The following is a 72,089-nucleotide window of genomic DNA, read 5'->3' as shown; positions in this document are numbered from 1 at the left end:
TGAAAATTATTTTAATCTACATGTATTAAAATTGTGACCTGAAATACTCAAAGAATCAAGTACAACTTTTTTTTTCCTCCTAAATTACTCTTGGTGCTGTAGTATCCATTTGCTATTTACTTTCAAGACATAATGATGAGGCAGCAATCACTATGAATTCTTGTTTAATTTCATTTGCAAATTCTATGTAGTTTGACATGGAATGAGAAATATGTTTCTAGTTCTTTAAGTCATTAGTAGATTTCAATAGCTAGGCTATGTATGCATTAATGAGTAATGTGGTAATCCAGGTAAATTATTATCATTATTTTTAGATGAGTTTTTGAAAAGTACTAAAACAGTTTAAAAAGGGAAAGAAAAGTCAAAAGGTTTTATCAGGATGTTTTACTTCTTGGAGTTAATTTCTAAGTGCTTTTCTAGTCTCTGTAAACAAAAGTGCATATAATTGACCATTTCTGATGAGATATTTCTTATTTTATTCACTTATTGTTTGATGTTGTTCACTAAGAAGTTGCCTTCTGCTATAAATTCTTTATAACATATAAACTTTCAAAAAGTGCTAAATGTATATAGGCTGAGCATTTTGACATTCTCCTTATATATTATGAGAGCTCTGGGCAGAGAACTATAAAAGCTAATAAATCAGAAAACAAACACTGAGAAGGTCACAAAAGAACATTTTACAATTGCAATTGCTAAAATATATGAGGCATTAAAATTTGAATTCTACATTTGTGGGACAATGTCTGTAATGAGAACAGAAAATACTATGAGCTGAATCTATTCTCCTGACAATTACTGTTACCCAGTTGTTATCTTGTACTTCTCCTACAATTCCATAAATAGGGAAGGTCATAAAGATAATGAAAATGCATTACAGAATTTAAACTTCTGACATTTTCCTAAATTGGCAGACTGAGAGAATACGTGGAAAACATGATATGGCTTTCTTTGAAGGAAAGAATTTGGAGTAATATTTAGCCCATCCATTATTTTTGTGAGGTTTTTGCTTCTCTGTTTATTTCAGATGATATTACCAAAACATGCCATTCATTTAGCAATTGACAATTAGAATTAAAAAAACCCCATACCTTTTCTCTGATGGTTCTCTTTATACGTTGAGGCCATAACTCAGAGTTAGTTTTGTTGCTCTGTTAGTAAAGAACACACCTTGCTTACTCAGGTTTAAAGTATTTTAAACCTGGATGTTAAGACTCACTTTATAAATCTTCAATGAGCTGGCATTAGATCCCAATATTAATACTTGGAAAATTGGTTCTCTCATCTAATATGTTGCTTTGCATCTGAGACAATTTTGTTAATTGAGCTCAGATATTTGAATATCTATAAACCTGGAGAAATTTTTAAGTGACCCATTAACAACATCATGGATTCATGCATTAATGCAATGAAACTAAATAAAGTGATATAAATTACAGTCCCTACATGTCATATGCTACAGAAACATTTTTTATCATATTTTACAAGTTCAGCAACAATCCAGGTGTTGTCCACCACCTTTGTTCTCGGATTTATATCTCAATAAGTACAGTCTGTTTCTGAACAGGATGGTTATATGTTTACAAATAATGAGATGTGTATGCAGAAAGCAGTTGTTGCTATCCAGCTGCTTGCAGGACAGGGTCTAACCTGCAGAAGTTGCTGTGCTCTGATCACTGTTATTGTGGAGATATAGATTATTTTCAGATAAATGTAAATTAACTATAACATTGTATATAGTCAAGCAGAATTGTTATTTATAGCTCACTAAGAAGGTTAACACACTAACAGAATCTTCTTTATAGGGACATTTTAAATGCAGATGTACTCTCTGAAACATTTAGATGGCTCAGTTATCTTTTACCAAAGTTCTCATCTAGTCTGAACTGGAATCATTCTACATATTTTCTTGGATTTTTCTCTCATGTTTTAGTGATTTTTTTTTTTTAATTGTGGTGACTGTTTTAAAATAATTCATTCATTCTATTTCTTAATTCATCAGGTTGAATTTACAGCAAATTTGTAACAGGAGCTACTCTGCAGCAAAGGAATTAATTTCCTCACTAGTATTATGATGATATTAGTTGCCTTCATATATTTGCTTTCCAAATCCAAATTTCTGAGGAAGTGGGAGACAACATGGATCTCTGTAACTGTAATATTAGTAACAATTAAATAATTCCAAGAATACCTGAGACTAAGTCTCCAATATATTTGACATGTGTGGGCTTTTTTTGTAATTTGGAATACTAGTTAGAGCTAAACTATGTGTTTCATTCTCTTTGCACTTGGATTACAGTCCTACAAAAATGTACACAAAGGAAAAACCTTAAGTGCATCAGTATTCAGCTTCCCTTATACCACCTAGTTTTCAGTGTCAGAACTATAAAGTATAATTTCACTATTTAAAAAAGAATACAAAAAAAAACCCTACTCTAATACACTTTCACCATTTCTTTAGCATTTACTAATTTACTACCATCAGTATTTTTTTCGTATTCATTTCGGAAAGAGAAGTTTATTCTTTATATACTAAAGTTTAGGGCCGTTTTGGTTTCGGTGTTTTTTTTTTGAAAGTATTGACTTTTGTAGACAAATATCTTTGCACTTTCAAGATGGTTGGTCATATCTTCACTCAGATGAAAACATTGATTTTGTACATAAAATTCCCTTCGGGATAAAGCCAACCAAAGCAGTATCAGTGATGTGACAGAATTTTAAGCACAATACAATTGCTCAGTGTAAATGTATTCTAAGCCATTATTTGAGGACAGCTTAAAGTCTGTGTTTCATTGCCTACAGGGCCTGGATAGAGTAAAATCCAATCAAATACCTGGGAAACTGTTTTTCAGAAGATCTGAATGATAGAGGTTAGATTCACAGTAAACACATCTTTGACGTAAATATCCAGGCTGGATTTCAATTACAGTGACTTTGTAATCCCATTGGCAAACTTTTTCCTTTTATTTCCTTTTTTAGGTTCCTTTGCAAATGTAATTTTGAGTAGAATAGTTTCAAGTTACTGATGACTATCACACTGTCTTTGCTACTAATAATACAACTTCAAAAAAATTTAAATTTTAGACTCTCATGTCATAATGAATTGGAACATTATGTTTATATTATTTTATTACTCCTCTACTAAAAATCTAAATTTTTCCTGTCCTGTCTGTAAACCATAGTTTCAAAACATTGCTTTTAAAATCTGAGAGGTAAAAACAAAATACTGATATATTTCTTAAATGTTCCTGAAATATTCATATCTCACTTTCATATAAAATCTGCATCACTTACCCCAGTAAGTGATTGAGATCAAGAGTTTTATGGTAGTCATTTGAGCTGACATCAGGAGTTTGACTGAGCAGCATTGCTTGTGGATAATATGGTTATTTAACATGCATTTCAATAAAATCCTCCATGCAATATGTATGCCACCCATAGGAAGCCTAATGAACAGAACATAGATATTAGTGTTGCAATTTCTTTGATATGCAGATGTAAGTTATTTGGTCACCAAGATAAGTGATAAGTTTTTTGAATTATCTGTCACTTTTCTGTCTTTGTTTCATGCCATTGTTGGTACGTCTGTTCGGCAATTGCATTCTGAAAGTTTAGGCTGAGGCAGTACCTTGTCAGGTAATACGATATTCATCAAACAGCATATTTATAATACTTTTTGCTACTTCTTTAATGAACAACAAGCAGAACAAGAAATAATATAAAAGATGATATAGAAGTGACTCTTGCATTTTTGAAAGTGTTTTTTAATTCAATTATTGAAACAAAAAGTTGCAGGAATGAATGCTTAATGCATTTCCCCCCCCCCCCCCCCCGGAGAGTTCTCTCAAGGTTTTATATTTTCTTATAAGATTGAACAGAGAATAATCAGCCTTCTTATTAACTACAGATTTCATGTACTGAAACACTAAAATTAAAGAAGTGCAAAGTCTTAAGATAAGTACATAATTGCCCATGAGTTTCATGTAGGAGGTTTTCCAAGTGAGCTATACCATTTAGCTGCCTGTCATTACAATTTATACCTTGTTTCATATTTGATCATAAGCTCTCAGGGAGAAAATGTATTTTCAAAATATATGCATATGACATCAAGCAAAGCAATCTGTGGGCATGATGAAACACTGTACTTCATTAAATATTTCCACAGATGGTTAACTTATTTAAAATTAGATTTCCTAACATAATAGAAAGTAACACAGCTAAACAAAAAAGCAAACAAAATTGTAAATTGAAATAGGTAAATTTTTATATTGCATTAAAGAATACAGTTGTTTTGGAAGCAAATGTATTTGGAGTCTTTTTATGGTACTTACATATATTGCATGTGTTTAAAAAAAGCATGGGTTTGTTTAATGCTTTTCTGTCAGACAGCTTATTAAGCTTCCCTATGGACTACAAACAGACTGATGTTTATAGTCTCAATAGTCTCATCGCTGTCAGATTGTAGGAAGAATCAGAAAATCCCTTCCTTGTGGTATAGTTATAGGAAAAAAATACAGGTCAAAAAGGAATTGTATCATTTTTACAGATGCAAGAATGCATGTTTTGCAGTCCTTGTCAGTATAACTTTTTGCTTTTGTCTTTCTAGATACAAAAGTCTATCTTTTTTCTTTTTTCTTTTGTACAATCAGTTGTTTTCAGAGCACAAAAATCATAAAAAAATAATGAAGTGATACCTCAAAGGATGACATTTTTATGTGTTGCAAGGAGGAAAGATTGTTCATTAGCTTCATATTCAATACTATTCTTCCTTTTCTTTCAAAGTGTACCCATGATGCTCATAGCAATCAGTGCTGGAATGAACTTCACTCTCCTGCTCCCATGTTGAGACACGCTCTGCATAGAAAGATGTGCACTTTCCTTTTTATCTCTTGATCTCCTACACTATTTAAATTATTTGAAAGAATAGTTGATGCTTGTTATACAATATGATAATAGCATTAGTTGCAGTTTTATGTGATGACTAAATAAATTTTTGTAAAAGAAATATTGTTGCATAAGAAGAGGATATTGGGCAGAAAGCACAAGCTATTTATAGTCACTTTGAACCTCATTTTCAAGTACCTTTTAATATATTTTTTCAGAACCAAATGCCTTTGCAATTAAGAGGTTCATTATTTTCAGTAAATTTTGGTTCCAGTACTAATGAAGTTTTCTTTTAATGAGATACATATTTGACCATTTTTTCTTCAGCATTTGATACTATCATTGGTTGAAAGAGGTGTTCTTACTCAATGTATGAGCTTGTTGTCATCATGTCCTTATGCAATTCTTTCCTCATGACTAAAATCTTTTCCAGAGAAGACACTGTAAACTTGATATTCAGTCACTCTTTGTTACTAACACCTTCCAGAATTCCCATCAGATGCAGCCCACAAAGATCACTGAGTTTTGAATTCTGAATAGATATCATGAAACAGTTTCAAAACGCTGCTTGGAAAAATACATCTCTTTGTTATGAAAATTCTAAAGGTAGATTTTTAGAACAGCAGTAGTGCTGTTATGGTCAGACTGAATCCGAAAGGAAGATCCTCTGAAGATATAATTTCATTTTCCCTATGAAATTTAAGAAGTTTTTGCAGATTTGACTGAGTTTACAATAAGATATTTTCAACACTTTAAAATTGTTGCCTAAAGTTCACTTCCATTAAGCTTAAACAGAAAAGTTTAGCATTTCTTGTAGGCAGTGGGCCAACGGATCTGTTCAGTTCATCTGTCTCCAACAGTCTCTGTTTAACTGTACTTATAATGAGATGAAAAAGGGGAAAAAAAGAACAAAATCTTCTTCCCCTCCCTAGCCATTAGAAGAAAGCCATAACAGTCAGAAAGTTTATTCAGCTGCAAGTTTGCTGCAGTATTAAGACATTACCTAAATAGCAAAAATTTTTCCTGTGCTGATCACCTTAGAAAGACTGACCAAGGGTGTCATTTCAAAATGTATAATGTCTTAAGTATTTGAGAGAAAAAGAAAAATGCCAGTAGTGGTAATGTCAAATACCTATCCTCAGAGTTGTAAAAGATACACTGTAATGAAATAGTTCTTTAAAGCATCTTTGTATTCCTGTTTACTAAGATCACTTTTATCAGGTTTTGGTTGCTGGTTGGAGTAATATGGAAGTGAGGAACAGCAGAACAGGAAAGCTGAATGCTGCTTGGGCTAGGAAATTCATCTCATTGAATATGCATACTTACATCAGAGCTGCTTCTGCTGGGATATTTTCTGAAAAATGAAGAACTTTGAAAGCTTCATTCATCTTACCCTGACATATATGTCTAAAACAGGTCAGATTTATACCTGCCAGGTGTCTGTTGAGCATAAACACAAAGGAGAAATTTTGATGTAGGCTTCTCAAGTTTAGACACTAAGGATATTCCTCAAAGAAACAGAGAAACAAAAAAGACTATGAAGCCGGTTGAGATGATGCTATATTTTGCTCTCATCTTCTTAGCATGAATCCTACTTTACTATATCCTAATTTGATCCCTCAACATACATTTTTTTCCAGCAGGTATGATCTTGATATTTTGAGGGAGTTTTCCCCAGCAGTCTCGGCTTTGATTTTGATTATGTTACATCTGTTTAGATTCTATTTATAAATCATTTTATGTTTGCTGGTTTTCCACTGTTCATTGTTTTTCCTTTGTTAGTGAGTGAACTGCAGTTGTACTAAATGTTAATAGCTGTGTATTTCCCTTTTCTTTCTTTCCCTCAGTGAGTACTGTGAATAAATGTAACACATTCTGCCAGTGCCATTGGGGAGGACAGGAGCTGAACAAGATCCCACAAAGTATTCTCTTTGGAACAGATTGGAGCTCTGAAATCAATATATTTTATGAAGCAATAATACTGAAAAGAATTCCCTCCACAACTATGCTCAGGCTTCTTTGAAGTCTGAAAAAGTGGTGCTTTTTTTTCATATGAAACGTTATATTTCTGTATCAAAACATTCTCTTGAGAAACAAACATGTGCAGGGTAACAAGGATCTACGAAGCAAAATGAGATTTTCACTGCAAAACAAAAGTTCATTTCAATTTCTTTAGGGAATAGAGTGAAAAGAACATCAGCCATTTGTCATCATTGCAATTTCAGGAAAACAGTTTACAAGAAATTCACAAAAGGTTAATTACCTACAGTGGGAATGATTTTGACACTTACCTGATATAAATCAGCAACAGTATATGAATGTGTCCAATCCATATTTGATCTAGAAATCTTAAACAGTGATGGGCCACTTTTTTACTGATTTTAAGTAATAAAATGTTCATGGTGTTGAAATTATAATGTTTGACAGTAATATATATATTAGTTTTGTCAGTCACTTATGATTTGAAGCTAAACAAAGGTCTTTCTCTCTGCATAAAACAACCAGGATGTAAGGATTAGAAAGATCTTTCACTAGCTATGAATGGTGCAGACCACAGGGAAGGTTTTTATTTATTGGAGAAAGGACTGAAAGTAAGCATAATGATCTGATCTGAATTATTAAATTCTTTCTTTGAATTTAAGCTTAGTGCACAGCAGCAGAGTTTTCTAGGTAAAAGATTTCAACACACTGGACAATAGGGGATATGGGGATTTTTTTTGTTTGATTTTCTTTTGGAGGGACTCTTTTTTTTATCAGTTTGAAAACTCCTATGTCATTCATGATAGGACAATTTCTCTCCTTCCAATTACTCCAACCCCAAGCCTACAGGAAGGGGAAAGAAGACTATAGTTTAATTTTAATTTCAAAATATCTCTTAATAGAGATATAATAATGTGCATGGTAATTGTAAGAGGGAATTTTGAATAGTAAAGGTTAGTACTTTTAAAGAGCACAGAAACTGAAATTATGTTGTTCTAACATGAAAATGAGATTAATGCAAATAGACATGAATCCTATAAATATTTCTAAAATGTTTCTGTGCTCATAAGATTTCAGTGAAGTAATTTGTTTCATTAGCAGCACAGCAAGAAGAAGCAGATGACTTTCAGTTTTGCCTGGTTTGCTACCTGTCACCCTTTCCTCATAGCAAGGGTAACACTAATTCTCCCTTCTGCTCTCTGCTGTCACCAGAAATTCTCTCCACCAAAGAGAAGACAACAGATGATAAAATTTGGCGAGAGCTATGTGCATTTCTCTGGCCAGGAAAAGAAGCTGTCTTTGTGACACAGACAGAAAAAACCATGCATGAATTCATTTCCACTGGTTTCTTCCTCAGTGAAGGCACAAATCTGAGACTCCTCCAAGATGCCAGAAATTTTCAATAAGATAATAGGGACTCAATTGCCTTTGAAATATCTTATAAATACAGTTTGAATTGTTTACAAGTCTATCAGAGATCAGAGATCTTTAGACAAAATGGATAGACACACAATGGTATTGAATATACCCACTGTTCCCACAAATTTTGCTAAGATTTCATTTTAACTTTAAAATGACCGCATAAGCATCTGTAAGTGAAATTTGTAAATCTTTTTAATTTAAGGAGGTATCATTAGTCTGTCAGGAAACAATTATTTATTATGCAGATCAGTTCTGACTGAAGTCAGACCATTTGACGTTATTGCCAGTGAGGCAAGAGATTCCTTGGCAAAGCTTCTTAAAATTAACATCAGAAGGATTTCCAAGCTTGTGTTGATTTTGGCCTGCTACTCCACTTTGCTCCTTTGGCATGAGAGACTTGCAGGACTGATCTCAGGTCCCCACACCAGAGTTTGTCACTGTTGAAGCAGCACATTTGCACAACAACAATGAAATGTCGTTTTCATTCCCTTTCTTGGATTTGTTTTTCCTTTTTTTCTTTTTCCCTTTTCTTCATTTTCTTTCAAATTGTAAATCATTGTCATTCTTTATACAAATTGTTATTATACCTTCCCTGAAACTTCTTATGTTCCAAGTGAATTCAGATATTGACCTTGGAGCTGGTCCATTTCCTATGTTCCAGTTTTTTTCTTGATGAACTAACAGGACTGAATAGTTCATTCTCACAGGAAAAAAAGAGGTTAAAAAAAGTCATCACATAACAATTGCTCTCTGGCATGGAAAGAATGCCAGAAGACAAGAGATTACACTGGTACAGCCCAAAGGATTAGTCTAGAGAAAAGAACCTTATAAATGTAACAACAGAAGAGGTCACATTCATTCTAGCAGACCAAATGCAGTGATCGAGACCAAATTGTACTGGTTTTTAGACTAAAAGAAGTACTGTTTACTTAAGAGAATATGTTAGAGTTTGCATTCTCATTTAGATAAAATGTTAAAACAAGGTTACTTGGTTTGTTCAGCCAGGAGGAGACTGAGGGGAGACCTTTTTGCAGTTACACTTCCTTTTTAGGGGAAGAGGAGGAGCAGGCACTGATCTCTCTGGTGCCCAGTGACAGGACCTGAGGGAATGGCCCAAATTTTCTCAGAGGAGGTTTAGGTTGGATATTAGGGAAAAAAAAAAATCCAGAGGGTGGCTGGGCACTGGAACAGGTTCCTCAGGAAAGTAGTCACAGCACCAAACCTGACAGAGGTCAAGAAGTGTTTGGAAAAATGCTCTTAGGAACATGTGATTTTTGAGGCTGTCCTGTGCAAGGCCAGGAGCTAGGCTTTCATAATCTTTGTGGGTCCCTTCCAGCTCAGGATATTTTATGATTTTATCAAACATTTGATTTTCTGGGCAAGCAATGGCACACAGACATGCACACAGACACACACGTCTATTTATAAGAATTAATGTTTATATATGAAAACTGTTCAAAACAAAGTTTCATTTCAACAAGCGGAGTTTTTCGTGGATCACTGGCATAATTCAACATAAAAGGGCACTGACTGATACATCTGGAAGAACCTGAGCACTTGCAACCATTTTGCTATTGTTTTGAGAGAACCCAATTCATTACAGCTTTGATACCAATGAACAATGACTACCAATAGTCCCCCAAAATGAAAGTGCCTGGAGTAGCAGTCCTTAAATAAGAGAAATAAGTAAAATTCAAGTCCTTCATGTCAAGGACTCATTTCTAGATCCAAGAGTTACAGCATTATCTTGGCTAACATCTCTCATAACAGAGTTGCCTTAGGGCTAGCACAAGTCTTGCTTAGAGCTAGCAAAGAAACCAAGGAGAGAACTAATGCTAATGCAGGATGGACAATGATTGCAATGCTTGAGATAGCTCACTCTCCAACCCTCTATTTACTTCATGAGGACTCATGAAAATAAAAAGAGGAACAGTCTCTTCTGGCTAAAAATAATGGAAAAACAACTAAATACAAGCTACTGAGTACTGAGAAACCAGGGAGCTGTGCTGACAATAGTCTCCTCTATCTATGAGTATTACAACATAGCTGCAGTCATCATGAGAACTGAGGTTTGCACAGCCTACCATCTTGGCATTGTTCAGCTGGTTTTCTTTCCCCAGCATATCCTGAGTATGATTAGAGTTGAATTTGATTCCTTTGTTCATATCCTACATTTCTGTGATTTCAAAACTATTTATCTTAAGATAGAAACCATAAATGAAGAATAGATAAATGCCAAAGTTAATTTTGGCTCTAATGAATTCAAATACTTCAGTTGGGCAGCACTGAAAACATTTTATTTTATTTCGACCTTTTTATTTAGTATTTTTTCCTGACTATCATGTAATGTAATTTATTTTGTGTCAATAAAACATGATAATATTTCACCAATTTTACTTCAGACCATATAAAAAGCTTATCATTTTCATCCCTCACCCCATCCTATCTCCTGCCTACTTATTTGTGTGGGATTTTTAATAGAACTGAGCACAAAACATATTTGATAGACTGGAATATCTGTATTAGTCAAATTATACAACCCAATTAAAACTATGGCAATATTTACTAGTTGAATTATACTCCTAATTCTCATAATTACAATTCAGTATGCATTATACCAAATGTACAGAAGAAATATGGCATTTTTGTTTCACTATATGTGCTTCAAGATCTGGAGTTTGTTATGAACCTCAGAGTAATAATTAAATAAGACTGGGCTGAGCAACACTGACTGAAAAATTTGTAAATGAGCAGAGCAGAGATTTATGATTTCCACACACATTGCAGATCACTGAAATAAGATAGATGAATATCCAAAATGTCATACTGTCAGCACTTGACATGTCAAGCCAGAAGAATATGTGAGTATGAAAACTATAAAGCACCTTATCTAAATTATGGTTCATAAAACTGGGGAAAAAAGTCCAAAAATACAATCACTTTCAACCTCTACTCACTGTTAAATGAGATACCCTCCATCTTAATGCTGGGAAAATGTTCTGTCTTACTTCTTGGTATATTTACAAGCTTGAATAGGGTAATCTGAGTAGTTCCAGTGAATATGTAAGAAAAAAACTCATGAGTGTCATATAAATAACTGATCGTAGAAAATACAGGAATAAAAATTTTGTACCTTAAAAAACCCCAACCAAACAACCAATCCAATTTCATCTGCCACCTCCCTCAAAAAAGCAAAATCAAAAAACCCAAACAAAATAAACCCCCAAGAAAACCCCCAAAGACATTCACTTGTAACTTCCAGATGATCTACAAATAAATTATATTTTCCCCACCTGTTTTCTTCTCTTGTTCTGAAAGGTTTAATTACATACTCATAATTTCTTCTGGTTTTCACTTGTTTAGCACTTACTTTGCCTTTGTACACATGAAAGGCTTTGTTCTGTTCCAGCCACTTACAAGACAGGCACTTAGCACATGGGAAAGTGGATGCAAGAGTGGAGGCTACTCCCTATCCCTGGCCCAGTTCCAAACAGTACTGAAGATGGAGGTGCTTTCTCAATATAAGCATAATGAACTTCTTTCACATAACCTACCATTACAATATTTTCCGCAAACAGAGCTGGACTGCATTAATGCCTACATCTGCTTTCACCAGCCACTGTCTTTCCCTTGTTTCAAAGCTGTTTGGCTTATCATTTCAACTTTTCCAGAGAGCTGGAGTAGTGGGGACTTGATTTTGGCATGAGAACCTCATACAGTTCTACAACCCTAACCTGCATTAGGGCAGTCCTAGACCTGTGTACAGACTGTGAGAAGAAGTCATTGATAAAAATCCCCAAGGACTCAGAGGTTTTGGTGGATGAAAAGCTGGACATGAGCTGCCAAATGTGCACTTGCAGCCCAGAAAACCAATATCCTGGCCTGTATCCAAAGCAGCATGGGCAGAAGGGTGAGGGAGGTGATACTGCCCCTCTGCTCTGCTCTTGGGAGATCAAACCTGGCATATGGTGTCCAGCTGTGGGGTCACCAATAAAATAAAGAGGTGGGACCTGTTAGAGCCAGTCTAGAGGAAGGCCACAAAGCTGATCAGAGGGCTCGAGCTCCTCTCCTATGAAAATAGGCTGAGAGTTGGGGTTGTTCAGCCTGGAGAAGAGGGGGCTGCAAAACATCTCATTTCAACCTTTCAGTACTGAAAGGGAATTTATAAAGAAGAGGGGTAGTGATTTTGCACACAGGCAGATAACAAAAAGACAAGGGGGAACAATTTTAAACTAAAAGTGGAGAGATTTAGATTAGATGTTAAGCAGAAATTCTTCACTGTGAGTTTGGTAAGGCACTGGAACAGGTTTCCCAGAGAAGTTGTGGGTGCCCCATTCCTAGAGCATCCAAGGTCAGATTGGATGGAATCCTAAACTCTACCTCATCTGAAATCAGCACAATGGTGAAAGTAATTAAGCATGGATAATATTTGCCAGAGAGGCTGTGAAGTTCCTGTCCATGGAGGTATTCAAGGCCCAACTATAAAAGGCCTGGGGATTCTGGCCCTTATTTAGTATTGACTCTATTTTGTGCACAAGGCTGGCTTGGGGAACAGAAACCTCCAGAGGACCCTTCCCCTTTGCATTATATTATGGTCCCATAAAATGGCAAGAGAAGTTGACAGAATATCTAGTCCTGTGATATTGAGGTATTTCTTGATAATATTCTGAATGATATTTTTGAAGTATTGTAGACAAAATTATAAACTGGCTCGTTTCTTTTATGGAGTTCTTGATCAAGTTACAAGTAAGATCAAAGAGAGTTTTGTTACTGATTGGAAAGTTGTGTCAAGAATGGGTAAAATATCTTAGTCCCCATTTATCACAATAATGCATGTTTATGCTTGTCTGCCATTCTTTTTTAATCACCACTAGAACGCTTAACAGGCCTTTCACAGCTCCTGTTTTAAACAGAGTTATCACATGCAGCATTGCACATATATATGCATCAATATTTTTCATACATTAATGTGCAGTATTATGCAATATGTAATAAATTATTGATTTTCACCTAGTGGGGAATATTTTGTTCATTGCTATTGCTTTTTAATAAGCAGTATTTTAAAATTAGAGACTTTTCTTTGGATACTTTAGGTGGCAGTGGAAACTTTTGTAGCAGGACTGCAGCACTCACAATATTGTGAGAACAACTGGAGAAAGGAATCTTTTTCCAACTAAAGAAGCCATATTTTCTGAGAATATAGACTTTCTCCTTGTGTCTGATGCTTTTCATTCAAATTCTTCCTTGAAGTAAATGCAAATTGGACAATAACTTGAGGAAATTATGAAGAGATTTTCTAAGTGTGTATATATATATATATATATATATATATATATATATGCACACATACATACATAAGAATAATTCTAACCTACTTATACATAGTTTCTGGGGTTTTGTTCAATACATTTTCTGTGATATATACACACGTATATTTTTCTGAAGATAAATTTACAAGCTATTTTGGATTTGAGAAAATTCAATTCTATTCTTCAGTATATAGTCAATATAATGTGCTCTGAATGACAAAATTGTAGCATTTATCCTACTCACTGCTACATATAAATTTTTCAATATACTTGGAGATTCTTTTTTCAAGTGCCACTGCATATATATTACCTTTGTACATTCATATGCCTACAGATGTAGAAATGACAGCATCATGCTTTTAAATTTGAAAAGTGTGGTCCCAAATGAAACCATTCTGCTTTGTGCTAAATATAAATATATCAAAAGAATATAGATTTAAAAAGACAAAATATAGAGATAAAAGTCTAGATGCAGCCCAGGCCTGCAATGCAGCTGCATGACTAAAGCTGTGTTATCTAATGAGGAACTGAATGTATCTGTATATAATTGCATCATCAGTGACAGAAGAGAACAACCAATCCCACAGGTCTCCCTATAAATATGGTTGTCTTTGCTGTAGGTAGGATCACTCAAAAATTTGGTTTGGTTCAGAGTTATTCAGTACACTTGTTAATGTATTTTTAAAAATTAATTGTTGACACTTTATTGTGAATGCTGTTACTTTTAAAGGGACTTAGGTTTCATAGTGAATAGTTACATGAGCAATAGTTACTGCTGCAAGTTCCTGGGTAAGTAAGGTGATGAGCTCATTCTATTAATAACAAGAGAGTTTCTGTCTGCACAATGGTGACACGTTATTTGACCTGTGGAGTGAAAACCTTGCAAAAAATAGAAATTAAAGGTAAGGTAACCTCATCCTGGTCTATGAAGGCTCAAGCACTATTTTTTATGGAAGGCCAAAAAAAAAAAAATTAGTTATAAAAAAGTCAATAAGAAAGAATTTTTCAGAAAACATAAAGTTCTTTAATCATCCTTGGTGGACATAATTTCCATCTGCAAAATTTTAGATATCTTTCAATTTCATGTATCACATCAAGATAATGTCACTAAACTCACTGAGACATTTGCAATATCCCCACTGAGTAAAATATAAGAATACAATACTGTTAGTAAACATAATACATAATAATGTATTTCATGCTTTCCAGTGAGAACATTTTACAGAAATTAATTAATATTCATATCCCATATGAAGATAAAGAAAATAGTCAAAGGTCAAATAATATAGCTACTTTTGTGAGACATGCTAAGAACTATTTTCTACATGAGAATCTACTGTGAAGGGACAGCCAAAAGTATACTGGAAAGCATTGGATAACATATTAGAAAGCAATCACTAAAAGCAATAATAATTATTATACATTAGAAGAAACAAGCCTGTCAATTTGCAATGGAGTCATGTTACATTTGTTACCTGAAACAGTTACTTGAGTGCTTCAGGCTTAATTTGAAAATGTGTGATAGCATTCAGCATGAGGCCTAGGTTTTCCTGATTTTTTTGGCAGATGATGTACCTCTTAATGCCCCTTTTTTGTTGCCCTTAATAACCCTTGATAATTTCAGGTCCAGGAGAGCTTTGGCTTTCTGAACTCCATTACTGTCCTCAGAAAGTGTTCATTTATTGCCTCTGTCCCTGGTCACCAGAGCCTACTTCTAGTATACTTCCTTTTGATGTGTGAGTTTGGTCAGGAACTCGTTGTGCACACACTGGGGGCTCTTGCCACCTTGCCTTGACATCATGCTCTTCTAGGTAGCCTAATTTTGATTGAAGGAGTTGATCCTTGCATATCATCTAGGTCTCTCAGACCCTATTCCCTCCATGGTTGTATTCCTTGGGATTCTTCCAAAGAGGTTCCTTCACTCCTGAAGTCCATGTGAAGTGATCATGATTTAGCCCTGCTCTCTCTTCCTGAAGTCCTCTAGGACTTACATTTTTTTTTAGTGTAGAGACATATATTTGATAAAATTTCAGTGACAAAGGAAATATATAAACATCTTGAGACATATTTTCTATATGTGACTATAGGAAGAGTGTAAAATAATATGCAAGAACAGACGTGATAAGTACTAGGAAATATAATGTACAGTTATTTTTTTTTCTGCCAAGATATAAAATACATAGCTATAAATCAGTGCAAATATACGTAAAGCTACTTCAACCATACTTGGATTCTAATTTTTCTTGCTCTTCCAAATCTAATACAAAGAAATAGTGTGTCCCAAATACCTCAATAAGAAAGTGATTTGAAAAATTTGAAGAATGTAAAGATTTTGATACATCCCATTGTTCCTCATGTTGTATGCTTCATCGTGAAAAGAAAGTAGCATTAAAATACATGAGAGATTATTCTTAGGAAAGAAGTTCTTGGTGGGAAACTGGAATATTAATTCAGGCAAAAGAAAGTGAAAACAAAAGGTGAGTTAGAAAAAACACTATGTTTCAACTACACCAGCTGGAATGCAAACTGTGGTATACAAGTGGAATTTGTACATGAATTATTTTTTGGACCATTTGTCCATTCAATGCATACAAAAGAGAAGCACATTAATATAAACAATATACACAATTAACAAATTATTCAAGAAGACTTCATGAGGTCATGTTTTCAGACATGCAGTTATTTGTAAGAGAATAGATTGAATATACACTGACAGGACGGCCATATAAAGTGGCCATGAAGAACTTCTTACATTAACAACCAAAGCACCTTAATTTCTTTGTATTGTCACACAAAGTTAATTATTTAAAAGTATTTAATGCTGTGAAAAAATGAATCATTAACAGCACTTACTTTGAAGCATCTTTAGTCAGACTGACTTGTATAGTGTTCATAATCTCTAAGGTAAGAACGTACTGAAATTGAGCTGCTCACTAAATCCCACTGGAGAATCCTTAGGAAAAAAAAAACCCAAAACCCCAAAAAAGCTCCCACCAAAACTCAAAACAAGCAAACACACAAACAAGTAAATGAAAATAAACCCACAAAACCCCTCCAAAACCAACAATATTAATTTGGGACTGGAAAGGCGTGAGGGAAAAAAAGCTTTAAAAATGTATTACTTTCCTTTTGGTTCCTATAGAGATTGGTACATTAATCTTGTTAGATAAACAAAACAATGAAAGACTGACATTGAATTTCTTTCAGTGTTTGTCTTTCCTAATTATACCATTTTACTGGGCATTCTTAAAACCTGAATACATTGTTTTGCTATCTCAGAGTCCAATGCATTCTCTGAAGATTTGCAATGAAATCCTCAAAAGGACAAGGTGCAAATGTTTGGGATAATTTTTAGTGATATTGCAAAGGAATTGTTTGGGGTAATTGGAAATTTACCGTGGAAATTTATTTAAAGTTCAAATGCTAAAACCATAACCCATACCATCATCATATTAAATTTTATTTAGTGATTAGTATTTCTAAATTGTTGGTTGACTAATCCTAAAGCTGTAATTCAGTTTCTATTGCATGCACTTACCTGAAATCAGTATGAGTTTAAACTGCATAGGGAATTCAGCGAGAAGTCTTGATTTCCAAACATGCTTGGAGGGCTAGCTAGCAGTGTATCCAGTCAGAGAGAATATTTCTTTCTCTTATTTTTAAATTTGGTGTAAAGTTTTGTGCCATCCTGGCGCTGAAAGAATTTTTTCTTCTCTTTGTACTGTTCTCGTCATCGTTCTCTTCTGCTTCTGCTCACAGATCTTCTCTTTTATATTCTATTTAGCTGTAACCTGACAATTGTCTTTCTCAAAAAAAAAGTAATTCTGGTGTCTGTAAAAAATTATGTTTATCTGTGGGTAATTTCACTGCGTTAATTAAATATTGAATCATCTCCTGGAAAAGTGATGTAGCTGTTCAGGGTAATTTTGTTTTGCTGTGGGTTTTTTTCTAAACAATACAGTCATTTCTGCACAACAAATTTCCCAATTTACAAAATATGACTAATTTAAGTGCTTCAGAGCTTATCTTAATACAGGTATAGGAGTTGCATATTGAAGGGTTAATATTCAGCCTATTCTGTTCTGTAAAGACAATCTAATTTTCTGTGTAATGAGAACAGATTTTTAATACAGTTATGTGAACATAACTTAAAACTTTACCTATATAAATTGCTATATGATGAGAAAATATGAACAATAGAAATTGGACTGATTGAATAAGAACTTTCAGAGTTTCACTTCCAATGAATTGATAATTACGCCTTTCAGAAATGGTCCTTTGTTTAGAACTATTTGGATATTTGTGGTGTGCTACACCATCTCTTTTTGAACTCTTGGATTATAAGGCATTATGAAGTAGTAACATAATGTTACTTTATTCTTCTTTTCTGTAGTGCAATTTTATATTTTATATTTCACTGCTTAAACAATGGTTTGTCTTGGCCAAAAATCTTGTATGCAAAATCAGCAAATCATTTTTAAAACAGCCTTTAGCTATGACTATGCAAGTGATTGGAACGTGTTCTATACTACTTTGTTTGTTTGAGACATTATGTATTTGGGGGGAAGTAGAATGTATTTTATCATTGAGAAAGCTTTCCAAGTGGAAGTTGGTTAATCCTGTACTTTGACTGCTATAATAGATTGGTTTTTCTTAAATAAAATATAAGTCAGATTTTAAGGAAATACCTAGAAGAGAAATGAAAAATTGGGACTCAAGTGTTTCAACAGTTGTGTTATTAAAACCAAAACAGTTATTTTGTGACTTGTTCTTTTGTAACTTACTTCTAAGTTCTAAAATCACAAAAAAGATACAGAAGAGCACTTTTTTGGCAGCTCCAATATTTTCTTACTGATATTTATATAAATCTTCATGATTCCCTTTAACAAGGCAAATTTGTCAAAGTGCCTGAACAATCTACATATTTTATAGATTAAAAAGAAAAAAAACAAGTTGTCTCAGGCATTTATTCTCAGACAAAGTTCAGGTAAATCCAATACATGAAATGACTAATGCTTTTTGACATGAAGTCTCACAGACTATCAGAAAACTGAAGTTACTTGCTGAAGTTAATAAAACACTAACTTCACATAATGCATCATCCTCTGCTGAGCATTGGATGCATAGTTGAATTCTGCAATTTCTGTCTATTACTGAAAAGTGTTATTATTTAAAAAGTACAACACAAACTGTGCCAAAGATGATGAGTCCATCAACGTTCCCAACAGCTGAGAACTAAACGCTACACCATCTGCTTGCTGAAATAAGATGGCATACTAAAATGTTCTGGTGGAATACAAATTGACTGCCAATTCTGATTGTTGCTCTTAGTAGTCAGGGGATTTTTTCTTATTTCAGTGCAGCTTGGTCCCAATCAACTTTGTAAGAGAAAAAGATCTTTTGAAAGCATCCCCTTTTACCATACCTGTGAGGGCAGAATAGACAGAGATTGATTGAATCTTTTTATGTACTTGATTTCCTTTTCCTTTCAGACAATCAAACATAAGAATGTAGTATATAAATGCAAGTCAAAGTCAGATTAGCTGGCACAGATAACTGTTTTAATGGTAACAAAAAGAAAGAATTAAGATTGATAGAAGAAAGTCAATTCCCTTCTGATGCGAATTATGAAAAGCTTTTGGGTTTGATTAGTTTTCTGAGACAAGAAATAGCTAGCAACAGATAAAATGAGAACATGTTACTGCCAGAATTGCCTTTTCTGCATATATGCATTATACATTACACACTATATTGAAAAATTATGTTAAAAGAATGTCAAAGTTCGAAAGTTAGGGATTTCAGAATTAAGGATGACAGCATTCTCGATCTTCCTGCCTGTGCAAATACAACTTGATACAGTCATTGCATACAGAATTAGATAACATTTTAGCCCAAAACTCCTGTCTCTTTCAGTGAATATTAATTTTGATACAGCCATTGCAGAGAGCTTCCTTTTCTATTGGTGTACACATTTAGTCTGCTGCCATTTGACAAAGCAACTCATGATTTTCATCTTCCAAATACTGTTCACATCTCAAATCTCTAGTACCTATGCACTGCCTCTTCTGTGCCCAGTTTATGAGCTGCCAGCCAAAAGTGATCTTTATAGCCAGTACCATGATATTTTCAAACAGCCTCTGTAGCAGTGTATCATCTTTGAAAACTGAAATTATGCTAAAGAACTTGATTTCTCCAAAGGTACTGCTCCATTTTTTTTACAGATATTTTGTCCTCAAAACAGATTTAATTTTCTCTGAAGATATCATATGTATGGTTTGTTTATTTTTTTTCCACTGGAAAAGACCTCTCAGATCATTGAGCCCAGCCTGTAGCCTAACACTGCTAACACTGCCAAGGCCACCACTAAACTATGTCCCTAAGTGCCATATCTATACATTTTTTGAGCTCTCCCAGGGACTGTGATTCCACCACTTCCCTGGGCAGACTCTTCCAATGTTTGATCACCCTTTCAGTGAAGAAATTTTTCCTAGCATCCAATCTAAACCTCCCCTGGTAGGCTAATGGCTGGACTCAATATTATTAGAAGTCTTTTCCAACATTAATTGTTCTATAGGATTGTTGGGGTTTTTTTTATCAGTCTTTTCATTTTTGCCTAGTTGCCATGAAATGTGGATCCATATTGCTTGTCTCAACATACACATGACCAATAAAAATGAGTAAATAATGAAACAAAAAACCCCCAAGCCACTAAATCCCAAAGTTGATAGGTTTTACAAAGTACACTGCAGAACAGTTTTTGAATGTGAAATGCAGTTCTTCCAATTGACTACTATTGTAAGGCAGGAAAAAAGCAAGCAACCAAAGTTTGCCTTCAGCAAACACTGCCAGGGAAAAGAGGAAATTGGATTGGGTGTCCCAAACTTTTGAAGCAACTTCCACCTCCCAACTGCCCCATAACTCTGGATCTGGCCATGTTGGGTCTTAAAGAGAGAGCAACATTTTTTAGGCACAGCTAGAAATGGCATACAATAATGTTTTGGGTTACTCACGACAGCATACTGTGAATCTATTTTCATAGAGGTAGATATTAATGCTCCTGTTCTTCATTGCTTTATAATTTCACTAGTATCTGAAAATATAATAGAAAATAATGCTGTCCATGGTTTTGAAATTATCTAAATAACTTGAGAAAATTTTCTATAAACTACTCTTTTGAAATACTACAATGATTTGGAATTGTATACAAGCCTGAATAGTCTGAAATAAATTTATTATCAGTCATCTCTCAACCTGGCTTCATAATTACCTTCCAATATAAGGATAAAATAAAGGTTTGTGCTATAGATACAGCTTTTATCTAGCTGGTGATCAGGGGACTGTGTCTGAGTGCATAAGTAGCACATTTGGGTATGTTTTTCCTGGCTGCTGAGGAATTGCACAGCAAGTCTCTGTGAAGATAAGGCAAGGCATTGACTTGTGATTGATGGAAGTTCTATTCATTTTACAACAAAGTGTTTCACTCATTCTTGCAGAATATCCAGGTAGGAATCTCAGTCAGTTCTGGAGATCATAAATGGAAATGCCAGGGGAAAAAAACAATAACAAAAATGAGAGATTTGATTTAAATATTGTCAAGTGATATTTTAAAGTGATTTTTATCTGAAATGTATTTACATTTTCTGTGGGTTGAACTTTTAAATTAGTGATATGTGAACTCCTTATTTGTCTCCCTGAGGTCTATTACCCAAAGAAGAGCTAATGCAGATTTAAGAAAACACAATAATTTTTAAAAACTTATTATTTCTCTTTATGGCATCAGATGAAAATTGGTTGATAATATGCAACCAGGAGAAAAACTTGGTTTCCAACCTATAAATTGCTCTGGGAAAAGCCATTCTTGAATTTGTGTAGCTTTCCTTTAAACTAAATATCTTCCTCCTATATTTACACTTGATATCACTTGAGGAAGAAACACTCATAGACTTCAAAGTCACATTTTAAATCAGCTAAACTTCCTATTGATGTAAGTTTAAAGTCAGGGTTGCAAATATGGAAGACATTTTATGCCCATTTGCTAAGAATGTTAGGGTTATTTTTCGGTATATTTGTATTTTTTTTTCTTTATTTTTGTCTATGTACATATTATCCTATATTGGTCCTTGGACTAATTTTTTATTCCCCTGCTGGGCCACCAACCAGCTGTCTAGAAAGATTTTTTCAGGGTTTGACCATCCTCTTTGTGAAGAAATGCTTCCTAAAGTCCAGTCTAAACCTCCCCTCATGCAGCTTTGAGCCACTCCCATGCATCCTGTCGCTGGATCCCAGGCTGAAGAGCTCAGCACATCTGTCTCCCTTTTCCTTTCCCAGGCAGCTGTAGAGAGCAAGGAGGTCATACCTCAGTCTCATTTCCTCTAAACTCTACAAACTGAGAGTCTTCAGTCCTCCTAGGACATGCCAGCCTCTTCACCAGCTTTGTTGCCTTCCTCTGGATGCATTTAAGGACATTCATCTGCGGGTTAAATTGTGGGGGCCAGAACTGCACACAGCACTCAGGCTGAGGCAGCAGGAATGCTGAATGCAGCGAGATAATCACATCCTCTGAGTGGCTGGTAATGCTGTGTTTGATGCACCCACGGAGGGGGTTTGCCCTCTTGGCTGCACAGGCTCCTGCTGGCTCCTGCTGAGCCTCCTGTTGACCAGCACTTCCAGATCCCCTTTTGCAGGGTTGCTCTCCAGCTGCTCCTCCCCCACTTCTACTTCTATCCAGAATTATTCCGTCCCAGATCCAGAATTTGGCACTTAGACTTGCTATATGTTATCCCATTAATCATTGCTCAGTGATCCCATCTATAGAGCACCTCTCAGTTTGATGCAAACTTTCTAAAGGTGTGTTCAGCTCCTGCATCCAGATTGTTGATAGAAATATTGACCAAAACAGTCCCTAAAATCGAACCTTGAACACTGCTGCTGGCTGGTTTCAGCCAGCTGTAGACATGTTCACTACAACACTTCGGCCTCTGCCCATCAGCCAGTTTTTCACTCATGAATCACCAATTAAGCAGAATTAGAAAGATTTAAAATGTAAGTGTTCATAAAATGTGAGTTTTATGTAATACCAAATAATTGACTGATCGTTTTTTACAGTAAAAAGTAAAAGTAATTTTTACTCTTTGTTTAAATCTAAATTGTAAATTATCATTCTGTGTGATGATCACAAGGATAGTGATATTTTAATTTTTGTTTTACTGTCTTAGTATATAAATATGTGGAAATATGGTAGAGACAGAGATAGTGATACAGACAGAGGTAGAGAGAGAAAGGCAGATAAGTGCATTCCACAAATTATTTACATATCTTTAAGAAAAATACCTATGTTTTGAGAACTGGCTTTTTCTCTTCATTGCTCTTCTGTGTTACTGAAAAAGAACAAAGAGGAGATGTCTCTTGTTATTTTCTTTATTATTTATCATTATCCTAATCTATCCGTAAATAAAATATACCTATTGCCTCCTTAAAATTTGATATCTTTGCTTATTTCTGTCAATTTTTGCTGAACCTGGCAAAAATATTGCAGGAAGTATTTGCCTTTAACTTAAATATTAAATTATTAGCATGAGCACAGCATTTTCAGTGGTAAGAAAAGCTTTCATACCTGAATTTTCTGTCTATCTCATAAAGTATATTAAGGAAATTCTATATCTCATAAAGTATATTAAGGAAATTCTATCTTAGAGCAACCAGTTTAGAGATCAAGGTTATAACTACTTTCCTCTAAATGTTTTCTCTGTGTGACTCTTGGATGTTGTTTTAGTTGGAAATGTGATCAAGCAGCTATCAAGACATTCTTTAAAGTTTGGAAAAGTCTCACCAGGAAGCCTTGAGAAGCCAATACAGTTTCACAACTGCTCTGCTCTTTCATGTTGCCTAAAAGAAGGCCAAACTGGCTCTTGAGCCACATCCAGATCACAAGATTTTTAATTGCATCCTTTTGGCTACTGTGGGAACTTCTGGGCCATGCAAATTACTTCTGGAGGAGGAAGGGAAGCAACAGTACATACAATGTAATGCCCAGGATCTGTAGATACAACTGCTCAAACAGTTTTTCTTACTCATTTTCCAGAGGCCATCCATTTCTCAGTCTTTATGGCTTATTGTGCAGAGAACTAAAGACAGAAAAATCTGTATCAATTTAAGAAACTGACTTCTTTTAAAAAATTATTTTTAGAAAACAACCTAAACATTTCTTTACATTAGGAACAACATAAAGACAATATTTCCAATTTGGGGACCTACCCTGGACTGAGTTAAACTTGTATTTGGAGTTGTATTTACTAATCCTTAAATGCCACTATCGAAATCTACAAAGAAAGCAAACTACAAAATCATATTTGATTATATCAAATATGAGTATATAGCAAATCTACTAATTATTTTATACAAAGAAAAAGACAAATTTTCTAATCAGGAAACACAATACATTTTTTTAAATTATGAAATGTCTCCTTTATTGATGAGAAATATTTATTTAAAATAACAGAGTTGTATTATCATTATGTATTTCTCTTTCCATGCGGTCATTTATGCTCAGATCAATTATCTGACTGAACACAAGTGGATGCAGACTTGTACAAGCAAAAAAAGGAGACTGTAGGCATGGCAGCTGCTGGTTATGGATTAATGTAAATCAAAACTGCTAAGTTCTAAGACTGATACAAATGATGCTGCTAGCATGGCCCAGGAGTACAGCTGTACAAAAAATCTCACAATGCTGGAAACAAAAAAATAGGCTCAAAACATAACAAGTAACCCAAACAAAGTTGATTTCTTAGGTCCGTTAAAAGTATGTGACGTCTTACACATATTTGTAATAAATCTGGAAAAATGTGAACTATGGTAATAAACTTATAGCTAAATGTAGAAGTAAAAACCCACCAAATAGAAAATAATTAATTTTAGATTTTAAGGAAAGAAGGTCCCTTCCAACCCAAGACATTCTGTGATTCTATGGTTTTACAATTTAATCATAAAAAGCTAAAATGAATTGGGCAATTGTCCATGACAGGACAGTCTTACAGATGTGATTAACCAATAAAGAGTACAACAAGGATGAAATGCCAGTGCAGTAGTGGAGCCAGCTCCTACTGTAATTAGTATGAATATAGCTGGAATTGGACACTGAGGAGGTAACATGATTTCTATCAGAACATGACACTTGAAAACCTGGGAAAAGAGTATGGAGAGGCAGACAGGCATAAATCAGAAGCCATTTAGTAGTGGCAGAAAAATATTAGGTGCCTGTTTTGAGCTTACTGTAGAAAAGTATGTAGCTGTCAGTCAGGCTACCTCTGAAAATAAAATATGTGTTATGTGTGTAGAACAGAAAATTGAGAGGGCATGCTACTGAGATCAGCAAACAGATTTGGTTTTGTTTTCGGTTTGAATTTCATATTTTTCTTAAACATCCAGTATGGCAAATACAGGTGCAAATTTGACAATTTCCATGTGAGCCATGAAAGAAAAAAAAAATTTAAATGAAGGGATTAATTACCTGTGTGTGTAGATAGGTTTTCACTCATCCATCTCATAGGAGGAAATAATGGTTTCTGTATGTCTTGGCTTCAACATCCACACTTGGGTAACGAATTGTGTTTGTGTGGCCAGGTTTTGGTAATAGGCTGGGTACAGGGGTGCCTTCTGTGAGAAGCTGCCAGAAGCTTCCTCCATGTGTGACAGATTCAAAGACATCTGGTTCCAGAATGGACCCACCACTGGCCAGTGCCGAGCCAGTCTGTGATGGTGGAACTGCCTCTGGGATAACAGATTCAGGAGGGACAAAAAGCCTGGGCAGCTGCAGCTGAACAGGGAGGACTGAGAACATGTGAAAAAGGCAGTCCTGCAAACAGTGAGGCTGGTGAAGAAGGAGGGGCAGGTACTCCAAGCGTGGGAGCAGAGATTCTCCTGCAGCCCCTGAGGTCTGTGGTGGAGCAGAGATCCACTTGCCGCCCATGGAGGGCCTCATATTGCAGGATGTGTACATGTGAGGGAGGATGTGAACTCTTGGGAAGCCCACACTGGAGCAGGGGCAGACTGTGAGGTGTCCTCCCCATGAAGGGAAAGGAGCTGACTGTAGGCCCCATTCCCCATCTCCCTGTAGTTCTGGGCAGAGAGGGGAAGGTCGAGAATTTGGGAGTAAAGATGAGCTGAGGAAGAAGGGAGGTGGGGGGGGAAGGTGATCTAAGATTTTTTTGGTATCTTATTCTGCTGTGATTTGATTGGTAATGAATTCAATTAAGTTCCCCAGAATTAAATAAAATTACTTATAAATAATTTCTTCCCTTTAGAACCAAACATTACTTCCCTTTAGAAAGCAAATATTACTTCTGTTTGATCATGACCTTAGTTCACTAATATTTCTAGGGAAATCATGGTGACCTACTTGAATCTTTGTGCTTATCTAAATTGTCACTGTATTATTGTATTTTATTCTTCTGTTGAAGTGGGTTGATGGTGTACTGTACTGTTTTTAGGTAAGAACATTATCTCAGACTAGCAGAGGGAGTGGATTACACAGATCAGAGGAAAACTTCTTGCTGTAAAAGAGAACTCTTTCTGTATCATATACCAGAAAGTGTATAATCAATGAATATGGAGTGTCTAAGAAAGAATGCAGGTGGACTTCCCTTGGTCAGAAATGTCACAGACTATTTGCATTTCTAGGAAATGAAAGCTCAGACCTATTACTCATGAAAAATGTAAGAAGCTAGCTCTGACTGAATAGCCATTATTCTGCAGAGAGGGATCATGTTAATTTCATTCAATTCATATCAGACATCTTTCTGGTGAAACTTCTCAGGATTAGCATGATAGAATATTTATCTTCTATGTAAATTTTTAGTGCTATCATATTTATTCTTTGTCCTTATTAAGTGTGCAGAAAATTATCTATGATGTGGGTCATGCTTTCTATAATAATTTTTGTGGCTGAATGATAGGTAAGACTGCTTGTACAGGTTTGTTTTGAATTTACTGGTTTTGACATTAGGGTAATAGCACACTTCATAGAGACATTTGCATCAATTGAGATGTTCAGGGCAAGCTGGGAGCTCCTCATGAAATGGAAGTGTATACATTCCTGATTTTACCCCTTTTCATAGAACGACTGAAGTTTTTTTTCTTGTTCCTAGAGTGATATCCTGTCATGTTGATCTCAAAATTAGCCATAAATTTCTCTGGCATATGAAATTAAGTGTCATATTCTTCTATAGTCCTTTTGCAAATTCCCAAATCACAGTTATTTCTTGCTTCAGGGCAGAATTTGATCCATGCATTGAAGCAGTTTTCTGGTTATACTAATGCTAGGTGAGAGTTTTTGAAGGCACTAATTTTATGCTATTAAAGAGTAGCAAAAGCAGGCTATTCTTTCAGCAGCTTTGAATTTAGAGCATTGATCAAAGTTACCATTCAGTCAAGGTTTGGATACAGATATTAAAGTGGGACATGGGATCCCCTAGCACAGATCTGGGAGCAAGGAGGAATTGTTGTTTAAATGTGCAGCATGTCAGAAGGAACTCCTTGTGAAGTAAATCCTCAGTGAAAAGAGACCATTAATCTTGTTCAATATTAATGAGTTTGAAGCATTATTGGCTGACTACTGCGGGACAGCACAAGCACCAGCACAGCTTAGGAAAGAGGTATTTCAGTGATATATTGGAGTTAGTAAAAATGAAGAAGCACTATTTTTTTTTCTTGATACAACCACTGAGATGCCTGAATGTTTGCTGAACAATGCTGAATGAAGTTAAATACTCCAACTGCAAACTAATAGAATGGTCAGAGCCCTGGTCATGGAGTAGCAGACACAATCTGTCATTTTATTTTTTTTTTTTTTATTTCAACAAAGAAAAAAAAAATCATTGAAAGAAACGCAATTTTTAGGGAATAATTATTATGACCAAAATATTAATAGAATTCAGGGAGATAACAAGGATAGTTATTCAAAAGCACCTCCTCCCGCCCAACATCCCCCAAAATTATAACTGAGGAGAAACTAACCTTCCTCTCTTTTCCGTACAAAGGAGCAAATAAAAGTTCATTTGTTGGGGGGACATAATTTTAATAATTTCTGTGAGGAATGGAATGTATTATGTCACATGCCACTGTTGAGAAAAATATAAATAGGTAAAATTTTTCTGTGAAATAGGTAGAATGATTCAGTTGAAATGTGACAATGTCCTCTCACACATACAGGGTTGTTTCTGTAGTTTTCTAAAAATCTACTTTGGCATATGGTATGCTTTAGTGAGTGAATATGAAATGAGTGATAAATGCTTCCTCTAGTCTGTAGGCAAGCCTTTGTTGCATGATATTCAGCTTATGGCCTGATATCCTGTGGGAAATGAAATGAGCACATGTAACAATCCTATATTATTTACATCAAAAATTATTTGAGCTTCTCCTTAGCTAGAGACATTGTTTTAAGCTCACTGAGAGAGCAGCCTAATGTCAATTAATGCCTGAAAATTGCTATATAAAGTGTCTCTCTTGAATTTTCTGAAAAATATAAAAATGAGACATTGAGTTTCTATGCAATTAAGGCAGTGCACATACTCAAGTTTGAATCCTAAAGTTTTGAAGAAGTACTGGATCACAGAGGTCTCTTTACGACTGTTGCCCTTTGTTATTTCCAACTGAAAGTAAGAGATGGAACACGTCAAACTCACGTTTTGTGTTTATCTGTGGCTGGAAAGCTGCCCTGGAGAAAAAGATCAGGAAGTGTTGGTCAACAACCATCTGAATATGAACATGAGCCAGCTGTGAGCCCAGGTGGCCAAGAAGGCCAGTAGCTTGCGTCAGAAATGGTGTGGCTAGGAGGGTGAGGGCAGTGATTGTTCCCCTGTAGCCAGAAGTGTTGAGGTCTGTGGATGCCATGGTACAGAGAGAGAGAAATGGCAAGCATTTCTCACAGCGGCTTGTGAGAAATTTTAGGGAGCTGGAAAGATGTGATAACCTGTTGGCTATAAACAATTTGCTGGTGCTGTTTTACTACTTTATTTTTCTGTCCCTCTCAAGGACAGTGCATGACAAAGCTGTTTCTGTTAGTTAGCCATAGAACAGAATCTATCCTACCACTCTATAAAACCGCGCTGTTCTTTTGAATAAAGCCCTCTTTGCCTTTTCTACCATCCAGCCCCTCGCCTGTTCCTGCCCTGACCCCGGTGCATGAGTGACAGAGGTCACTCTTTGAATACTGTGCTCAGTTTTGGGTCCCTCACTCCAAAACAGAGACACAGAGGTCCTGGGCCATGTCCAGAGAAGGACAACAGGGCTGGGGAAGGGTCTGGAGCATAAGGAGTCCTATAAGAAGTGATGGAGGCGGCTGGGGTTTTTTAGCCTGGAGACAAGGAGGCTTGGGGGACTTAATCACTCTCTACAGCTGCCTGAAAGGAGGTTGTAACCAGAGGGGTTCAGTCTTTTTTCCCAACAAGTGATACAACAAGAAAAAATGGTGTAAAGTTGCACCAGAAGAGGTTTAGCTTGGATATTAGGAATAAATTCTTCACTGAAACCAATGGAAGTCTGGCATTTGATTACACTGTCAAGGGAAATGGTGGAATCATCATCCCTGTAAACATTTGAAAGGCATGTTTATGTGGTACCTGGGGACATAGTTTAGGGGTTAACATGGAGGTGCTGGGTTAATAGTTGGACTCAATGATCTTAGAGGTCTTTTCCAAACTGAAGGATTCCGTGGTTCTATGAAAATTAGGCGTTTCACACGGTTTAACTATGCCAGCTCGGCCTGTTTGGAGAAAGGCTGCTCCTGTCTGTCAGCCAAGAGTGATGGGGGGTTTTGGTACACTGAAAGCAAGATAATTGAGTATATGACTGCAAAAGAGTTCCTGTTGGTATAACTTACATCAAAGTTGTGGACTTGATATTAATTATAGGCAGTAGCTGCTCTAAATTAGGAGTAATTTTTTTTTTTTAAATTAGCAATTCTAGCTGCCACAACCACTCTGGAAAACCTTTAAAGGCTAGACTTAGTCTTAATCATGAGACTTCTAACTGATAATAAAAAATTCCCATTTCTGTTTGCTACCTTTTGTAATATGATTTCATCAGTTCTTATCAATTAGAAGGGATACAAGGGCAATGAAACCCTGAGTCACAAATCAAATTAAAATACAGCATACACAGCGTACAACATGAAATCAACCACACAGCTTTCTTTATATGCAGTTGTAGAATTACTTATCAAAGGTGTGTGTGATTTCTTTTTTGATTGCTTGCTTTCCATTTTTTTGGCCTGTAGTTTTTTTTTTGGCTTGTGTATGTCATGGGGGAATATCTGAATTGGTAAGAAGGAGCAAAGACTCATAGGGGAATGTTAGTTGAGACAGAGTTCAGTGTTATACTGAAACAGGAAAGATTCCCTTTTGTATGTGTGACCATTTCTGACTCTCTTTTTAAATTAAATATTACTCAATTAAAAATTGTTGCATTTTTCAGTTCTTTTTTTATTCTTTGCTTGTTTATAAAGATAACTATTTTATGAATTTATTAATTCAAGTGGCTTTAAATTGTACTTTTCAGTGAAGAAAAGTATTTTCAATTAAAAAAAAAGAGAAGAAATGAAAATAAATGAAACTAATAGGAAGAAACAAATTAACCCAAACTCTGAACTATGTACAATGTATGTTTTCTATATGGATATTCAAATGATAAATATGCTATATACCTTTAAAATTTATATTTTTATAATGTGTAAGAAATATCATGTGGAAAATGTGATATTTTAAACTCACAAAGAACTAATTATCCAATTGTATTATGAAACTGCTTGGATATACTTTTACTGACATAATTCTAATTAGGGTCAAAGTAATGCAGCAAGAATTGCAGAAGTACAAAACATTTTTCTTTCCTTGTATAAATTATTTTTGGTTAAATGGCTGGTTAAAATGATGAAATGAATAATCCACACCTGTTAAATAAAAACAGTTCTTGAAACAGAAGTAATTACTTTGCAGCTCCAATCTGAGTCATGGGTGAATGCAAATGAAAACTAATGCTGATGTGATTCTGGTATTGGTTTGGTCGTTCAATTTTTTTTTTTTTTAATGAAATTCTCAAAAAACCCATTAATTAGTATCGAATATAATTTTACTCTACATAATAGTTACTTATTTTACATAATGAAATTGCATCTTTTTTTCAAATAATACTATATTTTTTTATCTATCAAAACAAATTTATAAGATGTTAAGGTTATTCTCTAGGAATGCAATTACACTCTGTCATCTTTTTAAAAAAATGTATAAAAAATTCTTATTCAGTAAGTGGCAAGCTTCCCTGTCTTTGGTACACCTATAGTTGCGACCAGAAGTTGTTTAGAAGCCTACTGACTAGTACTTGAGACAAAAAATCTATGTGAGATCCTACCTTAAAAATTTAACAATATGCACAAACAAGTTCCAGCTCCTAGGAATATGGTTTGACTCTAATTTAATTTTAGAGATGTAGCTTTTGAATGTAAAGTAGCCTATGACTAAAATACTGCATACATCATTTATTCACTAAAAGAAAAAAAAAAAGTCATGCATTTCTTGTCAGCTTTGAAGTTTTAAATCAGAAACCTGACATTTGCTGTTTTTTCTATTTCCTTCCTTCCTCTTTTTTTTTTCTTCTTGACTTTTTTTCTCCTTTTTTTTCCCTTTTGTCTCTTCTTGAAGTGAACATTTTAAATGGGGTAAACATTCTTTTCTTTCTGCTGGGACCATGTGTCACCCTTCATGTCAGGAGCTTGCAAAACATTTTAATTTTCACCTTGTCAATCTGTAGAGGCTAAGCACCCAGAGTTAAAAAAAGTATTGCTGAAAGTCAGAAGGGTTGAAGGATATCAGGATGCGGTGCTGAAAGCCGGGATCTGCTAAAGATGCTGCCATATACTTAATATGTGAACTTGAATAACTGCAGTTGTATTTCCTTGTGTGTTCCTAAGCTTAAGGATCTGAAGTGCACATTCACACTTATGGTTCCTTTTCAGAGTATAACTAGGTGTCCAAGAGCACAACCTCATTACATGGTTTTGTTCTACATTTACAGCAGGTATATCCATGACTTTCACAGATTAGACACCTTTGATACTGCAGTTTTGGTGTGCTTTTTCACCATAAAGTTATATAAAACAAGGAAAGCTTTATGCCACAATCATTTTGATCCTGAAACTCATGCCTCACAGATTCAAAGAACAGTTGGAATTGGAGAGGATGCCTGGAATTCATCTAGTCCAATCCCTCTGCTAAAGCAAGTTCACATAGAGCAGGTTGAACAGGATCACATCCATGTGTGTTTGGAATATCTTCAGGGAAGGAGATTCCACACTGTCTCTGGGGAGCCTATCTGTTGATCAGTCACTCTTAAAGTTTTTTCCATATTCAGATGCAACTTCCTGTGTTTCAGTTTGTGCCTGGTGCCCCTTGTCCTGTCTCTGGGCACCGCTGTGAACATCCTCTTGACACCCACTTTTAAAATATTTGTATCTTACAATAATGATAAGATCCCCTCTCAGTCATCTCTTCTCTGGGCAAACAAGCCTGGCTTTCCTTGTAAGTGAGGTGCTCCAGCCTCCTAATGACCTTTGTAGCTCTGCTGGGCCCACTTTGTCTTTCATGAACTGGGGAGCCCAGAAATGAACACAGGATTCTAGAAGCGACCTCACCACCTCCCTCAGAGGTTTGTTTGTTACACTCTTCCTAAGGCAGTCCAGGATACCACTGGCCTTTTTTTGCAACAAGAGCATGTTGGTGGTTAACTTGTTGCCCACCAGGATTCCCACATTGTCCTCCCCCAAGCTGTTTTCCAGCAGGTCAAGCCCCTAAACTGTTCTGGCTCATGGGGTTATTACTCCCTAGGTCTTTATATTTGTCTTTGCTTAACTTCATTATGCTCCTCCTTTCTGTCCTAGTCTTCAGTTTGTCCAGATACTGCTGAATGGCACCAGAGCCTTCTGGTATATAAGATACTCCTCACAGTTTGTATCATTGTTGCTGAAAGTACACTCTTCCCCTTCACCCAGACCATTGATAAATAAATTGAACAAGACCAAACCCAGTACTGACCCCTGGAAAACATCATTACCTACAGACCTCCACCTGAACTTTGTGCCCCTGATCACAACCCTCTGAGCTCTGCCGTTCAGCTCTCAATCCACACCACTGCTCACGCATCTAACACAATCCCTGAGTTTACCTCTCAGGATGTTTTGGGAAACGGCATCAAAAGCCTCGCTCAAGTCAAGGTAGACAACATCCACTTCTCTCCAGTCACCTACTTTGCCTGCAGTTCCATCACTGAAGTCTATCAGAGCAGTGAAGCATGACTTCTCCTTAGTGAATTCATGTGAACTACCTGATAACTTTCTTTTCTTCTACAGGCTTAGAGGACGCATCCAGGATGAGCTGTTCTACCATCTTTCCAGGGATGAGATGAAGCTGACTGGCCTGCTATTTCCTGGGTTACACTTCTTGACCTTCTTTAAGAATGGAATAACATTAGCTTTCTTCCAGTCCTCAGGTACTTCTCCCATTCTCCACAACCTTTCAAAGATGACAGAGAGCAGTTTAGCAATAACATCTGCTGTCTCCCTTAGCACTCCTGTTTCCTATTGAACCCCATGGATCTGTCTAAATGAACTCTAATCTGATCTGCTCTGACCAAGTGAAAATGTTCCTTTCTCCAGACTTTCTCTCTTACCTCTAGGGGCTAAGATTCCTAAGGGCTGGCCTTAGGAATGAAAGAATGAATCTGAGAAGGCATTCAGTAACTGTGCTTTTGCTATATTCATCAACAAAGTACCCTCTTCATCCAGTAGTGGAACCACCTTTTCCCTAGTCCTTCCTTGTCGACTGATGTACTTGAAGAATCCCTACTTATTCTCCACATCTCTTACCACATTTGATTCCAAACTGACCTCAGCCTTTCTTGTTGCATCCTTGCATACTGACAATGTTCCTATGTTCCTCCCAAGTTGCCTGTCCCTTTTCTTACAGTCTGTAAACTTCTTATGCTTCAATTTAGCCAGAAAATCCTTGCTCATTTGTACAAGTCTCTTTCCCCCTTTGCTTGCATCATTGGGGTGTACCAATCTGGAGCTTGAAAGAAACAATGCTTGGATATTATTTAACCAGCTTTCTTGGGTCCCATGACACTCCACCAAGCACCTCCACCTGAGGAGGCCAACATCTGCTCACCTGAAATCTGGTGTAAGAAGCTTCGTATATTTTCTTCTCAGCAATCTAAGGATCTTGAGCTCCATCATTTCACGGTCACTGCTGCCAAGGCTGCCATTGAGCTTCCCGTTCCCCACCAGGCCTCCTTTTTGCTATAAACAAGGTCCAGCATAACACCTCTCCTTGTTGGCTCCTGTATCTCCTAGAGAAAGAAGTTCTCATCAACAAATTCCAGGAATCTCATTGATGTTTTGTGCCCTGTTTTGTTGTCTGTCCAACAGATTTCAGGATAGTTGAAATCCTCCATGTGGATCAGGCCTTATGAATGTGAGGCTGTTCCAGTCTGTCTATAGAGGACCTCATCAGCTCAAGAGAAGCTTGCAATGAAATAATTATCTACATTTTTAAAAGATATGTCAGATTTTTGACATTGTGAGAGATGAAACAAAGAACACAGGAAAAAAATATTGCTGGTTAGAAATTAAATGTTGGAATTTTATAACCAGCTCCATACAACTCATTTCCTGGAGCCTCCTTTCTTTCTGGCTGTCATGCCTGCTTCATAGTGCCTGTTTTATGTTTGCTCTTGGTGCTCTGTTCGTTGACCAATTTGAAAGATAAATGAAGTATTAAAGAAGCAAGAGCAGCTGAGGCACTGGCTTCATCAGAGTGCTCAGGGACCATCTTCAGCTTTTGATAAGACTGTCACAGCTTGTGATTGCATCTCATAACTGTTTCTTAGTTACCACTCACAATCAAATTCAGAATGCAGGGACTGTGGGAAAGCCAGATAATGACCTTGGCAAGTGTCTAGGAACAGAACTGAGAAATTATTTACAGCACTTGCCTTCAAGGGATAATTTGGCAATAGAACTACAAAGCAGGTTTCTATGGGCAATGCTGAAATTAGTAATAGACTTTTAAATATTAAAACCCCCTAAAAATAACCACAGATAGAATAAGGGAGAAAAACCTCTGGGACCTATTTTCCACCCCAGCTGGCAACATACAGTTCTTGGTTTAATAACAAAAGACATCTTATTAAATTATATGAGAGTGAGTCTGTTGCTTAGTGCAGGTGTCAGGCTGGTAGTCTTGCTAATACCTGCTGTAGCAACACATGCTGCTATGAAAAGCTAGCCAATATTTCAGTACAAATGACATGCATGTATTATCTCTCAGTGTTCTGAGATCATCTAATTAAATTTAATGTTTGTAAAAAATGCCTTCAAAGATTTTATAATCTTCAGGTATATTTGTTATACATATCAATATAGATATTCAAAGATCACCCCTTCAAATCTGTATTTAGGAATAAAAGGGCATAAATAATTCAATGTGATTTAATGCGGTGGCAATCTCAGTCCTCAGATTGCAAGGACTGGTGCGTGTGTGTGCAACAAATATAGTTTCAGACCATACTTCTTCAGTTTATAATAAATTGATTTTTCAAATATTAAAAAAAATGTTTTAGTACCGCAATGGGAAAAAACATTAATCACCAACATCTCTATAATATTACTAAACTGAATGTCCAGGACAAAGATCTCCAATGTTCTATTTCATACCAGACTAAATATTCTCATTCATAGTTTGTCAATAAGCTATATGAAAAGCTTAATATACAAATAAACCATGTTGACTTTAATGTTTTCAAATATTCCAACTTTCTCAAAGAAAAAGGGACACTGGCTAGTGTTTTAGTACCATTATAATGAGTTTAAGAATACCTGTGGCATATCAGATGATGGAAAAAATTGCATTACAGAGCACTGAATCTGAAAATGACAAATAAAAGGTACAGCAATACACAAAATAGTGTAAGAAAATATATTCTGCTCATACTCAAACTTTTTTATAGACTGTGAAGGTGCTAGAAGATCATCAATTTCCCATAAGAAAATGCTCTTCTAAACATTGCTGTAAGAATCATCCACTTCTGTCAGAATTGATATCATCCCTTCTGACCTTGTTCTGAAAAGCTTTGCAGTGTGTGGCTGGGGGACTTTGGCTCTAATGAGGCAAAAATTTTCTGAAACAAACTTATGTACCTTTTCATCCATCTTTATACTTTCACCTACTCTCTGTTCAGGCAAATATGGTAAAAACTATAATTAGTAAGATATATCTGAAAGAGTCAAAACTTGCTATTTCTGTCTACTGAAAACACCTTTAGGATGACTTTCAAGTGGAAGCGCTTGTATCTTGGATTTTCTTTTGTTTATCATCAGGAAGTACTGATTTTTATTGGGACAGTGTTGTGTCTTAACTCTAGCCAGTAACCAAGTACCGCACAGCTACCAGTAGGATTGGGAAGAGAATGGAAAGAGTAAAAGCTATTAAACTTGTGGATTGAGTGAAAGACAGTTAAATAGGGAAAGCTAAAGCTGTGCACACAAGCAAAGCAAGGAATTCACCCTTTCCCATTGGCAGGCAGATGGGTAGGTACCTATCACATGCAGTGGTGACTTGGGAAAACAAACACTCCAAAGATCCCTCACTTCCTCCTTCTTCTCCCCAATTTATATACTGAGCATGATGTCCTATGGTCTGGAATATCCCTTTGGTCAGTCAGGCTGTCCTGGCTCTGTCTCCTCCCAACCACGCATGCCACCCCAGCCTCCCCACCAGTATGTCAGTACAAAAAGCAGAAAAGGCCTTTACTCTGTGTAGGTTCTTCTCAGCAATAACAGAAACATCTCTATATTATAATCCTTTTATATTCAGCACAATTCAAAACATAGCCCCATACCAGCTGCTGCAAAGAAAAATAAGTCTACCTCAGTCCAAACGAGTACAGACTAGTCATTCAACTAGCACTGCATTTCTGAGCTGATCAAAGTATGTATTTATCATAGGAGCTCCCTTTTTTTGTCGCCCTGTTCATCTTCCTTATGGACCAGTTGTGAGCCGCAATTATTTTCTCATTAGCTGTAATTGTTTGAAGGATTTCTAATATGTATTTAGACAGACTGAGAGGATTTATTATCTTATCATGCTGGGTCACCTCGTATGTGCTGCCATTTATTCACATGGTATGATTATCTTTCTGTAATCCAGTACCTCACCATACTTCCAGACTACAAAATACAAGCAGGCTTTGCAAAGAATAGTTGTAAGTAATGGGTGCTGAAGGAAGGAGTGGCTGTGCTGTTGCACAAGCTTCCTTATTCCCTTTCTTTTCATTTGTCATTAGCGTACTCATCTTTTCCCTCTAATGAATGCTTCTATTGCTAGAGTTACCGGGTTTGACTCCAGTATTTCTTGAAAGTAGGTATTCCTGGTCTTCTCTGCATAGCTTCTGACTAGGACCCAGCAGGACACTCTGCTGGTGTGGCAAACATCAAAGTGCTGCAGTGCCAGTCCGTTGCCTTCCAACACATCCATGTTATGGTGAATCACCAAAAAATCATAACTGTGTTCCCTGAAAATAATAATACTGACCCAAAATAAGGCATTTCCTAAGCAGCCAAATCTGTTCCTTACTTCATTCCTGCTTTTTTAGTCTTTAGGTTAAATCTGTTCAAATCTTGACCTTTTTTTTCCAACCCAAAGGGGAAAATTGTAGACTACTGCACACTAACAGAGTTGTATGGATTTCAGGAATATTTCAAAATTAATGTTGGTATTTGTAAGGACAAAACCATGACATTCTGCTGATGCAGTGAATACAGATTCTCACCTAGGTAAAAGAAAAACAAACTAAAACAAACACACAAAACAGTACAAAAATTGGACTGTAGGGAACCTCGAGGCTGATTTTAATCATAAGAACTCTCTATCCTACACAACCTTCATTCAACTTTGCCTTGTCAAAGTCTGCTAGTAATTTCATGCTTATATGGTGGGATTATGAATATGGTCATTCATCTGTGAATATCAGGGATTCAGGTGAATTAAAAGCTCTTCCACAAACATTCATACAACAAAACAGCTGTACAAATGTCCATGATGAAATTCAGATTGAAAAGAGTACAAGGGTAGAGCTTAATTTCACAGCTCATTGAAGTCTTTGAGAGTCTTTAAAGTGAATCCAATGGGTTTGTTCAAAGAATGAAGTATTATACAAGAGTACTCAAATATGTCCCAAAGGCTGTAGAACTTTACTCACATTAGAATGATAAGTAGATAGATGTGACTTAGATTTGTAGAACAGCTAAGTGAGGTTATGGACATGAGTAGGTTACCCTGAAATAACTAATTATAATGTATTAGCTATTCCAAAGTAATAACCTTTTTGAAAATACTCACCCTGAAGTAAACAAAACACTGTATGATGTGGTATATGCCCTGAGTGAAATGAGGTTAAACTTGATCTAGAACAGACAGAAGACAAATACACTATTGAGAGCTACCTATTTCAGTTGTTCCAAATATAGCTTCTTGGATATTGAGGTGTTATTTTGAGGCTTTTGTATTCTAGAACTTTATAGTTGAGTAATGTCAAATAACTGGATCAAATTTGCCATTACTGAGAATGGGAATGAAGAAAGCACCTGAAACAATTATGAAAGAGATTGAAGCTTTTATAAAACACTGAAGAATTTTAAAAAATCAACCTGGCCTTTGGTTAACAAAGCAGAAGACAGAAATGGAGCTAAGGTAACATGTACATTCATTTAACTATAAGTGAATACTGTGTAATAAATCAAGAGGAGCAGAGTTCACCACTCCAAATATGTTAACATATTTGCTCAAAGTTCAGCCATGAATGCTGCAGGAGTAATTTCTTTTTCAGAAAGCAGTAATTGGAAAATTGTTCTATATTTTAGCAGCCTGTGTTATAGGACTTTTAAAAGTATCTTATTAGCACAATTTTTAATGTTAATTTCCATTTTTATTACATTTGTTCTGCTTCTGTTCCAGAAATCTACTGAACAGGTGCCTGTGGGCCATCACTATGCTTTAAATATAGATAAGAATATGCATAAGAGTATCTGAAAAAAAAAAAAAAAAGAAAAAATTTGATTGCACGTCAAATTTACCATCCCTTTTTGAAACTACTGCTTTGTGTTACAGATTCCTGGAATAAGGCTGATGAATTAATCCCTTGTGTAGGTTTCAGTACCATTTCTTAATCTTTTTTTTTAGATTCAGACACCAGACAAGGTATTTTATACAAATGAAAGAAAAAAAAAGCTTACATAGAAAATATATCTATACACATGATATGTATGTGTACAATATACATACTGAAGAGGTATGATATTTGAATTTATTTTCCTATGCCATTTATCAAGGACGTTATCTGGTAATTGTATGGCATAGCACAGTGATTGCAAACATTTTCTTTTAGCAATAAAAATCAATGTTGAGATTAATTACGCGTTAATATTAGGGGATGCTACTCACATGATGTTTGCCTCTAACAGTCCTTCTTTCTTGTGTTAATAGCTTACTGTTTCTAAGGCTATTGGAATTTAGCATAAAATAAATCCCCTTCATTTGCATCCCAAGGGATAGGTAAGTTAATGTGTTAATGGAGCTTAATGCAGGTCCTGTCAGAATTTATAGTTGAAAAAAGTGGAAGGATAAACACTTAGGTCCTCCTTCATGCCCTGAGGTGGCAGTAAAGGCTCTCTGACCTTCATCAGCAAGTCTTTGTACACACCCTTATCTCCTTAATGAAGCAGATTTATAATAAGGCTTCCTTTCCAGGGTGAAGGGAGAGGGGCACTCGGCTGGTGCAGACATACAGTGTTGTTCTGGGCCTCACTTGAACAACATCAAGTGGAGAGACAGCCTCTTCTCTCCAGACATCACTCAGCTGTTAGGCCCTGCTTGAGCCAGGTGGAGGATAAGCAAAGGGTGGGGCTCCTCTTTTTCTAAATCACTCTCACCAATTTTTCAGCTTTTTAAAGAAACACCGGATAACTCTGACCACTTACCCCACTATTGCAAACAGGTCTTTGCAAAGTCAGTCTTAACTTGCAAATAGAATGCTACTTGTAAGTAAATTCTTTCCGGGTCAATTTTTTGTCTGTGTGTCAATGACGAAAATGTGACCTATTACATTATGATCTGTGATTTAGCTAAATAAAATAAATTGATTAATTTCTTTACTGCCCAAACAGACCATGGGTATAAAATAATATAACATATTATTTGTTGAACAGGATTTTCCGTTTAAGTGTAGATATATGTAAGCCAGAAGATACTTTTAGTTAATTAAATTTTTAAGTGTAGTCTTACACTACACTTAAAGTAACTGTCAAATGAATCTTGATAAAGAAATAAGTATTAAAGAGAGTAAGATAACCTGGTAACAAATTTGATCCCATTTCTGTCAGTGTGGTTGCAATATTCCACTAAGATGAAATACCTCTGTAATAATATTATAAAGGGGTAATGATAGTCCTTTTATAAATGCAGGAAGATAAAGAAGAAAGAAATGGGAAACACCACTGCCCCACTCACAACACTTCCCAAATGCCATCCTGTTGGTAGGAAAACATCTGCAAAAAAGTAAAAATAAAGTTTTCCTTGACAGTCATATCTTAGTATTCAGAAAACAGCTTTAAATACAGGAATTTTAGTGAATAAGGGAACTATTGTTAGTATACTGAGATATGTGAACCCTGTAGATCCAGTTCTCTGCTGAGGTATTGTTGGTAAAAAGCCTTTTTCTGAGACTTTAACTGTAAGCTGTGGAGTCAAGAAGTGGAAATGTCAGTAGTGCAAAGAGTTTAAATGTGCTAACAAATAAATGGACAATGTGGTATCTCTGTGAAAAGGGCAAAACTAATACTACTATATTTCAAGTCAAGTATTTTAAAGAACATGTAAAAATTAAGGTCCCCTGCAGTGAGAAAAGGATGTGGCAAACCACCTTTGCTAAGTAGACAAGGGTACAATGTACAAGAACCTGAAAGACATGAAGGTTGGTCATTTTTTTTTTTTGTGTACTGATTAATTTACTCCAGTCATGATATTTCTTTCTAGAAAGTCTATTTGATCTATACAAAATAAGGCATTTGAGGAAGAATATCCTAAACAAATGTATCAAAGAGCTACCTATATCCCATGACATAGATAGAGAAAATTTGCTAACCTATGCATGCTCATGGGACAGACAAATAGATGTATGCAAATGCCAATCAACATATGGAAATATGAAACAGATGGAGGATCCTGCACAAAATTTAAGTACTATATCAAATTGCTGTGAAACTGACATTTTACTGCAGCAGCATTAAAAACCATAATTTTCTTTTCACGCATATTCCCTGGATATAATATAGAAATGTAATAGAAGTGGTGTGTACTGTCATGTGCGCATCAAAAATAATCTGATCAAAATCACCTCACTTGTAAAATAAGATTTTATGTACATCTCCTCAGTGAATTTGTGTTGTTATACCCGAAATCTCTTATGCAGACAGAGAATAAGCTTGCCTACATGCATATGCACATATATGTATATATAGCATGTGTGCATATATGTATGCATATATATGTGTGCATATACAAAAGCATTTTTTTTAGAACAACAAATATTTTAACAATCTAGTTCGAGAATCATTGCTAGCATAGGCCAATTTTTTACAGAAAATATAAGAAAGGAAAATAGCACAGTCAGAATGCTTCTACAGAGGAAAACTCTCTTTACTACTCATAGTATAATTAAAAATAAACCATGAATAATTCTTAGTCTCTGCCTTATCCTGGTTTTGTTCTCATCCTTTCTTTAATTTTCTCATGCAGCTACTGCTCTATGCTGCACACTGTCTTTGATTTTTTGAAGACCCCTCCTATCATACCCAGCATGCTTTTGTCTACACATCAGTCAAAAATGAGTAATTAGAGTTATAAACATCTTTGCAGAGGATAACTGCTTATTACTGCTATCTAGATAAACTATTATGTAACATAAAGATGAACAGATGCAAAGGAAGGCCCATCTGAATGTGAGGAAGAATTTCTTTACTGCGTGACTGAGTACTGCAATAGTCTGCCCAGAAAGATTATGTCTGGACACAATCCTGTGCCTTGTGCTCTAGGATGACCCTGCCTGAACAGGGAGGTTGGACCAGGTGGCCCTCTGGCATTACTTCCAACCTTACTCATGCTGTGATTCTGTGAAAGAACAAAAAATGAGCCATGGACACCTGATCAAACAGAGAAAATTTAAATCATGGTGCAGGCAGGTCAAGAAAAGTTCAGACAGAGGAAATCTGACGAAACTCAGAAGCTTTGCAAATTCTGTATGAAGCATTTTACTAGCAATGGCAATACTGTATTACAGGGTCACATTATGATAGCGTTTTCCTTTTTTATCACTGAAGAAAAAGGTTGATCACAGTGATGGGTAAATATTGAATTGCAATACAGATAATGAGAAAACAATATACTCTCAATTTAAGGAATTGTCTGATACCAGAGAACTCATATACACTGATAATTTTCATGTGTCCTGCTGTTGCAAGTCAAGATTTTTTTAGAAGCATTATCTGTATAAAGCTATTATCTGTGAAGTTAGCCATGGATGGAGCACAGAGGAGCTAAGAGGGAATTCCTAAGCAGCACAAATGATTCAGTGTGAATTCATATGGATTATTTCACAGAGAGAGGGAGAAGAGAGATATCTTTTCTCATATGAAGATCTTGCCCAGAGCTAAGGAGTTATAACATTTGATAGCCTTAGATTAATATTCCCTCAGACTCAATTTATACATGTATAGATCCACTGACAGTAATACCAAGACATCCCGCATTTGAATCTATTGACACAGTAAACAATTCTGTACTGGAAAATAGAGCTATTGGTTTAATGTGTATATCTTTTGTTTACATGAATGTAGGTAAAAGGAAAACGCTGTTGAAATCATGTTTATCCAGTAAGATATTAATTTATGATTTGTAGCAAATTCCAAAGGAAATAAAGTCCTTAAAGCCCAAATATCAGTAATTATATAAAGACAGTAATTAAAATGTAAATAAGACTGTTAAAACAGCACAAAGTACTTGCCATTAAATATTTTTTTATATTAATAGAGCAAAAGAAGAAACCCTTTCAAATTATTTATTATATTTGACAAATTGTGCAGTTATTCAGGAAGTATCTTTGATGACTGGAACAAGTGAAAAGCTTTTATTTGAACAGACTATAGTGGGATGGTATAGGTGTTCTGTCCCTAGGGCTGGCTACAAATCATACATGCAGCCTTTAGCATATGTTGACAGCTGTCTGCAGGACAGCATATATGAGAGGCAACTGTAATACTTACAGAAGAAGAATATACAAGAACTTGAAAGACATAATCAATAGTCAGTTCAGACTGTGTTGTTGTAAACCTACCACCATATACTTAATATAACCACAGTTTGGCTTCATGACATGACTGAGCATGAATAGCCTGTAATCTCAAATTAATTACTAAACTGGCAAACTACCAGTTTTAGGCTATCAACACAGCAGTAAAAGACAGATATGGAGAGAGGAGATGAGTGGGAGGCTAACTATTAAAAGACAAAATCTATTATGGACTAAATAAATATCAGTGGAAAATAATAGGTTAAGACACAATAACATCTATGGGATAGCAATAAACCATGCTAGGGTTTGAGGAAGGAATTAAAAAAATCTCTGCATGAAAAGCACCCACAGGTTTTAAGATTATCACAGTATTATCTTTACTGTCAGAAAAAAAATATTTCAAATGGACTCTAGATTTGAGGATTAAAGGATATGGTACTCTGTGCCTACTCCAACACCTGTTTTCATTTTCAACAAGACAGACGTGTTTATAAATATGCGCTGCACAAAAAATATTTGATTCTTTGGAAATAAGAGTTTCTTGGCTAATCCTCCTCAAACATACAAAGCAATATATGCATTTCATAAATAGGTAGATAAATAGACACATGGGTGGGTAGAAATAGGAAGGAATTTAATATAAATATTTTGCAAACTATCTACCATTCATGCACGACAAATATACAGAACTTTTTAAATTAGAGAGATCTATGTCTACATGTAAATACCATGCACATTTAAAAAGCCAGGGGTATGCAAAATAAGTTCTTATATCTGAAATTCCTTTTACAGAGCCCTCTAGAGACATTTGGCATATCTTGGAATGTTGCTATTAAAAAGTTTTTTCATAGCTAACCTCCAAGGTCTGTGAAAGCCTGTGCTAATGCCCTATCCTGCTTATTATGACACATTAAAAAAAATACATTACTCTCAAAAATAATAGTTTGATGTTGAAAAAAAAGCTTTTTTTTTTATGGTGGAGGATGTAGGGACCTGACTGTGGGCTCAGATTAGTTCTGAGAAATTGTAATTTTGTTTTCAGTGAGTATACTCAAGTCCATGAGGTCATAAATGGTGCAGCAAGCTTGAAGGTGGTATGAATAAAGATGTAAGCAAAATGTCATTGCCTTTTTTTTTTCAGATTTCCTACTTATTTCCAGTGTCTCCTATTAAATTCAAAAAGAAAATATTGATTTTGCTGGAAGTGATTAAGTATAAGACAGGGTAAAAATAGTTTGTGACTCTATGAATTACATATTGAACTTTAAACTTTAAAAAGCCAAGCCAGGTACTTGACACTGACAAAAGTACTTGTTGCACATTCTGTCTTGGTAAGGCCTATTGAATGCCCACAGTGCAAGACCAAATTCGCATTTACACATCTGCCTGCCAGAGGTAGAGCACATCCTTGAAGACAGAAGTAGTCTTCTACTGGAAAGTATCAGAATTTCTCATAAGACAAGCCCAGAGACTAATTCTAAAAATCTAATTTAAAAGTGAAATATTGAATCACATTTAAAACTTGACTATGCAATATCCAGAATTTATTTCTCTCAAACTTACTTTGGGTATAAACACACATAAGTTATAGCACATAAGTAGGGTGACATAGGTCTTCTGCTTTAATTCTGTGTTTTATCCATAAGGTAGAGAAGGAAAGAAGGAAGATTTTTTTTACAAGAAAAAATTATAGGTACACTGAACTTGAACAAACTCTGAACAGACTTCATTGCATTAAATAGAAATGTTCCAGAGAAGGCTTACAGCAGTTTTCCTTTGTGTATTTTTGGTGATTTAGGCAGAACAGTACTGAGAGGAATTAGAGAACAGGGCAAAGAAATAGGCAGATTTCTCTTGTTCCAATTGCTCTCCAAAATATAACAGGTGTGTGTTCCAGTTATGGAGGGCATTATTACTGATAGAACAGGAACTTCTAATGATTAGCTACACTGTAGAAAACAATATAAGCTATAGTAATCAGAATTCTCTTTTTTTTTCAATATTTCTTAATTATAGTGCATAATTAAAACTATAAATATGCCTATTCTTGGGAGAAGCAGCTACTACAGAATTCTAGCATTTCCCCAGCATTCCAAGATCATAATGTTTTAGTGTGCACCATGACAGGTAAAATAAAAGCATAGATAGAACATTTTGACAACCTTCTGATTAAGTGAGTATTTTGTCAAGATTTTAAGCCCAGCCGATGAGAAAACACCACACAGATGCTCTCTAAATCCTCTCTCTTCTCCTCCCCATTCCCAACAGAACAGAGAGGAGAAGCAGAGCAAAACTTGTGCATTGAGACAAGAACAGTTAAATAATTGAAAAGAAAGGAAAACACAATAATAATGGCAAATAATAATAATAATGACAATAAAAAGAGGTAAAAAACCCAGGGATGCACAGTACAATTACCCACCATTCACTGAATGATGATTCCTGAACCTAGATCAGTCTCCCTTCTGGGTAGCTCCCCCAGCTCACATACTGGGCATGATGTTCTGTGGTGTGGAATATCCCTTTGGTCAGTTTGTGTCATCTGTCTCAGCTATTCTCCCTCTCAGTTTCATCTTTTGCCTACCTCCTCACTGTCAGAGCATGAGAGGTCCTTGACTTATGATAAACTTGACTTGGCAAAAACCCCATAATATATCAGTGTGTTATCAACACCATTTGCAGTAAAAATCAAGAAACCCAGCATTTGAACAGCTACTGAGAAGAAATTAACTCTACTCTAGCTGAAACTGGGGCAGTATTTCATGCTTTCTGGAGTCATAAAAACTGAACTTCTTTTTAGTGCAATTCTGTTCTGTAGCTGGTTATGTGTTTATATTTCTTTTTTTTTTTTATTACCAATAGATAGTATTCATAATACTATGTTTTCAAGAAAGTGACTGCAAAAATTGAAGGTTACCCAAAATTAATTACTGAACATGGTCAATGCTAAGGTTTGACTTTTTATGTTAAAACAAAATAAAATAATTTAGTATAAAATAGTGTGAAATAGCTTTTAAATATGTAGCCATTTCTGTTGCCTTAGATTTGCGTGTTATGAGTTCATCTTGAACTTTGAATGAATAAAAATGAGCAAAAATTCTCACAGCAAGATTCAGTTCAAACTGAGTTATGATCAGCTACATGAGAAATGGAGATTTAAAGAAACTTGATTTGGTTTGTTGAATATTTAGTAATCTTCAATTGAAATGACTTGAAGTTTATACTGCATGCACAGATCTGTGGTGGCTTCACTGGCTTGATGCCAGGTGCCCACCAAAGCTTCTTTGTTACTCCCCTCCTCCACTGGACAGGGGAGAGCAAAATATAGTGAAAAGCTCCTAGTTTGAGATAAGAACAGGAAGAATCAGCAGTTACTTACACAGAGAAAACAGACTCAACTTGGGGAAAATGAATGTATTACCAATCAAATCAGAGTAGCATAATGAGAAGTAAAAATAATCATAAAATAACAACTTGCCTTCTCCCACCATTTTTCCCAGGCTTAGCTTTACTCTTCTCTGCTTCCCATCAGTGTCACAGGAGGACAGGGAATGGGGGCTGAGGTCAGTTCATCTCATACTGTCTCCATCCCTGCTTTCTTTTTGGAGGGAGAATGCCTTACACTCTTCCCTGCTCCAGCATGGGGTTCTTATGAGATCCTCAAAGAGCTGCTCCAGTGTGGCTCCCCTACAGAGTCACAAGTCCTGCCAGCAAACCAGCTCCAGAGTGGATTCCTCTCTCCACAGGGCCATACGTCCTGCTTCATCTCCCATGGGATAACAGCCCCCATCAGACATCCCCCTGCTCTGGCAGTGCTCCATGGGATAACAGCCCCCATCAGACATCCCCCTGCTCTGGCAGGTGCTCCATGGTATAACAGCCCCCATCAGACATCCCCCTGCTCTGGCAGTGCTCCATGGGATAACAGCCCCCATCAGACATCCCCCTGCTCTGGCAGGTGCTCCATGGGATAACAGCCCCCATCAGACATCCCCCTGCTCTGCCATGGGGTGCTCCAGGGCCTGTAGGTGGATTTCTGCTCCACTGTGGAATTCCTTCGGGGTGCAGGGGCACAGCTGCCTCACCACAGTGCTGCAGGGAGAACTCTGCCTTGGTGCCTGGAGCACCTCCTTGCACTCCTTCTGCACTGACCTTGGTGTGTCTGCAGGGCTGTTGCTGTCACTTATTCTCACTTCTCCCTCTGACTGCAATTGCTGTCACACAACACCTTTTTCCCCCTCTTAAACCTGTTGTCCCAGAGGTACTCCCACTGTTGCTGATGGGCTCAGAGGTGGCTGGCAGCAGGTTCACGTTGGAGCCAGCTGCCTTTGGATCTGTTGGACATGGGAGAAGCTTCTAGAAGTTAACACAGAAATCACCGATGTAACACCACCCCTACCAAAACCTTGCCATGCAGACTCAATGCATTATGTCACAACACCCTCAAATGATATTTTGAAATAGTCACATATACATTTCCAAAAGAAATGGAATGAAAATGCCTTGCTATTACACAGGCCTTCCTTTGTGAATATTTGCCATCATCATATTGCAAAGCTCCCATACCCTCTCAGTGATTTCTCATGGGCAGCTGCCCACAGCACTGACTCCAACTCCTTCTTCACAGCCAACAGCACCATTCCCTCTTCACAGCACAACCAACAAACTCCATCTCTCTCCTCACCCAGCTAACCCACTCTTTTGTAGCACTGTTCTTACTGGACACAGCTGTGGCCTATTGAGGGCAGGCCTGTTCCTAATCTTTGGTGATCAGTACAGCTGCAACTCCTCAGGTGTGAGACTACCTTCTGCACTATCTTTATTTTCTTACATTCTATCCCTCCACAAATATTTAAGTAAGGTAATACTTGTACAATCAGACTCATTGTAAGGTACATGTTTGTGTTGCTGTTTTAGAACACAAAGTTCTCAATGCATGATTGTAAAAGCAGTCAAAACTTTTTCGATTCAATTTTCAAGCAACTAATACAGTCTTTGGTCAAAAGCATAAATGGCACATAAGGTAATTATGTAATTATTTAAAACCCGAAAGGGTTTGGAAATATATATTATTTAAACTATACTGATATACCAATGTTAATATAAGCACCATACGTAATATATATTTCTTTAAAATAGAAGAAAGTTACATGATTTTTCTTAGATTGCAAAAATGCCAAAATGCAAAAAAAATTCTATGTCTAAAATTGTCATTTATATGAGAAAAACAAACAAGAAAACTTGAAAGAAGTAAATTGCAATTTAATGTTAAATAAAGTCTCTTGCTATGAAAAAAAACCAAAAAAAACCCTAAATTATGTTTAATTTAACAAATCATATAAATTAGTATTCCTCAAAACATCAGTGGATACCTTAAAAATAGATAGTAGATACAATATTAAAAATAGACAGTAGATACAATATTAACTTTTATGCCACAGACACACATTTCCCTGAAATTCAAGCCTTGAAAGAAAATAACACCTTTTTCTTGTCTGGATTTCACATCATTACAATAATTCTACTCACTCATGCTTGTTATTACTTACTAGCAGTATTTGGCAACTTTCAGTATTGATATGCATGTGCTCCAAGAGAACTTCCAATCTTCCTTTATTTTACCTCTTCTTCATCAAACATTTTTGCCTCATTAACCCCAAAACATTTCATACACAGAACACATATTTATCAGACTTTCAAACGTGCCACATGAACTGTCATACTCATGCCCCAAATCTGCTTGCTTGGGAAACTCATCCTAGAATTTCTGAAACAACCCAAGCCAGACAGCCCCCAGACCCCTTGCTGTGCACACCATATAGACTGAGACAAAGATCTGAAAGTTTCATGACAGTCTCCCTTCTCCTTCTCCTTCTCCTTCTCCTTCTCCTTCTCCTTCTCCTTCTCCTTCTCCTTCTCCTTCTCCTTCTCCTTCTCCTTCTCCTTCTCCTTCTCCTTCTCCTTCTCCTTCTCCTTCTCCTTCTCCTTCTCCTCTTTCTCCTCCTCCTCCTCCTCTCCAAATCCACCTTAGGGGATTCAGTGCCTCATATAGGAACATGAAAATGAGATTAAGTAAAAATAGTATCTAATATTTCAGAACAGCATTAAGGTGCTAAGTTCTAGTCCTTCATGTTATAATGTGGTCAGGCCAGCAAGGGGAGCAGTTACAACTTCTGCTTCTGTGGCAGCAAGATCCTTAAAAATAATTCTGTCTTATCAAGATCCTTAATAATAATTGCAGAAAAAATAACAAACATTGAAAAGAAAACTAATAATTCCTTTAAAACAATTTGCGCAATTAACCAAGTGCCATCTTCTTTTACTGAAATAGAATTTCCTTTCTGTGTAGTTTACTAGAGCAAAAAGTACATCAACCATGAATGTGTTTATTTCCCAAGTATTCTTTTTCCATTAAATGAGATTGCAGCTGTTTATATACTAATATAATAAATACTAGACTTTGAGAATTTGTGATAATATTTTTTTAGGTAAAGTCTACTGTTTGTTTCATTATTCAGTCTGTCACTGTCACAATACTGTCAAGCAAATTACCTTCTTTTTTCTCTTTTGCATTCATACCTTTCAAATTAAATTATCTACTTAGCAATTTAAATGCTCCTGTCTTTTTCCTAGGTTAACATCTACAACATCATTTCATGTAACTACTGTTTTTTATCTCAGGAATGTAGCTATTCTGCTTTCTTTCTATTATATAATTTAGTTTGAATGAAGATTATTTTAGTTTTTCATGTCTATTTGTTCAATTTTTCGCCTTCTCTATAATTATCAATTATTTAAAAAAAAAAACGTTTATATGATTGCAAAACTCATGTTTTACAAGTGACCCTTCTGTCAAGACTTCCTTCTTTTACTACAATCCCATTGGTTTCCTCTCAGGCTTTTCATTGGTATGATTCAGATGTTTTGCTACAAAACTAACATTTTTTAAAAAATTGTAGTGGCCTTAGAAACAGACTACAAGAATCAGCTGACTTACCCTCTTTTTCAGCTAAAGATTAGACAACTAGATGTGAGCTGAGTGGTGCATCTTTCTGCCCATCGTCTGATAATTTTGGGTTAACAACCGCTGTTTAAGCATCTCACTTAAGGTCAAAAATGGGAGAGATGGTAGAGATTGTTGGTAGATTATTGCTGGTAGAGAAGGTTATGCTAACAAATCAGTTGTTAAACAGTAAAATTTCCATCACTCTATGGCATCTAAGCTCATCACAGTGGGGAAAGAGATGAGAATATCTAGAAGGCTCACCAATTCTGTTTTCTCTGAATCTAACTCTTGTTGCTACTTTAAGGACAGCACTGCTTGCTTGGTGAGTCTAAAGCCCACATCTGGAGGTGTCTCTATTTGTTTGTACTCAATTTTTTTTGCAGGAAAATGATGTATAAAGGTATATATAAGGTATATATAAGTCATATAAGATCTCAAAATATTACGTCTTCCATTTATGAGTGAGCTACCACTTATTTTTAGATATTCTATGGATTTTCCTCTTGCTTGCTATAATAATCCTTCCAGTGTAAACCGAAATATGTGAAATTTTAAAAAAATCTTCATTTTAAAAATAGATCTTTGTTTAGACAAGATAGTCAATTTTAAAATTGTTTTTATAAAATATTGCCTGTAGTACCCTTATAGTAAATCTGGACTCAAGTAATTAGTAGTTTTGTGCTTTGTTCTTGGAATGGGAAGCCATCAATAATTTCTCAAGACTTTGGATATCATAGGAATTACCTAGGCTTCTAAAATTAAATTTGTCTAGTATTTTCTTTGTTGAATAATTAAGTATTCTAACTGAATGAAACTGGGTGGGTTATTCAGCTTTTTCTATTTGCATCTCTATAAAGTATATTACCACTAAATCCTTAGTGTTTTAACAGATAAGTAAAGCATTATGTACTTCTTGGAAAGCTATTAGCACTTGCATTCTGTAGCATATTATATCTCCCTTTGGGTAAAACTGACAAGGTTCTTTGATATTATATATAGAGAGGTACAAAATTAAAAGGTCAAAAAAATCTAACTTATCTATGTACCTGTTATAATGAATTCTGATCAATTAAGTCAAGTTACATCCCTATTATGTAGCCAGTGAGATCTGAAGTGATGCAACTAAAATTATTCTATTCATTCTGCCCTGTATTTTTTCACTTAAATTATGCTAATAATTATATAATTAGAATCATTCCTTAGGCAGTTACCTTAGTTTCATGTTAGTTTCAAAATCTCAATGTTCACAAGGTAGTTTTTTATTAAGACTTAAATAAATGGTGAAACAAGGGAACAGCTATCTTCCCAATTAGATCCAAATTGCAAGTAACATAGCAGGGTCATTAAAAAGTGTTTGATCTTATGGAATATAATAAATAGAGCATCACAATTTTCCAGAGGAGCAATCCAAAACTCTATTATTGCATCAATGCAATGGTTATATTAGCTAAGGGGAGGTTCTTCCTCAGAAAATCAGTGCAGCAGATGAAACTGTGGTGAAAATATATTTTTAAGGGGGCACAGTAATTTTTCCAATTTTCTGAGTATGGAAGTCATCTTTCTTTAAAAAAGTTGAAAAATTGTGTAATACATTATATCCTATGTATGCATTATGTGCAATGTCACACACATAATGTATAGTAGTATGCATTTTTCAAAGAAGTGTCAGGGAGAGATGTAAACTGGCTCCTCTGGAACTGTTAGAATATATATACATGCATGCATACTTAAATGCACAATAAATGTTCCTTTGCAATCCAAAGCCATATTCTCCTTGTAAAGAATATATTTTTCTACTGAAACTAGCTAAGTATCTTTTGCTTCAGTTTTATGACACGACTGGGAAACCAGGAGATTTCACTGTGGAGTTGTTTCAGGCTTCCAACCAAAGCTGGTTGGAGTTACCTTCATCAATTATGCAGGTAATCCAGAATTTGTTGATGTTGACTCTTTTACTGGTCTTAAATACACATATAAAACAAAAATGTTAGAAAAAAGGACAGAAAAATATAGCTACTATTTGCTCAGTGTAGTTCAGGATGTCTCAAATATGCTTCAAGACTGGCAGACTTCTCAGAGCTCCTAGTCCAGAACTGTCTCCTGCAGTTAGATGTCGATGCTTACTCTAATTCTCTTGACATTGAATGATGAGGAAAGGCTTTTTTAATCTAGTAATTAAAACATTGGCTTGAGATATGAAGACATCTTTAAGAAATCATATCCATTTCTTATACTCAGGACAAAAAAAAGGAAAAAGACAAAAAACCTCAAAACAAAACAAAGTCCCCCTCCTGTACTGAGTACATTGCAATCTTTGTACTGGTTGAGTTTGACATTTTCAAAACGTCCTATCTATATTTAAACATTTGTGTAAATAATTGAAATATCAATACTAAGAAATATAAACACCAGAAAAATTAGAATTAGGCTGTGGCCTAGTATTGAGAACACATGTTGAAGGAAGGATTTCTGGATTCCATTTCCTTCTTCAATATCTTCTTTTTAAATATATTAACTTAGATAAAATGTGTAAAAGCAGTGCAGTGAATTAGGGTCAATTCATTGAATCCAAAGAAGTGAGGAAATTCCTGATCTAGAGAACCACGACAAAGACTGTGTTTGCTTGCTTTCTTTATTAACTTTTTTTTTTTTCCCAAGAGAAACAAATTTTAACATGAGGAACAGTGTCCCTCTACATAGTAAAGTCTGCATGAATAGAAAGCTGGAATGAAAGCATTCTTTCAGAGAAGGGAGAGGGATGATTTTAAATGTCATTAACTATAAAACAGGACTGCAGCCATATACTTGACAAATGTCCTTATTTCTGCATTTTGCTACACTACCAATCTGTTGTGTATATATCTTGATAATATGTTCACTATTTTCCTCTGTATTTCTCTGTTATTTACAAAAAACTGGGAGGTGTATCCACATTTTGGTGACAAATGCAAGACTGGATATCTGTGAAAATTCCAGCTGAGGAAATAAAGCTGTAAACATTATTGCTTTCTATCCCACTTCTGTTTATGAACATCCAATAAGTTCTCAGTCTTGCAAAGTCTGAGACAAGCCTATATATTCCCAGAGACAGAGAATAAGCAACTTTAAGAGATGTACTTAAATTCAGGAGTCTTGCAGAAAAGATAGCAGCTGGTCATATTGGAGGAGGAGAAATTTTGTTGTTCCTGAACTTTGTGTAAATCCTACTTATTTTTAATTTCGGAATTCTGTTTTCTCCCTATGTAAAGGCAGTTTTTTATTTTTAAATAGCTTTTTACAATGCTCTGAAGATGAGCAGGTTAAAGAGAGAAAGTATGACTGGCACTTTGACAAAACTAACAACCTATAGCCAATAGGCACCATTTGGCTTCTTGGACAGCCAAAAAATATCCAAAGGTGCTGATGGTTTGCATGGGCTCACCTGCAGTAAGTCCAAGAGCTTTGCATAGCACTGTGGCCCATGTACTTGTCCTGGAGAAAGCTGTAACATCTGCTGCCTACCCTTGATGTCCACTACACCTCTGCTCACAGAGCAGAGCAGATGGTCAGCATGTGCAGAGTGTATTCTCGCTAGATCAGAGCCACTCCACAGGAGCTGTGCTTGTGTACTGCTGGTTCTCCTGGGCCTTCTGAGCAGCAGGCAGACAGCTGGAGCTCCTGTCCCAACAGAGTTAGGCAGAACCCCAAAATCCCAGATAAATTATCCCATTCCCAAATCATCTGTGAAGGCAAAAAAATCAAACTGAATCTGAAACACAGAAAACAGTGGTAAGAGGAAGATTAAAGTCTTTTTAGTTCCCTGGTAAATTCATGTATTTAAAACAATTTAATTGATTTGTCTAGTGCCCATTGGGCAAATCAAATCCTTTAAAACATTAAAGACTAAATTTCACTACATGAGAAACTAAAAATGTATTAACTCCTCCACAGTTTCAGTGGACCATGAAGAAGAACAAAGAAAATAAAAAATTAATAGGGCTATGTGTAAAAATGTGGCTTTGGGAATGTTATGGAAAGGGTGAGAGAAAATGGAGTTGCAGAAGTCTGTGTAGGTATGTCATGGAGGATCACTGATATTTTTGTACATTTGTGGAAAGATAAATATGGGTTTTGTGAAAAGAAATGAGGCTTTGAAAACACACAAAAAGCTAGGCAAACACTTTCTGGAATAAAATTAGCAATTTACTTGACTGTGTTTATGCACCCTTTTAAATGGTATTCCTGTGGATATTGTAGATACAAGTTGACTGGAAATGATGTTTTCTCAAAGGCAAATGTTAGTGTAACTGAATTTTAAGCTATTTCAGCATTAAAGAAATCTGGGCCAATGAAAAGTCATTTACAAAGCTATAAAGCAGAAGCAGCTACCTAATATTCAAGCAAAACCCAAACCCAAAGTTTTACTTTAGATAATCCAACACACACAGAGCCCATGATATAATCAAAAGACAAAGTATTATTGCTGGAGTTTGCTTGAAGCATAAATGTGAACACAGAATGTATGTAGTAAACACTGAGAGCTATCCATGCACAAAGCATTGACACAGAAGATAAAGTCTTTGAATAAAGACTTTGAATAAACCCCTACCTAGATCAAAATGCAGCACAAATCTGACAACCATTTCCTTTCTGCCAGGAAGAAACATAGCAACAATTGCAGGTTTAGATGCAGTAGCAAAGGCTTTAGTTTCTTAAAGAGAAAAATAAAAAAACAACCAAACAAAAAAAAAGCAGCAGAGTGTATCAGACTCTTGAGGGAAAAAAAAAAAGGTTTATCTCCTTTGGAAAAGTGGGCTCGCAATTCAGGAAATGTTAAGGATTTTTTAGGTCATATAGAAAGAGAATTAGAAAGGTGAACATTCAGTTGAAACTTATTCTGCCCCCTTCTCTAAAGCATAATAAACAGGATTTTTATAAATGCATTAATAACAAAATGGGGCCAAGGAAAACTTCCATTCTTTATTGGACATGGTGGGAAAAATAGTCACCAAAGATGAGGAAAGGAGTGAGGTACTTGATACCTTCTTTGTCTCAGTCTTCAATGGTAAATCAGGTTATCCTCAGGACAGTGACCTTTTGAGCTGGCACAAGGGGCAGAATAAACCCCTGTAATGCATGAGGAGGTTGTTGGTGATCTCCTGAGCCACTTAGATGCTCACAAGACTTTGGGACTGGATGGGATCTATCCTAAGGTGATGAGGGAGCAGGCCACCTCAGTTCTGGGAGCATGTATACAAAGAGAGTAACATCCCTGAAGGGAAACATCTTTGGTTAATAATTAATTGATCACTCCTGATTCTTGCCCTCCCTCTGTCTTAATTTTCAAAATCTTGTCTTAAGATTTGAATTCCTTCCATCTTTTTCATAGACACCTCATCACTTTCTTAGTTTCACTTACAGAACTCTTCCTGGGGCCACACTGTGAAGGGAATTACTGAAATTATCAAAGTATTTCAAAGCCCAAACTGGTTTTGTAGTAGCATATTGAAACATTGGACTGTCCCAAAATGATTGAAAGAAGCTTAGTCCTTACAAGCACTGTATTATGGTTCATTTGTACACAATTTGGATAAAATATAAATTCCTTAGTGTTGTATACAGATTCATAACTTGTGAATTAATAAGAACATGGTAGGTATAAAAATACTCTTTTAACATCTTTCAACTTGAAACACTAAGGATGTTTAAAAGTATTTCTGTAGATTGAATAGAATATGTTTAAGCAAACAGTTTGTTAACTATTATTAACATTGCTAAAGAAATTATTAAAATATTGGTAATCAGAAAGATATTTTATATAAATATATATATATACACAACTTGAGATATATATATACACATATCTATAAAAGCATTTGTGTTTTTTTCTTTTTTATTATTGCTATGCGACATTGATTTCAAAGTCTCCTGAGAAATTCAGAAATGTTAAATTAAAAATTAAGTAAGAATGTAGGAAAAAATGTATTAACACTGTATTGAGACATATTTGGAAAAGCATCTCTCATTTTGTCAATGTAGAATAGGCACAAAATTGACTGTAAGTTAATGACATTGATGGAGTTACTTCAGGCTTTGGTATGTAAGGCTGTATCTAACCTTGTTGATCTCTGTAATTTCCCCTTTTCTTCAGAAAACTGCCAGGTTATCTCATAGGTGGGCAGAGGTGGTCACTCAGAAATTTTGTGCTGCACTGCTATTTATAGAAGTACTGTTATATTACCATTAAAGGAACATTTATGACTACTGTTTCTGCCTTATCTTGTAGTCTTAAAACCTGGTTGTAATTTTTATGGAAGCTGCACTTATGAGAGTAACCATACAGCGTACTGGCCCTACAACAGACATGCTTTTTTTTCATCCCCATGCCTCACTTGGACTGTTTTGTGAAAGCATGCATTAACCTTTTTTTCCTCATTTTCCAATAAGTGAAGCTTTGCTTTCATTGTTTTTATCTCAGTAAATACCATGATGTTTCCAGACTGATGAAGTTAGTCCTAACAAGATCTTTATTTAATACTAAATATGTCTACTAAGATGATAATTAGTTAATATAGTTAATAATAATACATGAAAATATTACTTGATTAAAATAAAGCTTCTGACAAGAACTTGGTGCATAGGCAACACAACTTTAGCGTCACCCTGAGCAGAAGCTAAAGATAGTCAGGGAATACTACTAGTATTATGAATTGAGTTATTAAATACTGGTTAAAACTACAAATAGATAATCCAACATGGAAGCTCTTAGAGACACTTTCAAATTGTATACTAAATTGTGGAAACCTAGAGCACCAGGAATATTTCTCTGTATCCTCTGGGGTGTCTGGACCCCCAGGAGAGCGCTGACTTTTACCCTCATTCATGGAGAAAGTTTCCTAGATTTCAAGATAGACTAGAATCCACAAAAGTGCAAAATAGATTATAAAGAGTAGTTTAGGTGCATCACTTGGTGAGAAATTTAGGTTTTGAGATTTTTAGTATGTTGTGGATGGAAGCAAGGTGGAGGGCACAGGGTGTTGTCCTGGGTTCCTTCTTCATGCTTCTTCCTTCTTTTTCATGGGTTTGGGCGGCATTTTGTAATTTGGCAGAAAAGTCCACATTGTGGGCTCTATGGGATCAGTTATTGGGTTAAAAGGGAAAATAACCTAGGTGTCAGTTCTTAATTGGATAGTTTAGTCTTAAAAGACCTTGTAACAAGAGATTGTTGGCCATTTTGTGGCTTTTAATGAAAAGCTGCTGAACTCACAGCAGTGAGACTGTTTTACTGATAGGAAATAATAAACACTTGAGTCCGAACATGAATTGCTGTCTCAAATGCCCTCAATCCAGACCCAGAGAAACTGACAACTGGTACCACCACACTAAATGAAGGTTTTTAAATTAGAGACTTCAATATTAAATGAGGACTCTGCAGGAATCACAAGTGCATCTTTTATTATCAGTGCTAAAAAAATACTAATCAAATTCTTGATGATGAGGCACTTAAAGTTCTACCTACTTTTAACAAATTAATTCTAAACATTTAATTTTAACTGAAGTGGAAACAGCTGCTTTCATTTAGGACTAGGTATTAAAAATAAATTATTACATTACATTCTTCTTTAATGATTTAAGATGTTTTATTGGATGATACATCCTTTATTTTAGCAACTTTTAAAATATACCTAATTAGGGACCTCAGCAAAGGCATAATTTAAAGGATTTCTTCTTTTGAACTAGAAATGATAGTGAAGAGAATTTTCTGTCAGTATAGATGTTCTGTGCTTTTTTTTCTTTCATATTTGTTTTCCCTCTCAAAAGATAAAAACTACAGCTTCAGCTTGTGCAAGTGACTGAATATAGAGGAAAATAGCACAGCTTTGCAAAAATTTTTTTCTAGTATCATTTCACTACTGTTGTTATGTTACTGCTATACTTGTTACTTTAAAATGGGTGTGAATTTGTTGGATCGCAAAATTCTTTTACTATGCAACCTTAAAAGTTTTCAGCCTAAAGAATTTGAAACAACTGGGCCTAGTAGTTGAAACATTGGCATAAAAGAACATGTCTGCATGAAAAAATATTTTTCTGGTGAATAATTGTGTGTATATAAAATGGATTCTGTAGCTAAAATTTTATTCTTATTTTTTTAGTGTGTCAATAAATGTAAGCAATTTAATTTTTACCACCGCAATTTTTGCTTTTCAGTCAGCAAATGGTGAGATAATAGCAAGTCCCAAAAGTTTCAGTAATTGAAACTTTTTGATGTTCATTCTCATCAGCCTCTGTAGACATTGACTCAGACTTGTGTAAACTTTCATGATGGTAATTTTATTTAAGCTGAAAAGAGTTGTGTTCTGTATGTTATCCCCTTGAAATGAATTGGACTACAAAGGAAGAGGTGTTTACTCAAAGTATAAAGCATAAAGATCAACCCATCATTGATGTTATTTTGTTAGAATACTGTTAATGCATAGTGCATTTACATGAAATCCCTACCCTTATTATCTGAAATATTGTAGCATCTAACATCAAGAAATGTTTTATCATAGAGTATTCAACACTGAATATGTTTTATGAATTCAATCTTAGAAAAAGTTGTAGCAGGTTAAGAAATGTTGCAATGGTTGTACCTTGAAAATGGTGAGACTTCGTCCTGAACTCAAAGCTTTGCTCTTTTCCTTGTCTGGATTGTCAGACATCTGTGAGCCCAGAATGATGGCTAAGACAGGTCATACCTCCAAATTGTTTTGTTGACAAAATAAAGTAATAATTATTGACTATGCAAATTAAAATATTGTTGACACTTAAGAACTCTAATAAATGTATGTGTGTATGTCTCTATCAGATTCTCTTTGGGAGAATCTCTCTCCTCCTAGTCTAAATTTCAAGATATAGCTATATGCTCAGAGCTATTGTAAAGAACATCATTTTACAAACTTTAAAGTTAAAAGAATTAAAAAGAATCAGTTTTCCTTAGGCTTAAAATGCACACATACACACACACACACACACACACATATATATATATGTATTATCTATTTCTCAGGGATTGGTACCCAGGCAGGATGTAGCAATTACCCCAAATATGTGAAACTAGTGATTTTATATCTCAGAGGTTATTCCAAAACTATGGAGCAAATCAGTTCTGTGGAGTTTCAGATTGTGAACCTGTGTTTCCATGCTGAAGAAAGGAGTAGTTCTCAGAAAAAAATCTCTCTCCTACTGACATCTCTTTAAATCAGTGTTCATAGTTAAATTTGTCCTGTCTAAAGGAAAAGAGAATTAATTTAGTGATACACATGTAGAAAGGAAATTTGCTGCTAGTCTTCAGCAGAATCATGTGGAATCAAATTCACATCCACTACCTTGACATGCCTAGGTTACAGGACAGTCACCATAGAATTATAATCAATTATCTAAATCATCCCATTGACAGGTTCCCATAGCTGATTACAAAGTTAATGTAGTTTTGCTGAATAGACTTTGAGCTCAGGTGTCTTTTGTCTGTCACCTTTGATTTCTGCTCTTTCCAGGGTACTACAAAAATGCAAAAGTGATCTCAGCTTTAAGAACTTAGAAATCCTTAGAACAATGTAAAATCTGTATTTTGGGTTAAATTTCTCCTTCCTGATGTTTTTTCACTCACTTAATTTGAAAGTATTTAGCTCACTGAGGCTGAAGTTTTTTCACTTCAGTTTTTCTCTACTTTTAGCATTTTCCTCATGGTTTTTAATTTTTTCTCTCCTTGTCATAGATAATTAGGCAGCACTTCTATCTACTGACATCGATATAACAAACAGAAATAAAATCACTGAAAATTTTGTAAGTGAGATACTACCCCAGTACAAGAGGGTTTTTGAATTTGTTGGGGGTTTTTGTGGTTTGTTTGGAAGGTTTTTCACTTTGTGGTTTGTTTTTGTTTTGGGTGTTTTTTCAGTATTGTCCCTTTTCCCTACGTTCATGCCCAGGAATGAGAACACCTGTTATCCATGTGATTTCTGCCTCTTCAGCCATCTCCAGGAACACCAGAGGTAAAGGCTCCAATATGTACATAGCTGTCTATGGTGGGTGCTGCATAAGATTGCTTCTTTAACAAGAAAGCATAATTCTAAAAAGGCATGCATATGACTTCTGTGCACTGAAATACAGAACACACTTATCCTAATTAATTATCCTCCATATACCTTCTTTGCTTCTCTTCCCCTGCTTCCTTACAGACATTATAGAATCTTCTGAGTTGGAAGGGACTCACAAGGATCAGAAAATACAACTCTTAAATGAATGGCCTATATGGGGATTGAACTCAAAAACCTTGGCGTTATTAGCACCATGATATAACCAATTCAGCCAGTCTCCTTCCTTTTAGATTTAATGGAACTGTTAACAAATAAATAAACTGTTAACAAATAAATAAACTGTTAAAAACATAAGGGAAAAAATAATTAACTAGGTAAAAATTACCAGCATAATAAAACAATGCAGAATTTTTGCGTACACCTATTTTTTATGTTCTAGAAGTACAGAATCTTCTATTTGAAAATGGGAGCTTTAAGTTGGAGGGTTTTTTGAGCATATTCACAAGTCAGAAAATGTGTTTCCTCAAAAACCTCCATTTCCAGACTGGTGTGGAGGTTGAAGCAGCTTCCTTCAGCAAGCTTTCTTTGCTCTCTCAGTCATCTAGGTCATTCCTCACTGATTTAGAGCCAATGAAGCTATCAGCTAGCTCAGTAACAGAAAGGAGCAGCCTCTGTTTCTCTTCTCACATAATTCTCAGAGCAAGGTCTTACCCAAGTGTTAGGGAATATGTGCTATGTAACTTATGATTTTTCGTTTCCCTAAAATTTTTATATGGGACAAAGAGTCAGTAAAGCTAGACATTTCTGAAATCAAACAAACAAAATACTGCATAATCTATTGTAAAAGCAAAGTTACTGACATTAAAAATAGAAAAATATCAGACCCGTTGCTGTCCCACATCTCAAATTCATGACGGGTTCTTTGGCCAGGATAAAATGAGAACCTAAATGTACAGCATTAATGATTCTTGAAACCTCATCACTGAGAAACAAAATTAACTTTTAAAAATAATAATTTACAGTTTTAATGCTTATAGAAGATAGCTGCTTAACTAATTTTAAGAATGCTGTCCAATGACATGACATTGCTGTCCTTTGGTCTTAGGTGTGCCCGACTATGTTTCTTGTCACATTTATTGGTTATCAGATGCAGTAGGAAAATACTTCTTTTGATTTCTGAAATAGGGATTATAGAAAATATTTTAAAATAATCAGAAATATTTAAAGGTATCCTGGAAGATTCACTACTTGTTGACAAAATAAGTTGCTTTCTGACTTTCGGGGGATTAGAAATGATATGATCCAAACAGGAGCTAGATCTTTTCTTTCACACATCTTCTGTCAACTAAATACCCATGATGTTGATATTAAAAAAGATGTTAATAATTCGGCTATGTATTTTAAAGCAAAAATTAGTGAAAATATGAAGAGATGTTAACAGTGCAGCCATATAGTTAATGCAAATCTTTATCCTCACTACTGCAATTTGTTAATTCCTTTGTAAGTAATAGCAAACCCTTCCAAAAATAACACATACAAGGCTTCTTCATGTCAAGAGTAACCACAAACCTCACCCAAGGAATATCTGTAACCTCTGTGGACTCTGGATACATCAAAGCCAAAAGAGTGACATATGGTACTGCCAAAACTGCAACCATGACTGCACTTGGCACATACAGAGCCTTGTCATCTGTAGAGCTTATGACATCATGGAATTTTTTTTTTTATTGAAAGATAGTACATCTGAAAATTTATTGAAAGATGTACATTTAAGGTAGTACATCTGAACTAGCCTGTGCTAGGCTTCATTTTACTTGACTACTCATTTGCTCTTCTTAGGTCATACTCATGTGGAGAAGACAATTCCATCATTTCTACTCAAAATCTTCTGAAGCAGGAATGCTATTAAATATTTGGCCAGCATTCCTGCTTCATTTTCTTCTCTGACTGTTTCCTATAAATATATTCAGTTTTATTCTTCTGTTACATTTCATCAGTCTCACTGTTCATTTTCTCTCTTTTTTTTGCCCCATTTTTAAATATTTTTCAATCACAACTCAGGGGAATACGTGAGTTTTCCTTCTTGATTAACTGTCTCTATTATTCAGACTCAGTAACTTGAAAAACATTATTTTTTTCCTTTTCAGTCTAGACTTCTATACAAATAAATTTTGTACTTTACAAATAAATTTTGGCCTGTGCTTGGAAGCTTTGTGAGAGAGTCTGAGGGGACTTATTTGCCACATTGTGAATCTCTGATGAGCAGCTCGCTGACTGATCCTTAAACACTTGCCCTTTCTCAAGTGAAGGGATTCTTCAGCATTTCATCTGGTTTTGTGATTCAAGCGCTGCTCATTTTGCCAACCATTGCTTTCCTTTAACAATATCACAGGCTTGTCCTGATGCTGTTTCTATGGTAACGTGTCCTCCTTTCAATTTGTTTGACCAGGGAGCCTGCAATGTAGTTCAATTGTGCAACTGTACCTTAAAAACACCAGGTGACATTTTAAAATAAAAGCAGTGAGATTCAGAAAAATCACTAAATCCTGCCCCTTTAATAAATGTGATCTCCAAGCCTCTAGATTTTTCAGTGGCATTTCTTTTTTCATTTATATAAAGTACTATATGAAAAGGAAAGAAAACATACACAGTCCAACAATTGCTACCACGACACTATTGGAATAAAACCTGAGAAAACACTCAAGAGTATACGTATATTGTTTTCTGATTTTCTAATCTCTGGGGTTTAACCTTGAATTTAAGCCATTTTAGGAACAGCAAAGAAAATCCTATTTCTGGTATTACATTATATATAACATAACATATTATAATATATCATATTACACTTTAATGTAAAATTATATAATAGGACCATAAAGTTCATATATAAATTACTGATTCATAGCATCATGTGACTCATAGTGAAAAGAATTATATTTTACAGTGTGCTGACAAAAATGTAAAATTGCATTTTTATGAAGGATTTTCTTTTTGTTTGTTTGTTCTCTTTGGAAAAGAAATTACCTGTCATGAATGCTTAGGACCAGAGTCATTCAGAATGGGAATATGAAATTGACCTGTGTTGCTTCATGCTGGCTTTCATGCAGGGGTCTTCAGCATCTCTACTGTTTTCTCTTGACAGGCTGCAATGGGGAAATTGATGCAGTTAAAGTGACTCCCAGTTGCTTCTTCACCTGTGTCAGAGTAATATTTTGTTTAACTCCTATCATATTCTTCTCAGTTAACTGATGAATAAAACCACATGGAGGTATGCATTCATGGTATGCAGGTATACTGGCTGCAGAAACAAAATTTTTATTGACATCTGTTTTATGTTTAATCAAATATAAAATTTTCCTTTTCTGGAACACATACCAGAAGTAAAAGCACTTAGGCTTTGCCAAGTGGTCTGAAATTAAACAAACTTTCCCAGGATTTAACTGTTTTACAGGAAATAAGAGATTTTGATCAAAAATAACACATCTTTTATTCCCTCACAAAAGGAATCCTTCTCCTGTTGGATGCTGAAACACCACTTATCTGTGTAACAGATAAAAAAGGCTTGCATGGGACATTCCTGAAATTTCATTTTCTTCAGATTTTGATAGGGAGCATCCAGCCATGAGACAGATGCAATTTGAAATGTGTAAAAGCTCTGAAACCTTTTAAATTAAAACTAAGGATGCCACACTGATCTTAATTGAGGTGCTGCATGCTAAAGAAAATTTACCTGCGTTTTGATTGCTCAGTCATGTTCTGGGAACAAATTTACTGTCATCATATATTTGACATGAAAGTGTTTCAGATCAGATCAACAGAAATTATCCATTTCAATTAAAATAATTATCTTATTTCTTATCCCTGTGCTGATATTCCCTAGGAAAAAAGCAAATGCAAAATTAATTTTGCTTATGTTCTTGCATGAAAATACATGACATACTCTAAGGAAAGGCTGTATGTGCTGTTTCCAGTAGCTGGCTTCAGCATTGGTCTGGATTACTGCAATACTAGAAAAAAGAGACATGTTCCCTCCATCTAGATTTGGCATCTACAACACGTTATTGCCTCTGACATTCTAACCTGGATCAGGGACACACTGAAACATACCACATCTCCTGATAAAATGAAAACATGAGATGAATTGCTGAAAACTGTGAAAAAATGTTTCAGAATCCACATTCATTTCCAGCAGCAAAATCATATTTTTTATGCTAAGACATATGATAAAACACACAGCACAAAAGAAAACCAAAGCAATTTCATTAAGAAAATATATCATGACAGAAGGTATGATTTCATGATAGGACAATTTCAAGGAACAGTGCATACAAAAAGGCATTTTATAATATTGATGAGATTTTTTTTTTTTTTTAAAAACAAGGATTATTTTTCCTTACAAGGTATGCAATTATTCTGGAACTTTTATAGTTTTAGTGAGCTGCTTGAAGAGAAAAAGATAGAATTAAAATAAACTAAACCAAATCATGGAATAACAATAATGAAGAAAAATAGGCAATGGAAGGTACAAGGATCAGGTATTCAGGAAAAGACAGACACAGTACTAAAACAGACATAAAGGTTATGTAGGCATATATATGTAGATATGCCTATATACATAGACATGTATATGCCCATATTTTTATAATGTTAAATATTGACAACATAATACTCAAAGCAATTATTATCATTAATAACTACTCTAATTTTGTGTCTTATTTTTTTTATGTGTGAAATTTTGTCAGAGGATAAATTTATCCTCTAGCATTCTGTTGCTGAATAGAACTGAGTCTCAGGACAGGCTAAATTTAAATGATCATCAAAGAAGCACAGCATTTTTTCATTTCTAAGATGTAAATATGTGTATCTCTACTGTGTAGGAGGACAGTATTTTGCTTGTGAAGTTAAAGAAATCTTTGGGAATTAGAAAATACAGGAAAAAAAACCAAACTCTCCATAAATTTGGAAATATAATTTTAAAGTACATCACAAGGGAATTTGATTTTGAAAAGTGATCTGCATAATTCAGTTAAGAAAAATTTCATTGCTGAAGTCAGTAAGTGCTTTTGCTGTAGCTATGGTTTTCATGCACAGCCTTTTTGATCAGGTATTTTCATGAGAATGTCTTCTCCGAATTCTGTTTCAGAGATATAGCCATTATATTGACTTTAATTCCAGGTAGGTTATTTTAAAACACACTACATTCTTGCTCTGTCTCTTGGAACACCTTCATTCTTTTGCTTTGCTTTGTCTTGCTTTTCCAAGAAATTAAAAGTGAGTTAGAAATGGAGGATGGTCTGGGAGGGTCTCAGGTGTTTGGGCACTCACTAAATCTGGAATATTTATAGAATATAGAATATGGATTTTTGTAAAATGTTCCTTTTTAGGAATATTTTAATGAGGTCTTCATTATCCCTTCCATAATTTTAACTGAGATTCCCTTTTTTACATATCTAAATATTATATTAATTTGTATGTGCTGTAAATAAGTAAATTATCTTAGCAAATAAGGTAAGTAAATAAGCTTACTTGAATACCCTTTTATTCTTGAAATTTCTAAATACTATAATTACTTAACTTGGATTTTAAAAATTGTCTCTTGAGGAATGTGTGTTTATTAATTTGCCATGTATAGGAAATTCAAATGTCTGCTCTGCGTTTCCTTTGGCCCCATTTTACCTTCATTTGAAGCTGGACAGTATTTTCATGCTTTATTTATCTTCAGTAAACCCACCTTGTTTCTATGGATCCCTAAACTTAAAAGTCGAGTGGCTCTAATTTGCTTTAGACAGATCTCTCGCTACACAAAAATAATCTTTATTAGCCTTACTAAATTGAAGAAATGTACCTAACAATTTTTAGAAGTAGATTATTTTTGTCATTCTAGGTTAACCACATGTAAACATTTCAACAACATTAATTTTTCTACTTGGACAATAACAAGCTTTTGCTGTTCTGTGGGCATTTATTTTACAGTGAATACTGATGCTAAATAACATTGTAAACTTTGTATGGGCCATTTTTAGCTTTTAGTACCTGTTAAGCACGTTATGTCTTCTACTCATAAAACTGTACTTCAAGAATATTTTCCCTTTACTGCCTTACATTCCATTCATTGTAACTCTTTGAGTCTTGTCCTTCTAACTTCTACACATTATAGAAAGTCTTATATAGTAAACTCTAATAATATGAAATCATTCTCACATTTTATATGTCTCTATGTCAAGTTTCAGGTCAATTGAGAGCACATGAATTAGCTATTTTCCTTTTCCTGCACTTCTCTGTCTTCTCTTCAACTTCTCTAATCAACAATTTCATCATTAATAATATTATTTTAAAAGATGTCATTTTAAATTACTGTTTTCTATATTATTTTATTCCCAAAATGTTTCATATAGTTTCTTTATTACTTTTAGTCTACTAATAAATGTTCTGTCCAAATCTACAGCTACTATAAGTCTTCTTTCCCTTCCTGAGAATAAAGAACTCTTTTATTCTACATTTATAGTCATATACCTCACCTTTGACACAGTGGAAATCTTCCTTCTTGTCAGAATCAATGGAGAATCTGTTGCTCTCTACTGTCTGTATAATTTTTTTTCCACCAATTCATTCCACAAAATTACAGAATAATCTATAATTTATATTGGTTTTGTGAACACATCAGTGTAAATCAGAAGTCTTGTTACTGTAATGTTATTCTGTTTATCCAATCTTTTTTTTCTTGTGGAAACCATTTTCCTCTCATTTTTCTTTAAAAGACAATAAAAAAATACTCTTAGCTACAGATTCCCTGTTCAAGAAAATTGTCATCTGATTACATTTAAACTACTGAGTTAATTCACAGTAACCAAACAGCCCAGTCACTTATCCTGATTGCACATTGTCTTTTTCAGTAATATTTGATATTATTTATAATAAACATACTGTAAGAATAAATTGAAAAATCCAAAGCAAATATTGATTACCTTTCTCATTGTTAGCCCCATATTGATCACTGGTTTCCTAAAATGCATGCTTTTTTTTCATGACCCTCAGGAGCACGTGCACATCAATTTTTGTACAAATTTAAAGCAGAATTATTTGTAGAGTAAATAATGAAATTATGGTAATAGGAGATCTATTAGAAGATTAATTTTATATATTACTAAGTACTATTTGAGAATTGAATTTCTCCCTGGATGTTGCCTGATCGTTTGCAATGGCTGCTCATGAAATTTCAGCTTGAACAACTAAAAATAGACTTTTCTCGTGAGGAGAGTCTTTATCATAAAGAAACCCTCTGGAAATGAAGGGACCAATACTGAAAGATTGCTCATCTTTGCTCATCATCAGGTATTGTTCATCCCATTTTTCATTAAAGCTTGAATTCATTTGCCTAGAAAGAAGATTTGATCTAGCATCAGTTATAGAAGATTTCTCTTTATATTTTGCATCATATTGTACAAAATGCATTCAGGCACTGGTTCACAAACTTTTTTTCCATTGGAAAATTGATAAATTCTGAAATGTATGTGTGATTGCAAAGGTTATATCTAATGGCATAATAAAAATATATTGGAATATGTTTAATTTGGAGAAAATACTTCATAATTTATCAAACACAATTTCCATTATGGTGTTACTGTGCTCTCTAGCAAAACAGAAAATTCATTTCAATCTTAATACCTCTGCAGCTTTGATGGACATTAAAGAACCATATAAGGTACTGAATCAGGTTGAGAAAAAATCCCACCTTTAAACATTTACTTAATCTTGACAGATAAACTTTTGTCAGTCACAAATAGTAATGACAATTCTGACAGAACTAATTTTAAATAAATTAGGATATTTTGTATGAAAATGGAAAAGAGGTTTAATCAAAAGGAAGACCCACTCTTTCTTCTATGTTAATATTCACTGTTTTTTTTGTTTTTTTAAACAAAAATACATCCTAATGACTTTTTGATTGTAAATTCCATAAAATGTGTCATTTCTATTTCATCACATCTAACAGTTATGATATTATTACATTAGCAAATAAACAAAGTGATCTCTCTGAAGTAAGGAGCACAAACAGGTAAAAATTATGCAAAACTGACTTAAATGAGCTGCTGATTTACAGCATGAAGGTCCTCCTATTTGGCTATAATATTGCATATGCCATTAAAAGAATATGTTCTTTCAGCTTAAACAAAAAGAAATCAAATAATTTTGTTGGTGTATTAGGCAATGTGAACACTGTGGTTGCTGTTTTCAGAGAAAAAATAGGTAATTAAATTGCATTATGAATTAAAAGATTTAGTGATGTTAGTACAGTGAGAAGCTAGACAGGAAGGAATAATCACTGTTTCAATTTGCATGAGCAAAAAGTAGTGCAGATGTGTGGGGAAATAATTATTTAGTCTTCTTTTCATTAAAAAAGCTATTTTCAGGGGAAATTGTTGAAGTAGGCACTGTGTGTAATTATTTTGATTTACACAGCAATTTACACATATTAGTTAGCATTATCAAAAATATATTTGTAATAGCTGAGAATAGGGTTCTGGAAGAGGCATTCTAATTCTATTCCCCAGCTGTTGAAACTATTTTTTTTTAGTTGCTTTTTGTGTAGATTTCATTGTAATTAATAGAATCCTTCTTAAAAGTAGTTGGTTTGCTTTGTGTTTCATAACCATCCTCCTGAAAGATTGTCCCAGAGCTCTATAGGTGTATATATATGTTATGGACAGACTATTATGAATATTATTAGTTTTTATGCATGTACCGGTGATAACTTCTTAGCGTAGATAACCTAAGGACAGAAAATCAGACAAAGGGATTTTATCCTCCCTGGTGTTTATCTTGCTGTTACATTTATGGACAGAAATCCAGTTTGCTTGATTAAAATGACTGAAGTATTTTAGTTGCTTAATGTGACAGAGTTGACATTACATCTATTTTTATTACCCTGAATCAGCAATATAATTTGGATCTCTTTGCCTTGCTCTGCTTTGCCTTGCCTTGCTTTGCTTTCTGCTCTCTGAGGGAATATTCTCTGTTTCAAAGGTGTTTCCCACATCTTCATTAGTGTTTCCAGATCATTACTAGCCTACTCAGCCATGAGTCACCATACTTACACCTGAAAGCCTGCCTATCACTCATCTCCTTTCAAGATGACACTGACCTTCAGTGTAATTCATTTCCCCTCCCTCAGAGAAAAGTATTTCTTCAATTTTAGTTCCTATGCATGTCTGGTTTAAATTATATTTTCTCATGAACCGTGGCTGTACTGGTCCTGGCTGGGGTTTGGCTGGTATGAAGTTAACCTTTTTTCATATAAACTTTTAGGATGCTGTGATTTGGGCTTTTGACTGAGTGTGGGTAATGCACCCATGTTTCATCTAATGCTGTGCAGCGCCAGCATCATGGCTTTTTGTGGCTCTCTCTGCCTACCCCCTAGGGTGAGCAGGTGAGAAGCTGAGAGGCAACACAGACAGAACAGCTGACCCAACAGAAATGACCTGAACTTGCTAAGCAACAACAAGTGAGAGAGAGTTGGGGCTTTCTTCCAAGTTAGCCATTACTCAGCCTGGCTGGGCATTGATTTTCATGCAGGAGGTGTTGAGTGATTGTCTTTGCACGACTTCCCCCCACCTCTGATTTCCTTTACTTATTAAACTATCTTATCTCAAATCAGGAATGTTTTTTTTCACTTTTGAGCTTTCTGTTCTCTCCCCCTTCCCACTGAGGTAAAGTGAGTGACTGAGGTAGTGACTGAGTGACTCTGTGTGGGTGCTTACCTGCTAGATGGAGGCAACCCACAAGAATCCATAGAAGTCCTAAAACTTTTAATACTTTTTCTTTGTACAAAAGTAATCATCTAATAACTAATATGAGTTGCCCTGTTGTGATCTATCTTTGATAAAGAAAGTTTGCATTTTATTTAATTTTCCTTTTATCTCCTAAATTTTATTCTCTCTTGAGATCAAGTGCTAGGTTTCATGTTTTCATGCATTACCTTCTGTCTCTTATTCCACAATCTTAACTCTTGGTCCATGCCTGACATGATCGAATTTAAAAATATTTCTCAGTGTATCTGGAATTTAAGCATAAATTCCTTTCAAAAATGTATACATAAAAGCAAATATTTTTGGCCTTAAATTATAAATGTAAAAGGAACAAAATTTTCTACTGTGAGAAATTAGTCAAAGGACTGAAAACAGATATATGGCATGCTTCAATAGGACATCAACAGCATGAAAGCAGTATAGCATCTGGGCCTTTTTCTGCTAATTTATAACATTTATAACATTAAATGCAGGAAGATAGTTGAAGGCGATTTGCATTTACCAATGTGATCATACATTCATAGAATGAATTCCATATTAATTTTGTGCCCACATGTAGACAAAATTAAAAATTATTAAAAAGAAAAAGTTGCTATTCACTGATTATGGAAATTATCTGAACTTTATCCAAACTAAGTAAATCTATATTGATTATAATTACTCTAAGGGAAAGTAAGTATAAAATGTACCAAAGAGCTAATGAGTAACTTGCCTTCAATAGTAGTTAATACTGAAAGTCCAGAGAAAATTTACAGAGAAAAATAAGTAAAAATAGTATCCCCACTGTATTCCCTTACTCTTTGGCAATCTACGCCTCAAGAATCTTCTGAACTAGTCGAACAACTATGAAATTTTTTTGTCCCCTTCTGAATTTATGCCACTGTTTAGTGTTCACAGCATTCCACAGCAATCAGCTTCATATTGCATGAAACGTAATTTTCATGCACATGTTTTGAAATTGCATTCTGCTAGTTTCTCGTGATATTTACACTACCAGTACAGGAATAAGTGTTGAGCAATCACTTTCTATCAATTTTCTGGTATGATCAGCTCTGTGAGTATCTCAGATACCCACTGATAATTACCTGCTTTTTCCTTTGGAGAAAATTCTTTCAGTCAATCCCTTCATTAAATCTCTCTCTTATCACTCTTCTCCAGACTTTTTGCATTTTTGCTTTAGTTGAAGGTATGAGATATGAGTTATTACACATCCATATTATTGAAACATGAGTGAGCAATGTTCTTCCTTCAGTCACATAGTCCAATTTTCCTGTCAGAACAAGTAGAGGGTTGTCTCTCTCTCATACCAGAACATACTTCCTATATTTAGAAAGTATATAGAAGAGCTGCCTATTAGTGTAGGAAAGCTGGAAATATTCCTGACAGTTATTTCCTTAATACTTTAAAGAATTCTTCTTTTTTTTTTTTTTTTTTTAAGAACTAGTGCAATATTCATTGCTTATCACAGGTCCTTGAAAATGGGTTAGAAACAATTCCTGGGGCAGGTAAATTGTTTTTCTCTGTTCTGAGGAGAATCCATTAAATTATTACATGAACTCTTAAAACCATCATATTTAGGTTTTTACCTATTTTTTTCCTCAAGCTAAAAATAATCACTGAATGGGCCAAAAAATAGGCTAATGTGAACATTCTTCTTCTGCAACACTTCGCACTGAAAGCCACTCAATCAGTTGTGCTTCCTATTCAAATGATAATATATTTATTGGCATTAGTAAAAGATCGATGAGTTATTTGTTTGGAACAGCCTTATCCTGTGTAGATTTTAAATGCTATGCTATTTTCTCTGTTCATTAGACCTCTTACAGCTAAGCTATAAACTGCTGAGAAACTTTTTTTTATTAAGATGACGGCTGTTTTTCAAAGATTATTTAACTCATTATTTCAAAATTTCACTTTTTAAATGAGTGCATTTGGTGTTTTTTCTTGTTCTTGACCAGTTGGTATTAGTGAGAGCTGTAAAATAAAATTATTCTTTGATTAGATACAAAAAAGCAGTGTATTAAAGTGAAGGCATAATTGAAATTGTAATGTAGTATATGTTCAGTTTGGTATTAAGAAAATCTTTCAAAAACTTTCAGGCAACATGGCTTTTGTACATGTTTTGATGTAATTCATAATGTTGCCTCTAAAGTTTTAAGGGCAAGTAAAAGCCCTT

The sequence above is a fragment of the Fringilla coelebs genome (assembly GCF_963513975.1).
Source record: "Fringilla coelebs genome assembly, chromosome: 2".
NCBI classification, from domain to species: Eukaryota; Metazoa; Chordata; class Aves; order Passeriformes; family Fringillidae; genus Fringilla; species Fringilla coelebs.
Note: the sequence above shows the minus strand (reverse complement) of the source record.